This window comes from Plecotus auritus (genome assembly GCF_963455305.1).
Source record: "Plecotus auritus genome assembly, chromosome: 2".
Classification (NCBI taxonomy): Eukaryota; Metazoa; Chordata; class Mammalia; order Chiroptera; family Vespertilionidae; genus Plecotus; species Plecotus auritus.
The window spans coordinates 169098298-169170386 of record NC_137771.1 but is presented as its reverse complement, the minus strand read 5'-3'; the positions used below and the strand labels follow the sequence as shown (position 1 = coordinate 169170386).

At 42.0% G+C, this 72089-nt stretch overlaps 2 protein-coding genes across 4 annotated transcripts; one reads left to right on the top strand and one right to left on the bottom strand.

Annotated features, from left to right (window-relative positions):
• Positions 1–675: 675 nt before the first annotated feature.
• On the top strand, positions 676–34419 carry MIX23 (mitochondrial matrix import factor 23). 3 transcript variants are annotated; one of them, XM_080656069.1, is made up of 5 exons: positions 676–753; positions 18792–18917; positions 24580–24726; positions 29986–30045; positions 34190–34419. In XM_080656069.1, exons 1-5 carry the CDS (start codon positions 703–705, stop codon positions 34205–34207), a joined length of 402 nt encoding a protein of 133 aa, XP_080512195.1. In that variant the 5' UTR covers positions 676–702; the 3' UTR covers positions 34208–34419. The 3 variants fall into 3 exon arrangements, with proteins under 3 accessions (XP_080512195.1, XP_080512194.1, XP_080512196.1); XM_080656068.1 differs by having other exon boundaries at positions 34115–34419; XM_080656070.1 differs by lacking the exon at positions 18792–18917 and having other exon boundaries at positions 689–753; positions 34115–34419.
• Positions 34420–56576: 22157 nt separating this feature from the next.
• CSTA (cystatin A) lies at positions 56577–69801 on the bottom strand (the record flags this gene model as incomplete). Its single annotated transcript, XM_080655645.1, has 3 exons — positions 56577–56705; positions 60195–60296; positions 69736–69801. The coding sequence occupies 3 exons, from the start codon at positions 69799–69801 to the stop codon at positions 56577–56579; spliced, it is 297 nt and encodes a 98-aa protein (XP_080511771.1).
• Between the last annotated feature and the right edge of the window lie 2288 nt (positions 69802–72089).

Genomic DNA, 72089 nt, shown 5'->3' with positions numbered 1-72089 from the left:
GTATTGTCAGAAATGTCTTTTCTTGACATTTCTTACTGATTCCAAATTCCTAACAAAGGCCCCTCATCTCTAGGGATGGGAGATAGATATTGGAGTGGGAGGGTTAGGTAAAACCACTTCTACTCCAGGTTTCTTCCTGGAAGGATCTGGTTGGTGAGACTAGGAAATCGTTTCCCTTTTTATAAGAAGATGGGATTAGGGCAGTGGTGGGCAAGCTCATTAATCAACAGAGCCAAATATCAACAGTACAACGATGGAAATTTCTTTTGAGAGCCAAAAACCGACTTCTGCACATGGGCCACGAAGTTTCAATCGCACTGTACGTGCGCGCCCGCACGTGGTATTTTGTGGAAGAGCCACACTCAAGGGGCCAAAGAGCCGCGTGTGGCTGGTGAGCCGCAGTTTGCCGACCACTGGATTAGGGTGAAACAATTCCTTCAAGTTCTGACATTCTTCGATCCATGCATAGGGGTCATTTCTAGGAGGACATGGCCAAGTTGCGATGAAAGTTAGCTGTCAAAGGGGTAAAAGTGAAAAGGACTGCAAAGTTCCAGGTTTCCAAGTGAATAAGGACCAGGGAAAAGACAAGTGTTCAAGCTATCTTTCTCGCCAATTTCCCTTGAAATATTTTGTCAGGCGCTGCCGCGGGCACCTTTGCTCCGCGGTGATTGGCTCCCGGCAGGGGCCTCGCGTTTGTCCAATATGGCGGCGCCCAGTGGCGGTGTGAACTGTGAAGAATTCGCCGAGTTCCAGGTGATGGGGTTTTTCCCAGTGGCTGATGTGTCCTTTCTTTTATCCCCGGACCCCGTACCCTCCTCTGGCCTAGGAGGGAATGCGGACAAGTTATGGAAGAAGCGAGGAATTCGAGGCTCCTTTTTCGAGCCATTGGAGGTCATGGGGGCGCGGGGTTGGCCTTAGAGAGCCAGGCTACTCCTTGGGGGTCATGGTTCTCTCTGCGCCGCCCAGGCCTTGAGTAACCTCACGGGACACTCCGGTGGTTGCGCGGTGGTAAAGCCGAGCTCGGGCCGGGTGGGTAGGGATTGTAACAATCTTTTAGCCATCCACCGAAATCTGCCAGCCTGTACCATTCTCGTATTTTAAGTTGAGCATTTGTAGGAGATTTAAAAAAAAGTGAATGAGAGCTTACTCATTTGATAAATCAACTTGGCACAAGTTTTATTGTTTTGGTGGGGTATAACATTTGGAGTCTTGGAAGAGCGATTAATTCTAATACCTGCCCTGGTGCTGCCGCCTTTCTAAGCATTAGAGAGAATGTAACGTTTAAGAAAAACGCTGTATCTTTTATATATTCAAGCACTAGAGGTCTAGGGTTAAATATTAACCCGTGAATTAAAGAACAGGAGTTTGGATTTTGACCAAGTTGCAAATGAAAGTTATCTGTTCCAATGTGGGCACAAATGTGCTGCTGTCTAGATTATAAATGTATTTTTTAAAATATATTTTTATTGATTTCAGAGAGAGAGAGAGAGAGATGGAACTATCACTGATGAGAATCATTGATAGGCTGCCTCCTGCACGCCCCCTACTGGGGATCAAGCCTGCAACCCAGGCATGTACCTTTGACCAGAATCAAACCCAGGACCACTCAGTCTGCAGGCCCACGTTCTATCCACTGAGCCAAACCAGCTAGAGCTACAAATGTATTTTTAACTAAAGGTATTGAAAAATTATTTTACATGTCATTGACCTATCTGTAATAAGCTTTGTGCTTTGAGCCATTTTGTAGGGAGTGGTATTCTTGAAGATAACTTCAACAGACTGAATTCTTTGACAAACGATTTGGCCAAAGAACTCTATGCGGGGTCTTTTTGTATATGAAGTCATTACTTGCACCCTCTTCACCACTTCAGCTGCTTTTCAGACTAGCTCAACACAGCAGTTGATTTCAAATATGATTCATATGCCCAACAAATGCAAACATTTGTAAAAATCTTAAGTAGGAAAAAAAAAAGACTTGAATTCTAAAATATACAGACTATTTAAGGTTTACACCATTTGTTGCCTTGGTCTTGTCACATTAGTACTGTGATTTAACTTGAGTCAGTACACTCAGATAACTGTGTAATAATAGTCTTAAGGTTTATGAGAAAGAGTTTTGGTTAGTGAGTTAGATGTTCTGGGTTCTAGTACTGCTTCTGACATTCTATTAGCTTTGGGATCTTGAGCTAATCACTTAACTCCTTTGGCAATTAACTTTTGAATCTGTAAAATAAGATTATGTTAAGTAATATTTAAAACTTCTTCCATCTCTATAATGTTATTTGAATCTCTAAAACCAAATTTCAGAGGATCTCTTTTTGCTGTTAAAACACTGATTTTCCTTTTGGAAGGTCAGATAAAATGTTGTAAGTGGGGCAAAAGCTAAACTGTTGTGCAGAGCCATTCCATTCACAGAGAAAAAAAATCATAAGATAAGTCTAATTAGTGATACCTAGGGGAAGTTTCTAGATACTTTCTCTAGGACTTTTCCAAGTACATGGTTTATAATGGAGAATATCCTGGGTTAAAAGTCAGAAGAACTGTTTTTCCAGAACTGGCATTGGCACATCATTTAACCTCATTGTAAATAAGAATCACATTTGTCCGTATTGCCTCGGCACACAGTATCATAAAGGAAGGTGCTGTAAAATTATAAAATTTTAGTATAGTATTTAGGTTTAGATGAATTTAACTGGCACACTCATAAATTACTAAGCGGTTTAAATTTTTTAAAGCTATGGAACCATTATATTTTCTGTGTAAGTATCCTAAATGTGAAAAGCACTGCACTGAACACTGTTGAAGAGAAACAAGTCACGTATGTTTTGTGTGTGTTTCTTTTGATATTTTTCCTTTCCTTTTTTCTTTCTTATTTTCTTGTATATATTTTTGTTGTTCTTGCTAATTGTAAATCAATTTTTTCCATTGATTTTTTTTTGAGAGAGTGGAAGGAAGGGAGGGGGAGAGAGATAGAAACATCCATGTGAGAGAGATACATCGATTGGTTCGCCTCCCTCACACGTCCCGAATCCAACCCGAGACCCTTTGGTTCTTGGCCTGATGCTCTAACCACTATAAAGGTTAGTTGTATTATGAAATTTTTCAAACATTACAAAAAGTTGAAAGAATTGTACAGTGAACACTGGTACCTACCATCTAAATTCTTGAACCAGTGCTTTGCTGTATTTATCAAATAGCAATCTCTCTACCCATCAATCTACCTTTTTCAAAAAAATATATATATTTTATTGATTTCAGAGAAGAAGGGAGAGGGAGAGAGAGAGATAGAAACATCAATGATGAGAGAGAATCATTGATCAGCTGCCTCCTGCACGCCCTCTACTGGGATCAAACCTGCAACTCGGGCATGTGCCCTAGACCAGAATCGAACCCAGGACCCTTCAGTCTGCTGGCCAGTGCTTTAGCCACTGAGTCAAACCAGCTAGGGCTGTTAAATGAGTTTTGACAGAAAGTTTCTTCATGCCCTTTTAGTCAATCTTTGCCCCATCCTTCTTCCCTCTGACAACTAGTGTTCTGATTTTTTTCCATATAGGTGCATGTTTTTATTTATTTTTATTGAGTTGAGAAAGAGAGAGAGAAACATTGATTTTGTTGTTCTACTTATTCATGCATTCATTGGTTGATTCTTTTATGTGCCCTGACCAGGGATTGAACCCGAAATTTTGGCTCATTGGGCTGATGCTCTAATCAACTGAGCTACCCGGCCAGGATATAGGTGTAAAGTTTAAGAGTTTTTAAAGTGTTTTAACTTTTTACAATTCTAATTTTTCTACTAGAGGCCTAGTGCACGGATTCATGCACCGATGGGGTCCCTCGGCCTGGCCTGCGGGACTTGGCCGAAACCGGCTGTCAAACATCCCCTTGAGGAGTCTCAGATTGGGAAAGGGCGAAGCATATAAGATTTTTGGTTAATCTCTTCCCTCTGACATTCATCAGTCTGTTCCATGTTTCCATGCCTGTGGTTTCTGCTCCTGCATTGAGAGTCTGGCCCCTGGTGATCAGTGTGCATCATAGCTACCAGTCGGCCAGTCGCTTAGGCTTTTATATATATAGACTAGAGGCCCGGTGCACAAAATTTGTGCAGGGGGGGTGTCCCTCATCCCAGCCTGCACCCTCTCCAATCTGGGACCCCTCGAGGGATGTCCGACTGCCTGTTTAGGCCCGATCCCACCGGGTTCGGGCCTAAACAGGCAGTCGGACATCCCTCTCACAATCCAGGACTGCTGGCTCCCAACTGCTCACCTGCCTGCCTTCCTGATTGTCCCTAACCACTTCTGCCTGCCAGCCTGATCACCCCCTAACCACTCCCCTGCCAGCCTGATTGATGCCTAACTGCTCCCCTGCAGGCCTGGTCACCCCTAACTGCCCTCCCCTGCAGGCCTGGTCACCCCTAACTGCCCTCCCGTGCAGGCCTGGTCCCCCCAACTGCTCTCCCCTGCAGGCCTGTGTCCCCCCCAACTGCCCTTCCCTGCAGGCCCGGTCACCCCCAACTTCCCTCCTCTGCTGGCCTGGTCACCCCTAACTGCTCTCCCCTGCAGGATTGATCGCCCACAACTGCCCTCCCTTGCAGGCCTGGTCCCTCCCAACTGCCCTTCCCTGCTGGCCATCTTGTGGTGGCCATCTTTTGTCCACATGGGGGCAGGATCTTTGACCACATGGGGGCAGCCATCTTGTGTGTTAGAGTGATGGTCAATCTGCATATTACTCTTTTATTAGATAGGATAGAGGCCTGGTGCATGGATGGGGGCCAGCTGGTTTTCCCTGAAGGGTGTCCCGGATCAGGGTGGGGGTTCCCTTGGGGTGTGGGGTGGCCTGGGCGAGGGGCCTGTGGTGGTTTGCAGGCCAGCCACGCCCCCCGGCGACACAAGCAGAGGCCCTGGTATCTGGGATTTATTTATCTTCTACAATTGAAACTTTGTAGCCTGGAGTGGAGCCAAGCCTTCTGTTGCTCCATGGCGGCAGCCATTTTTGTTGGGATTTATTTATCTTCTATAATTGAAACTTTGTAGCCTTGAGCAGAGGCCTGGGCCCGCCAGGGTGTGTGGAAAGCTTGGCTTCCTCCATTGCTGGGGAAACGCAAGCCTCCCTCCTGCTTGCTCTGTGGCTGCAGCCATCTTGGTTGGGTTAATTTGCATACTCACTCCTGATTGGCTGGTGGGTGTGGCTTGTGGGTGCAGCAGAGTGATGGTTAATTTGCATATTACTCTTTTATTATATAGGATTATAAAAGTTGGTCTTTGCACTCCTGGAAAATATCCTATTTGCAAAATAAAATAAAATGCAGAAAAGAGTCTGACAGGCATGGCTCACTGGTTGAGCATCAACCTATGAGCCAGGAGGTCATAGTTTCATTCCCAGTCAGGACATATGCCTAGGTTGCGGGCTTGATCCCCAACATGGGGCATGCAGGAGGCAGCCGATCAATGACTCATCATTGATGTTTTTATCTCTTTTTCTCCCTTCCTCTCTGAAATCAATTAAAAAATATATTTTTTAAAAATCCGGAAAAGAATGTTTAAAATTGAATGTCTGGAATCCCATTTTAACATTCAGCAATAATTTATTGAATATTGTATTAGTCTGCTAGGGCTGCCATGATAGATAGCACAAATGGTGGCTTAAATACAACAGAAATGTATTTTTTCACAGTTCTGGAAGCTAGAAGTCCAAGATCAAGTCCTGTCAGGATTGGTTTCTGGTGAGCCTCTCTTCCTGCCTTGCAGATTGCCACCTTCTCACTGCATTCTCTCATGGCCTCTTTGTGCATGTAGTGGGAGAAAGATCTCTGGTGTCTCTTTCTCACAAGGACACCAGATCTATGGGATTAGTACCCTACCTTACCTCCTTAAAGGCTTTATCTCCAGATTCAGTCACATAGAAATTTTGGGAGGGCATAATGCAGTTCAAAACAGTTACGGCTAGGGACCAGGCACTTGGGAAGACCCAGTGGGCTGGGTATAAAATATTGAGAATATGAATAAAATGCTATAACAGTTCAGAGAGAAATAATTCAAAAGATGATAATTGAGTTGGGCCTTCCCCAGCTGGTGTGTCTCAGGGTTGAGCATTGACCCTTGAGCCAGCAGGTCATAGTTCTATTTCCAGTCAGGTTGCTGACTCAATCCTCAGTAGTGGGCGTGCAGGAGGCAGCCGATCAATGATTCTCATCATTGATGTTTCTATCCCTCCTTTCCTCTCTCTAAAATCAATTAAAAATAAATAAATGAGCTGGGCCTTAAGTGAATAGGATCAGGGCTATTTTCGGTAGAAAAAAACAGTATATAAGGCAATTTTATGTGTTTGGGGAAATAGCCAATCAGTATTGCTGGAATTCACAAGGCACCTTGAAATTACACAAAAGATTAGATCCAGGTTGTGAAGGCCTTGGATGCCAAGTGTGAGATGAAGGAGCCAATTTTGAGCAGAGGGTGTGAGATGATCAAACAAGTGTTTTAGGAAGATTCATCACTTGTGCCATGGTCTTTGTTCAGGCTCTGTTATTTTTGCAACTAGCTTTGTGATAGGTCTCCTTATTTTCAGTTATTCCTTTCTCTAATATATCCCTTCTTCAATCTAATTTCCATAATATTGTAGCTTTATACTGTTATCTTCGAAATTTTAGAATCTGAACCATGCATCTAATTTTAGGCTTATATTACTAGGTCTAAAATACTTAACGTGGCATTCAATCCTAAAGTGCCTCTCTCTACTTATATCTCTTACCACTATCCTTATTCATGCATGTTTCTCTCCCCCAAACCCTTACCTCCTCCAATGTACATTTGATCTCTGTTGTCCAACTACGTAGGCCTACTTTTCTCTGAACACATTATGCTCTTTGTTATTTCCATGTTTTTTTTCAATTGTGGCTACCTTGAAATTCTTTTTTCCTGACTCTGTCTGAGATCTAATTCGTATATCACCTGAACAAAACCAACTCAATATTCCTTCCCAGAATCTTTAAGTCTTAGTATTTCTGTTAGGAATATTTATTCACTTATACACAGTTCATTTTCAGTTATATGATAATTAGGTACAAACTAAATAGACTATTGTCTAGCATTAGTTATGGTTCCTCTTGCAACATGCCCAGCTGCTCTCTGTCCCTGTGCCTGGGGGTGCTGGGTGTCAGAGGACTCTGGCAGTTGTAGGCAAGTCTTTGTTTCTGGCTTAGGGGGAACAGTGTGAGTACTGCTGTAAAAATGGGGTTTGAGGAACCAGATCTGTCTAAAAAGAGCACATGGGATCTATTGGGTGCCTACAGGCAGAGGGTGTGGAGAGGAAAGGTTAAATCTGAGATTATTTTTTTGGAGTACATTTGTATTTTACTGACCTGTTATAGACCTTTTCCCACCCTCACCACCCATAAACCCTAAAAGCTGCTCAAAATAATAGAAGGAATTTACCAGAGGGTTAACCCTTGGAATCCTGTCTAATAAAGAGGGAATATGCTAATCGACTCACACCATCGCAAAGTTGTCAGTGCCCACAGCCAATAAGGAGGGAATATGCTAATTGACTGACCCACCCTCAAAGATGGTGGCGCCCACAGCCACAAGATGGAAGTGCCCAGTTCTCTCAGCCCCGCCGGGGCAGCAGGCACACGGCAAGCCTTTGATGGAGGCTGCCCGGGGCCAGCCCGAGGCGCAGGCAAGCCTTGGATGGCAGCTGCCCAGCCGCTCAGGGCCGCCCAAGGCTCAGGTAATCAGGACCGGCCGAGGCTTGTGCTGCTGGCAGTGGCAGCAGCAGAGGTGTGATGGGGTGTCACCTTCCCCTGATTGCCGGGTCCCACCTCCAGCTCCTGAGGGCTCTCAGACTGTGAGAGGGGTCAGACCAGGCTGAGGGACCCCCCCCTCCAGTGCATGAATTTTCATGCACCGGGCCTCTAGTCCTATATAATAAAAGAGAAACATGTAAGTTGACCATACCTCTACTACGCTCACCAGCCAATCGGGAGTGAGTATGCAAATTAACCCAACAAAGGTGGACGGTTAATTTGCATACACAGGCGCCAGGCGGAGAGCAGAGCCGGAGAGCCGGTGCAGAGTGGAGCGGCTTGGGGAACTTGCCTCCCCAAGCTGCCAGACGGAGAGCAGAGAGGGAGTGCTGGCGGCTTGGAGGACTTGGCAGAGCGGCTGGCCATGGGACAGAGACAGAGCAGGAAGGGAAAACCCAGAGCATGGGGAGCACCAGGAATTCTGGGAGTAGTAGTTCTGGTGGCAGCCCCAGGACTGGAAGCGGAAGCCCAGAGCGCAGGGAGCACCAGGAATGCTGGGAATCATAGTTCTGGTGGCAGATGGATCTCCTAGACACTAGAGCAAAGTGAGCCTGGAGCAAGTTACTGTTGCGGTGGGGGATGGAGGGAAAGCAAAGGTGAGAGACATAAGTAAAATCAGAGTGTCTAGGAAAAATTAAAGGGAAGATATCCTAAAACTTCTAGGAAATCTTCACTAATGAAGCAAAGAAAAAAAAATGCCTCTATTATTCTGTGAGCAACAAACCAAACTGGGTTGGGGTCTCAGACAATTCACTCATATGATTGCAAAGACAGACAGAAACTCCCGGATTGGAGAAAGCTCCTGTGAGGGATCCCAGATTGGAGAGGGTGCAGGTCGGGCTGAGGGACCCATCCCCCCATGTATGAATCTTTGTGCACTGGGCCCCTAGTATAGTATAATTATCGAGAGGCAATACACATTTACTCTTCCCTACTACTAAATATGGGCACTCTTTCAGTACTGAAATTGAGATTTTACCCCATAGTTACAGGTAAGACAGAAAATGAAATTCCAAGATAAAGTACGTAAATAATTTTGGAGTCAGCCTAAAATTAGAAATGCATGCTATACTAGAATCTCTTCTTGTTTTGAGGAAGGTGAAAGATAGGAGAAGGTAGAGGCACTATAAAATTTGAAGAGTTCTCTTCGTTATGCTTTGACATTTTGAAGCTGATTAGGGTTCCAGGTTCTACATAAAGATGTAGCCTTCAGAGAGCCACTAAAGTGTGTGTATTTCTGTATTTCTGTGAAATTCAGTTGCAGTTTATTGTCCAAGGACATTTTCTGTATATTTTCTTGGTTGAATTTATGAGAGAGGGTATGCTATTAGGGCTAGGGGTCAGGTAGGTAGTCAGTAATTCTTTATGAATGAGACACATTTAATGGCAGTACTTTTGTACCTACGTTAACCTTCCAATTGTTGTTAGTCTGTGAGGGCCGCCCAGGCTTTCTCTGGACCAACAATTTACAACCGGTGTGCTGCAAGAATTTTTAAAACATACAATACCTGACTATTTAGTCAGCGGTACTGACCTCTTTTCCCTTAGGTTGCCAAATAAAAAAATGACAACAGCTAACACAACAATAGCTGTTTGGTATGAATGAATCAAAATTATACCTGTTTGTGTTTGGGTATGTGTGTTTTTTTTGTCACCTAGGCATAATATCTATTTTTTGGTGTGCCACAGAATTAGTTTATTTGTGCCAAGAAATGGAAGGGGTTGAAAATCGCTGCTCTAGACCTCTAGTTGTCTTGAGAGCTCTAGCGCTTTTTCCACTATAAAGAAATGTGTGCCTAGTGGGTTTATATTTCTTTTCCTTCTCCCTTAAAATTTTGGGGAAAATTTCCCTTCTTATCTTTAGCTTTTCTAGTATCTTTTCTGTGACATTTAAGAATAGCTTATAGTTCTCAGCAGTCCCTGAACAAGTACAGTATTAGTTTAGAGACTGTCATATTTTCTTAAATTCAGCACTGTCCATTAGGTCTTTCTGTGATGGTGGAATTTGTGCTGTCCAATATAAGTAGCCACTAGCAGCATGTGGCTCTTGAGCACTTCAGTTATGGCTAGTGCAACTGAGGAACTAAATTTTAAATTTTATTTAATTTTAATTAAAGGAACCTCATGTGGCTAGTCTCTACCCTATAAAAACCAAGCTCTAGGTCAAATATTGATAATTCTCTAGCACACAAAAGAATTGATAGAGTTGATAATCCACATTTGTAGGTTTTATTGATTGATTCATTCATCACCTAGTAATGCAGATGAATTCCCACTGCTGTGTAAGTAATTTAACAGTCTGTCCAAATTGTTTTATTGGAGGAAATTTGACTGTTTAGCTACCATCAAATTCAAAACTGGTTAAAGTTCCAGGTAAATCAAAATCCTAGGCAGTATCAAGTTAGATAATCTTTCACCCTGATTGCTGTGTCAGTCTCCTAACTAGTATCTCTGCATTTACTCTTGTTCTTCTACATTCCATTTTCCACACTTTTTTTGTGTGTTAATCCTCACCTGAGAATATTTTTTCCATTATTTTTAGAGATAGTGGAAGGGAGGGGGAGAGACAGATAGAAACATTGATGTGAGAGGCATCAATTAGTTGCCTCCTGCACACACCCTGACTGAGGATGGGGATTGAGCCTGCAACCTAGGTACATGCCCTTGACCGGAATAGAACCTGTGACCCTTCAGTCCACAGGCTGATGCTCTATTCACTGAACCAAACACTTTAATGTGGAGCCCTAGCTATATATAATGAATTATCCCTGTGGTACCTGCCCATTAGTTATTTAACACTGTAACTTTAAGCAATCATTTTAAAACACAAGTCTGATCATGTAGTCCCACTGTACCGAAGTACTTCATTGGTTCTCCATTGTTCCCAGGAAAAAGACTAAGATTCTATCATATGACCTATAATGGTTCGTCCTCATTTACATCATGTTTCCTCTTACTGTCTGTACTTAAGCCATATTAACTTTTGAGTCCATTAAATACTTTATTTAAATGACTGTGCTGGTTACCCATGATTTCCACCCTGCTGAATCTAAAAGTTAATTTCTGTTTATGTCTTTCTTAGTAACGTTCAACACAATTGACCATTCTTGGAGCCTCTCTTCATTTGGCTTCTGTGACATCATAGTCTTTCTCATGTAGTTTTAGATGCTGGAGTCCCTTCTTGTCCGTTGGTCCCCTTCACTGCTATGGTCTCTCAGTGATCTCTTTTGATCCCACAGCTTTAAATAACATCAATTTGTTACTATAACTCTAGTCCTGCTCAGTGTCAGAATGATATATTCAACTTTTTATGCAGATATCAAAAAGGCATCCAAAACAGAACTTAAAAAAAACTTTTTATTCTAAAAAATTTCAATATCCACAACAGGGGAAATCCTATATAATAAAGAGGTAATATGCAAATGGTCGTTACACCGTGATGCATAATGACCAAACAGGAGGGCGGGGCAGCGAGCTTCCATGGGAGAGGTACAGGAGGACAGAGCAGTGGGCGGAGAGCTACAGGAGGGCGGGGCAGCGAGCTAAGTGCAGCAGAGAGATATGAGTGGAGGTGGGCCAGGCGGCCCCCTGAGGCAAGTGGCAGCAAGCTACTCACGCACGGATTCGTGCGCAGGGCCACTAGTAGTATAAAGTTCCTTGTATCCATTTCTTAGCTCCAACAATTAATTCATGGCCACTCTTGCTTCATCTATATTCCTACCACTCCCCCATCCTAACTAGATTATTTTAAAACACACCCCACAAGGATATTTTTTCTATAAATACTTCAGTCTGTAACTCTAAAAAGTTACAATTTTATTTTTATTTATTACTAGAGGCCCAGTGCACAAAATTTGTGCCCGGATAGGGTCCCTAGGCCTGGCTGGCGATCAAGGCCTTCCGGCCGCTGGCCGGGGCCTTCATTCCACGCTGACCCCTGGTGGTCATCACACATCATAGCGAGCAATCAAACTCCTGGTTGAACTCCCGAGGGGACACTTTGCATATTAGCCTTTTATATATATAGATCAGTGGTCGGCAAACTGCGGCTCGCGAGCCACAAGCTGCGGTTTGCCGCTCTGTTGACTAATGAGTTTGCCGACCACTGATATAGATTATTTTCTAAATATGTTTTTATTGATTTCAGAGAGGGAGAGAGAGAAACATCAATGATGAGAGAGAATCACTGACTGGCTGCCTCCTGCACACCCCACACTGGAGATCAAGCCCACAATCCAGGCATGTGCCCTGACCAGGAATCCAACCATGACCTCCTGATTTAAAGGTCACCACTCAACTACTGAGCCACACTGGCCAGGCTAAAAGGTTACAATTTTAAACATAATGCAAGTATAACATACAATTAATAATAATCCTAAATATCATCAAATACCCTCTGAGTCACAATAGAACAATTGATCTGCCTACTCCTAAATCTTTTCTTCCCTCAGCTTCTTCCTCATTGTCAATTAATGGCACAACATCCATTCAGTTGCTCGGGCCTCAAAACTAAAGGTTATCCCATTTTCTTTTCTCACCCACAACTCCCACCAATTCAGCAGCAAGTTTTATCAGCTCTAGTTTCAAAATAAATCCTGAATCCAGCTTCCTCTTCCTAAGTCTACTGATACCACTTTATCAAACTACCTTTATCTTGCCTATAGACCACCATAGTATGCTAAATGGTCACCTTGTTTCCATTCCTCTCTCTAGTCTATTCTCTACATAGCAGCCAAAGTTATCTCTTAAAAAATTAGTTGTTTATATCATCCCCTTGCCTAAAACTTTGTTACCTTTAGAACAGAATCCTTTATTGTTTCCATGGTCTCTGTTTTCCTTCATTTTATTCTGCTCTGACTTTACCTCATATAACTTTCTCCCTTATTCACTCCTAGTTCACTTACGTTCTTTTAGTTCTTCGCCCGGGCTGCAGGTGCCCAGGCCTGCGGGGTGGGCGGCTTGTCCCTCTCCCGGGTCTCAACCATTTTTGACTAGAGGTGCAGTGCATGAAATTTGTGCATGGGGGGTGGGGGTCCCTCAGCCCGGCCTGCACCCTCTCCAATCCGGGACCCCTCGGGGGATGTCCAACTGCCTCTTGCAATCTGGGACCGCTGGCTCCTAACTGCTCACCTGCCTGCCTTCCTGATTGCCCCTAACCACCTCTGCCTGATTGCCCCTAACTGTTCCCCCACTGGCCTGATCGCCCCTAACTGCTCCCCTCCTGGCCTGATCACCCCTAACCGCCTCTGCCTCACCCCGCACCTGGGACCCTCTTCTGGTCAGTTGCAGGCACCCGGGACCCGGGCTTCCCTCCCTCTGGCTGGCTGCAGGCACCCAGGACCCGGGCCGGCTTCACCCAGGCTGACTGCACCCGCAGAGGACCATGGGAGGGCGGCTTCGCCCAGGCCGCAGGTGCCCGGGACTGCGGGGTGGGCGGCTTGTCCCTCTCCCGGGCCGCAACCCCAGCCGCTGGCACCTGGGACCGCGGGGCGGGCGGCTTGTCCCTCTCCCGGGCTGCAGGTGCAGCCGCTGGTGCCCAGGACTGTGGGGCAGGCGGCTTGTCCCTCTCCCGGGCTGCAGGTGCAGCCGCTGGTGCCCAGGACTGTGGGGCAGGCGGCTTGTCCCTCTCCCACGCCACAGCCTGGCTGGTCCCCATTCCTCTCTTGTGAGCTCATTTGTGCCTGGCTGGTCCCCATTTCTCTCTCTCAAGTTCATTTGTTCCTAGCTGGTCCCCATTCCTCTTTCCCCAGTGTTGAGTGTCTGAGTCATTATGGCGTGACTGCGTGAGGGCATGATGAACATTTGCATATTAGCTCTTTATTATATAGGATTATTCCCCCAGATGCTCTTATAGTTGGCTCATTCATATTTAGGTCTCAGCTCAAATGCTTCATCCTCACAGTGGCCTTGATCTCCCTATCTAAAGTAGACCCTTCCACCCTACCCAGTCACTCTTTATCCCTGTTACCTTAGTTTGTTTTCTTAAACCCCTTATCTGTGGTTTCAGCCTGTGGTCAACCACATCTGAAAATATTACATGGAAAATTCCAAAAAGAAACAATTCATAAGTTTTAAATTATACAATTTTCTGAGTAGCATGCTGCCCTGCTCCATTCCACCCAGGACATGAATCAGTGAATCATCCCTTTGCTCCCTGTCCATTAGTCATTTAGTAGTTGTCTTGGTTATCAGATCTACGGTGTTGATATTGCAGTGCTTGTATACTATCTAATAAAATAGTAATATGCAAATTAACCATCACTCCGCTACACCCACCAGCCACGCCCACCAGCCAATCAGGAGCAAATATGCAAATAAACCCAACCAAGATGGCTACAGCCACAGAGAGCAGGAGGGAGGCTTGGGTTTCCCCAGCAATGGAGGAAGCCAAGCTTTCCGCCTGCCCTTGCCGGCCTAGGCCTCCACTCAAGGCTACAAAGTTTCAATGATAGAAGATACATAAACCCAAACAGAAATGGCGGCAGCCACGGAGCTGGAAAGAGCAGGAGGCTAGGGTTGTCCCCGGCAATGGATGAAGTCAAGCTTTCCGCACACCCTGGCCGGCCCTCCCTTGCTTAAAGCTACAAAGTTTCAAATATAGAAGATACATAAATCCCCCCAAAAATGGCTGCCGCCACGGAGCAAGCCGAAGGCTTGGCTCTGCTCCAGGCTACGAAGTTACAATTGTAGAAGATAAAGAAACCCCAGATACCAGGGCCTCCGCTTGGGTCACCAGGGGGCATGGCCGGCCTGCAAACCACCACAGGCCTCTCACCCAGGCCGCCCCACACCCCAAGGGAACCCCCACCCTGATCTGGGACACCCTTCAGGGCAAACCAGCTGGCCCCCACCCATGCACTAGGTCTCTATCCTATCTAATAAAAGAGTAATATGCAAACTGACCATCACTCCAACACACAAGGTGGCTGCCCCAATGTGGTCAAAGATCCTGCCCCCATGTGGACACAAGATGGCCACCACAAGATGGCCAGCAGGGGAGGGCAGTTGTGGGCGATCAGGCCAGCAGGGAAGGGCAGGGACCAGGCCTGCAAGGGAGGACAGTTGTGGCGATCAAGCCTGCAGGGGAGGGCAGTTAGGGGTGACCCGGCCGGCAGAGGAGGGAAGTTGGGGGTGACTGGGTCTGCAGGGGAGGGCAGTTAGGGGTGACCAGGCCTGCACGGGAAGGCAGTTAGGGACAAACAGGCTGGCAGGGGAGCAGTTAGGCATCAATCAGGCTGGCAGGGGAGTGGTTAGGGGGTGATCAGGCTGGCATGCAGAAGCAGTTATGGGCAATCAGGAAGGCAGGAAGGCGAGCAGTTGGGAGCCATCAGTCCTGGATTGTGAGAGGGATGTCCGACTGCCCGTTTAAGGGGATTGGGCTTAAATGGGCAGTTGGACATCCTCGAGGGGTCCCAGATTGGAGAGGGTGCAGGCTGGGCTGAGGGACACACACCCCTGTGTACGAATTTCATGCACCGGGCCTCTAGTTCATTAGTAATGGCCCAGAGCATAAGAGAGTGATGCTGCCAATTCGGATATGTCAAGAAGAAGCCATATATGGCTTTCTTTAAGTGAAAAGGTATGTATGTATAAGGGAAAACACAGTATATATAGGGTTTAGTACTGCTCATGGTTTCAGGCATTGACTGGGGGTCTTGGAATGTATCCCCAGTGAATAATGGGGGACTACTTTACTGAAATTATCTTGTTTATTGCCTGTCTCTGAGAATTTTTCTCCATAAATGCAAGGAGTTTTTCTGTTTTATTTACCACGATAGCCCTGGTGTTTAGGACGATGTCTGACATAAATTAGACATTAGTGAATACTTTTTAATGAACAGTGAGTTAATAAATGAGTGAACTCTGTGGTACTGTCTCTAATTACTACATATATTTTTAAAAGATTATTGAGGCCTCTCAGCCAAGGAAAGCTTTATCTAAAGGTATAACTTAAATGTTGGCTCAGAAGATCAGTTTGATTTTAAAAGAGGCTTTTTTTTTTAATAGTCAAATTATAGGAGATTAAGTTAACAAGGTAGGTCTCTCTCTGCTACTTACTTATTTTTTGACTGTCTAAATAGTGCTAACCATCATTTGTTTGGAATTTGCCATTTACTGACATGATACATCCTGCACTGTACATAAAGCATTATTTAAAGTTGCTTAGCCCTAACTGGTTTGGCTCAGTGGATGGAGTGTCGGCCTGTGGACTGAAGGGTCCCAGGTTCGATTCCAGTCAAGGCCATGTACCTTGGTTGCGGGCACATCCCCAGTAGGGGGTGTGCAGGAGGCAGCTGATCGATGTTTCTCTCTCATCGATGTTTCTAACTCTCTATCCTTCTCCCTTCCTCTCTGTAAAAAATCAGTAAAATATATATATAAAAAAAATAAAGTTGCTTAGTGAATATGTTGAGATTAACCCCTAAGAATTCCAGTGTACAGAGAATGATGATGCTATTGACAAAAATAGAAACATACAAGAAGAGGGGGTAAGATAGTGAAGTTGATTTTAGACCTAATGTTGGCCTGTGTTTTATTAGTCAAAATTATGAGCCTTCTAAAAGCTGTTTTATTTCTAGATTGAAACTAGAAAAGATTGTTAAATTACTAATGAAAATTTAGTGGCCTAAGTGGTTATTATAATTGGGAAAACCTAAATGGTCATTAATGGGTAAGTGGTCAGAGAAGTTGTGCTACCTGCACAGGATAAAGTAATTATTAATAACAAGGGCAAAATGCTCCTGGTATAATGTCATGAAGCTGGACTTTAAACTGTTACATAGTATCTCAGTTTTATAAAAATATTCATAGATATTTATAGGAAAAAACTGAAGGGACATTTTAAAATATTGATAATGGTTAACTGAATGATTTTAACTTTTTTTAAAATTTTTTCCTAATTTGAATGTGTAATGCTTTAGTGCTAGTAAAAATATTTAACAAATGGATAAAGAAAGAAATAAAGGCGTTGGTTTCTGTCTTGATTAAAGTTTGGCAAAGGAAAGAAATAGAATGTTATGCTGAGGGAAATAGAGGATCTAATGGGCTTTATTGAATGACTAGAGGCCCAGTGCATGAAAATTCATGCACTGCAGGGTTGGATCCTTCACCCCGGCCTGCCCCCCTCAGTCTGGGAGCCCTCAGGGGCGGGAGGCGACCCGGCAACCAGGGGAAGGTGATGCCCCCACCACATCTCTGCTGCTGCCACTGCCGGCAGCGCAAGCCTCGGCCAGCCCTGGTTACCTGTGCCTCTGGCTGGCCATGGGTGGCTGGGCAGCCACCATCCAAGGCTTGCCTGCACCTCAGCCGGCCCTGCTTGCCTAAGCCTCATCAGTGGGGGGTTAGGAGGACCCAAGGCCCGTGGCGGGGCTGAGGGGACTCTGGTGGCAGGTGCGCAGAGCGGCCAGCCCTGGCTGAGGAATGGAGGATACTCTCAGTGACATGAGTTATAACTTCCAATTTGTTGGACACCACAGTCAGGCTTCAGCTTTGGGGGAGGGAGGAAGAGAGGGATGGGCAGCTCGTTGGAGGAGCCTGGGCGAGCTGTCAGTCAGTGGGTGGTGCAGGAGGACCTGAGGCTTCCAGCGGGGCAGAGGGGACTCCCGTGGCAGGCGTGGAGCAGCTGACCCCGCCCCTGTTGTGGGCGCCACCATCTTGTGAGGGTGTGATGGTCAATTTGCATTTTACCTCTTTATTATATAGGATTAATGAATCAGGCAGCATCCCATCTAGCAAATAGAAGGGAGTTCCCTGATTTTCATACACATTAATATTGAATGTGAACTTGGATGTTTTCAGTAATAAGTCTCTTCCTAGAATTATATACTTTGTTTTCTTGATGATTTTGCAGAGATCATGTTTATGGGTGGGGGGCAGGTTTAAGAAATAATTTAAAGAGAAAGGTATACTACACCTTTTCTAGTGTTTATATTATTTGGAGATAGGATGTAGCTAATTCCCAGTTTCTCTGACAAATGTACGCTAGTCATTTGGGAGAAGGGACTATGCCAGTGGTCGGCAAACTCATTAGTCAGCAGAGCCAAATATCAACAGTACAACGATTGAAATTTATTTTGAGAGCCAAATTTTTTAAACTTAAACTTCTTCTAATGCCACTTCTTCAAAATAGACTCGCCCGGGCCGTGGTATTTTGTGGAAGAGCCACACTCAAGGGACCAAAGAGCCGCATGTGGCTTGCGAGCCGCAGTTTGCCGACCATGGGACTATGCTATTCAGGCTTACTTACCAAAGTCCAAGTCCTTTTGCCTGTTATCATTTTTCTTTTGGTTGGTTTGAGAGTTGGAGCCTTTTTCAGGGGTAGGAGGTCTTTGGGAAGTGTGAGCTAGAGTTCCTAAGAAAGGTAAAACTGATTCTTGCCTGTTCTATAAACAAGAGAGCCATGAAGTGATGTGATTCCTTCTCTAGCAGCATATTTTGTTTTACTTATTTTTGTCACAAAAATTATACCACCATGGTAAAAAAAACAACAATAACAAAAACTTAACAATGAAAAGCCTAAAAGGGTATAGATTAATTTCAGCAAGTTAACCACTACCGATAGTTTCTTGTGTTATCTTTCCAAAAGTTTTCTACCTAGCATCATATTTTAGAATGATAGAGAGGGAGTGGAATAAGCAATTATGCTGGATTGATTTGGAGAATGTGGGAATCCAGCTCAGTAGAACACTTTATTGAGCACACACTATTAGTTAAGTACTGTGGGTTACAAATGAATTAAACATTCTTTACCCTTAAGATGATCACATTGGAGCCAAGGAAACAGAGCTGGTGCCCATTATTAGAATTACTATTATATAATTCTTGCAACGAAAGTTTTCCTGTATTTGCACTATATTTGGCGTGGTTTCCCCACTCCTAACATACAGGGTTGTAAAATCAAGAGCTTTATGTTTTGGTTTAAATGCTTCTTTTTTTAAAAAAATCACTTAAATTTCCATTCAGGTTATTCTTCTTTTATTTTAAAAATATATAGGAATTACTCAAGGTGATGAGGACGATTGATGACAGAATAGTACATGAATTAAACACTACGGTTCCAACAGCTTCCTTTGCAGGGAAAATTGATGCCAGCCAAACCTGTAAACAACTTTATGAGTCTGTAAGTGTATCTTTTGAGTCTTTCTTTTGTGCTTCTGTACGTTTCTTTGCAGGCAAAATAAGAACTCACTTGATAGATGTTATAATTAAATTGTGGATAAAATAATGACATTATGTTTTCTTCTTGCTCACACCTGAAGGTGTGTATAAGTTTTGACCTAGTTTTTACAAACTAAAGAAATGTGTGATTGTAGGCACAGTCTGTGAAGAGATGGTTCTAAGGAATGGGAGTGGTGGTTTTTGGCCCCTTCTTGGGAAGCCTTTAACTTATGGAAACCTTATATACAAAGGCATGAAGGAGAGAGTGAAAACAGTCAAGTAAAATAGTGAAACAAGAGAAGGGCTCAGTCCTGAGAAGCCAGACAGCTGGTATAAGAAGAATTAAAACCCATCACACCTTCTATGTCTTCTTTCTTCCCTTACTCGTCAGGAAGGGGAATAGAAGCATTTGGCGGTTGGGAGAGAAGGAAAGTCACAGAAAAAATGTCTTTTCCTGATACTTTGGTTTTTCAAGTATGTATTTTCATTGACTCTTAAAGATGCCCTTTATTTCTCTCTTTACTTTCTAAAAGCGGAAGGAAATAATGATGTAGCTAAGTATTTTTTATATTTTACTTATATATTTTCTTTAACATGGAAGCTAAAGTTCAAATGGCATTTGCTTTTTTAGGCTCTACTGCAAGATTACTATTTGGATTCATTGTCTCATAAAGAAGGTATTACTTAAAACCTAAAGTCCATTTCTCAGTTATGAAAAAAAATCAGTTTTGGATGAGCTTATTCATTTCAGTTAAATTTAAGCCATTAACTGCTGCTATTTTTGTTCTGCTTTTTTATGAAAGTACATTATTTTAGTGAGTGGTCAGGTAATTCTAGTGGCTTGAGAAAATCACAGGGTTGTGGGCTTTAATAAGTAGAACCCAGTATTGGAAGTAGGGAGCATCATGCTAGTCCTAATTTATTGTGAGGTTGTTTGACTGTTCACTTAGCTTCTTTGGGTAGCTGTCTAAAGAACTGGAAATTATCATCACTTTAGTGACCCCACCCCACTACCCATATAATCTTTGTAACCTATTTAATTGTTTCCAGTCTTTTTATTAATTTAGAAGTTTATATTGTAGTGATTACAAAATGGATTCCAGATCTAGATTAAATCCCACCTTTGCTACTTCCTAGGTAGATGACCTTGAACATGTTACATAACCTCTGCCTTAGCTTCCTTATTTGTAAAATAGTATCATAAGAATATCTCGTTCATAGAGTTGTTTACAGGATTAAATGAGCTAACATAAAGTGCTTACTGTACTAAATGTTTTACATAGTAATGCTTGATGCTTCTATTATTAGTTATTGCTATTGTTTTTTGTTATCCTTTTGTTGAGCCAGGATAACCTGGCATACTAAATTTGGAACCTTTCTGTTTTGTATATTCTTAGGTACATGTTTGGATTTTTTTCTGTTGTTATCCTAGAGTAGCAATTTTCAACCTTTCTTATTTCATGACACACATAAACTACTTACTAAAATTTTGCAGCATATTGAAAAATATATTTTTTGCTGATCTGACAAAAAAAAGTAGGTATAATTTTGATTCACACCAAACAGCTACTGTTGTGTTAGCTGCTGTCAGTTTTTTATTTGATAATCTAAGGGAAAAGAGGTCAGTGCCCCTGGCTAAATAGTCAGGTATTGCATGTTTTAAAATTTTTTATGGCATGCGAGTGTACCACAGCACACCAGTTGAAAATCGCTGTCCTAGAGGGATTCAGCAACATGAACATCATGCAAAAGATTGTTTACCAAGTAGTTTTGTGCCAGGGATCCCATCTGCAGCACAGTTTTAATAAGTACCACTGAGTTCCTTCAAATATTGTCTCAGTTCAATGGAACTCCATGAAATGTCTAAGCTGCTTGTAGTCACCCTGACTTACTTTAGTCCCTGATCCTTCCTTCTGTCGCTGATGAAAAAGTATTTGCACTCTAATGATGCTTCTTCATAGGAGATGATCAGCAAAGTTATTATGAAGCACTTGTTTTAGAAATAACAAATCTTAAAAAAAATTACTTGTAGTAAAAATAAAATAATTTTAGTGAGATCCCCTTAGTAGAGCATATTCCCTTCAATCTATTAAATTTTTCTAGCTTTATTTATTGTTCTCAAGATAAACATAAAAATCAGTTCTGAGCAATATAGCATCTATGAACTTGGAATAGTGCTCCAAAACTATTATTGGTGTTATAATGATTGATTTAGGGTGATTCATATATACTAAAATGGTATGCTTCCCCTTACATCATTTTGTCAGAAGTTCTGGAAGAAGATTTAAAACACACAAAAATGCTATGACAAAACTTCGTAATTTTTGTTTGATTTATTTTTTTAACTTGATTTATAGAGAGGAAGGGAGAGATAGGAGAAACATCAATATGAGTGAAACGTTGGTCGGCTGCCTCGTGCACACCCCCAACAAGGGAACAGGGATCAAGCCGCCACGCGGGCATGTGCCCTGGCTGGGAATCTAAGCAGCAGCCTTTTCCTTTGTGCACTGGACGATGCCCAACCAAATGAGCCACAGTGGCCAGGGCTTTTGTTTTATTTGAATGATACTTAACCAAGGGTCATTCTCAAGGTTCTAAAACAAACCAAATGATGTTGAGGAAATTAGAATTTAATTTGAAGTTTACTTAGAATCAACCTTTGCTTTAGAAAGAAAAACACCAAAAAAACAACAAAAAAACAACAACAACAACAACACACACACACAAAAAAACCCCATACTGTAATTAGGACAACTGTTGGCATTATATTTCCCTTAAAGACAGAAAACTTTGTTTTAAAATAGTGATTAAAAGACATGATCATTTTAGATTAAACAAAGTTTTTAAAGTTTTGATCAAATAAAACCAAAAGTCCCAGATAAACCTCCTTTAGACTAGTTTTGAATCATTCTCCTGCCTCATTCCAATGTCTGTGTTTCAAAATTGCTTACCCCAACTCAAAGGAAGTATGGTTATGATATGCTTATTGTTCAGGATTTTTTTCCCTATATTCAAAGGCCTTCCTTGCCGTTTACCAAGTTTCTTAATAAATTTACCTCAGTTCCTTTGATAAGCACTTCATACAGATCAGAAACAGTTCTCCTATGACCAGATCCTAAGCATCTGAGTTGCTAATGAGCCAAGCCTGGTTTAGTGCGATATTTTCCTCTGCTAGGCTCATATCACATAATCTATTACTAATTATCAAGTGTCCTCATTTCTTTGACATAGGTGCACAGAAAAGTCCAGGCATATTCCTCTTCGGGCTCTGAATTCTGAATTTTATTGAAGGATGGTCATGAAAACCAGATTAAAACAATTGAGTATACAGAGTAAAAGAAAATTTGCCCAGTAATTTCTCTTCACATCAAGTGGTTTCCCAGGAGGCTAATATGAAGGAGAAGTAAGCAGGTGAGGGTAGGAGGGTGATCTGCAGCTAGAAGTCTATCCACAGGAAGGAGGCAAGTTAAAGAGGGGAACAGTAAAGGAAAGTCCAACCAAAGAAGGAAACTTAGTGGTGAGAGAGACTGAAAGGAAAGGTACAAAATTTGAATTTGATTTTTAAATGCAGATAGAGAAATGTCAACTGTAATTGAAAAATAAAATTTAAAAGTATTAAAACAAGCCCAGCTGGCCTGTCTCAGTGGTTGAGCGTTGACTTATGAACCAGGAAGTCATGGCTCGATTCTTGGTCAGGGCACAGGTCTTGGTTGCAGGCTTTGTCCCTAGTAAGGAGCAGGTAGGAGGCAGCCGATCAACGGTTCTCTCTCATCATTGATGTTTCTATCTCTCTCTACCTCTCCCTTCCTCTCTGAAATCAATGAAAATATATAAATATATATTTTTTAATGACCATCATATCAAAAACCAAAGGGATTTAAAGAAAAACTGAATTGAAAAAATATTAAAATAAAATTCTAAAAACTAAAATGCAGATAGAAAAGTGAGACTATTTTGTTACACTTCTAGTTGGTGCGAGTGTTATTTCACCAGTTGCTGGGGAGTTAGACATAATATCAAGGTGATTAAATAACATCTGGTATCTGAGCAGTGTATTGAGTCATGTTGCCCCTAAATATTAGAGGTAGAAAGGATATCAGTGATTATTTTCTCAGAATTTTACAAAAGAGGAAACTGAAGTCTGGAAATGCTAATTTCTTAGTCAGTCTTACGCAGCAACAAGAACTTCTTAACTCTCAGGATGGTTCTTTTCTTTTTATTCTCTTTTAGGAAGAGTAGTTCCCTGCCCTCAGTGGCTCCTTTAATTTCCTGTAATTATACCTAAAGAAGTAAAAAAGTAAAGAAGCAGCATATTAAACCATTTGGAATATGAGCCTTGAGGCTGTCTTTGTGAATCAAATGTTACAATGAAAAAAAAAAAGAAGCATATTAGAGAAATTTACTATAGGTGGGTTAATGTCTATCAGGCAGTTTACTTGTACATTCCTTCTCTTTCCATGGGTATGGTTTATAATTACTAGTAATGCACTTTTAGTACTGCACTCTAGAACTGGAAAGGCTTATTCTTTCCAGGCGAAAGATACACCAGTCATTCTCAACCGTAGGGTCCCAATATCATCATCTGGGAGATGTATTTCAAATAACTTATGAAGAATGCTTATAGAATGGTTAAGTTAGTGCTATATTTTATATATATAATGGTTGGGTTATCCCTGTTATAACTACCACATTAGGTTATTCTCTCTTTGAAAGAAGAAGGATAATTACACGGAGCAAGTTAACACTTAAATTTTAGTTGTAGGTGAACCACTGTTATTTATGTACCTTTATAATGGTGATAATATTTTAGTGTTTTTGCTTTTTCTGTGCCCCAAATTTTTGGGGTGTCATAAAAATTTGGCTGTGATCATAGGAATGTGTTTGAAATGAATGAAGGCAGAAAATAGATGTGAATTGTTATATTGGATTTGCTACATCAACATGATGGTTAGTAAAAAGTTGTTCTGTCAGATGTCCTTTCAATCAACACACACAATTGATGGAATCAATAATCTGTACTTTATACATAATTTTTCCTTATTAATACTTAAACTTTAAAATCTTAAAAAGGACTCTGTCTTACATAGGTAAAGTAACTTTCTTTGTTTTTCTTTATTATAACTAAGAGCTGCTCTACATCACTTACTTTATAATTTCTTGTATTTGGTGACAACATGAGGCTGAAGAAAGCATGAAAGGACAAAAAAAAAAAAAAAGAGAGGAAGAATACCAATAGAAAGTGGCCCAGAAGATGTGTGAGAGTGGGTGTAGGGTAGAGGAACACATGGATGGAATGAGGAGAGGGGCGTGGTAGGGAAAAGGAGACGGAGGCGGTGAGTCCAGTGTGGTGGTGCAGGAAGAGGGGTTCAGGAAGAGAGCAGGAAGCCCTGGGAGCTTATTGAGGAAGAGCACCACCCGGGCACCGGCAGAGGTGCTTCCTTTGATCTGTTTTTAGGGGACTTAGCTGATTAGCACAATCTTCTCTTCCATAGATGTAATTTTTAAACACTGTTTTAGAAAGTATTACATTTCTATAGTCTAAAAATAAGGATTTAAAAAACAACACTAAAATGTGATAAATTGGTGTGATTTTTTTTTCTTTTTTCATTCCTTTGTTCTTTTAGTTGATGGAGGCTCATACCAGTAGAGACAGATTTATAAAAAATTGTATAGCTCAGACTTCATCAGTAGTAAAACACCTCCGAGAAGAGAGAGAAAAGAATTTGGACGATTTAACGTTATTAAAGCAACTTAGAAAAGAACAGACAAAGGTAAGTTGAATAAGGTTTACATTTCTGAGGCAAAGTTTTTCCAAACTTAGCCTTCAAAATAAAAGCAGTTTTTAATATGAAAAATTTAGAGTAAGGTATGATTATTACTTTAAAAAAATTACCAAGAGATTAAAACTTCATTTTCAGTGGACCTTATTTTTACATTTGGAAATATTCAGTGGTAAATTGGTAAATTAATGTGCATTTCATGAATGTATGCAGTGTAGCAGGTTTAGCTAAAATAAACATGTAATTGTATTTTATTTCAATTCCTGCTATTAAAGGTAAAAGGATTAATTCAGACCAATACCACACCAGAAAATCTAGGGAAATCACATCTGTATCTGTGTCCTGAGGCTTGACTTGAGAAGAAACATTTCTTAAATGTATTTACACTTTGAAAATATTTACTTCTGGTGTTATTTATAGAAATTTGCTGAAATATACAGATAATTAACTTCAGGACATTAACCTCTTCATCCATTAAAATATAGTATAATTTAATATAACCAGATATACTACAACCTCATTATAACTTATTCCTTACTATGGAGATGTTGCTCTGGGTCTTTGTCTCTTTTTTGGACATTGCATTTAATCTCCCATTCCTGTAGCTTTTGCTGTTAAGAAAATAGCAAGTGCCCTCTGAGGGCTATGTCAGAGGAAGCCTTATTTTCCAAAGTCAGCTATAATGTAGATAGGGTGTGGACGTCAGAGTGTAGTTAATGAAACAGAACACTTCTTTATAGCCTTAAATGTGACATGTCAGGAAAACAGGTGAAATGTATATGTACCATATTTTTCTATGTGGGATGCATTACTGTCGCCTGGGGGTCTTTTAGGGGTAACTTTTTATTTTGATATAATTTCAAACTTACAGAAAAGTTGCAAGAATAGTACAAGGAATTCCCATGTACCCTTTACCTATATTGACCTATTTGTTTACATTTTGCTTCACCTGCTTTACAATCTGTTCTCTTCATGCTCCCTTCTCCCTCTATCCTTCCCTCCCTCTTTCCCAGTCTTCCTTTCCCTCCCACCTATACATACATACACATTTTTTTTCCTGAGCCTTTTTGCGAGTATGTTTGGCATGTTGTACCCCTTTAGCCTTACATATGTTGGTTATTTCCTAAGGACGGGCATTTTCTTACATGACCACTGTACAATTATCAAAATAATGTCTATATTTTAAGATGCCAAACTTTGAAAAGGAGGCCTTGTCATCTCTTTCAAGCCTTTGTTCTTGGAGCTGCACATGATGAGTGTGCACTTTCTCATCATCCCCCTGATGCTGTATGTCTCACTGGATACAGGATTCACCCACTGTCTCCACTGCTCTCTTTGGTCATGAGACTGCTTCAGCCCTGCATTCTATACCTGCTTATTCATCAGTGGTGGGTTTTTCAATAGGGGACTTCTTCTCTAATGGTCATCTTGCTATACTATTAGTATTTATGAAGGCCTAGAGATAATTTATATATCGCCTGTTAAAATGTAGTTGTTTTTGGGTTTTGTATTTTAACACTCTTGAAGCTATTAACAAACAAAACTGCAGGGCAGGGCTCGTAAATCAGAAACTGAAAAATCACTATTTGCAAATTCTGTCAAACAAAGAATAAAGTGACTGTTAGTGGAGAGCAAAGTTCAGAAACCAGTGAGTGTTTGGAAGTGTCACACAGTTTGCCCCGCCCTCAGTTCTGCCCTCTGCCTCTAGGACCCAGAGAGAGTCACCAGGGTGACCACTGTAAAGGGGGAGCTTTAGAAACCACTCAGTGAGTCAGGAAAGGTAGCTTTCTACCTGATATCATGTAGGACTATAGGGTAACCATGAGTAATACTCAAGTAAGGAAACCTGAATTTTTTATTTGCTATGGAGATTATGGAATCAGAAAGAGACAGCTCTTTTTTTAAAAGAAATAAATTTGTTTTTTGGAGAGAGAGAGGGAACCATCAATTTGTTGCTCCACTTATTTATACATTCATTGGCTGATTCTCGTATGTGCCCTAACCTGCAACCTTATTGGGATAGAGCTCTAACCAACTGAGCTCCCTGGTCAGGGCAGAAAGAGACAGCTGTACAGAGCTATTCCAGCTCTACCTCTTCATTTTCTGTATAGGAAACTGAGACTCAGAGATACTAACTGAAACCCTAAAATCACAAGCTAGTAAGTGGTGGATCCGGGACTTGAACTCATCTCTTCTGACTCTGGATTCAGTGTTTTTACATTAAGTTGTGACTGATAGTCAAATTCTGATTACTGTAGTGGACATACTTAATTTATATATAGAGATGCCAGTCTTAAAAGTCCTACTTCTTTACCTGAATCCTTAACTCAGAAAAATAACATCCCTTGCTGGAACTATATAACTGCTGTCACCTATTAGTGACCTTTGAGAAGAAGTTTACCTGTTTTAAGACCCAGAGCCTTTTCAGAAACAACCATCTCAAAGGTAGCATTATGTTGGTGGCATTGAAATTGTATTAGTAGTTGGCTGTAATATGTGCAGTGTTCAAGAATAGAAAAAAACATGGATTACCAAGGCAGACAGACAGCTCTAAGGAAATAAATCCCATCTACCACTTGGTGGCTTTGTAACCTTGTAAATAACTGCTCTGAAACTTCTGATTTTCAGTTTGTAAAATGGAGTTAATACTCAGTAACTTGATGCTTTCCTTTTTTTTTTTTTTTTTTTTTTTTGGTGAGAGTTAAATGAAATAAAGTATGTAAGAACTAGCATGTTGACTGATACAAACTAGTAGCTCCTTTCCTTTCCTTTTTGGATCTCTGGGACTCTGTATTTGTTACATTAATCATCTTCACAATATCTCCCAACCAGTGGTTTCCACATGTTGTTTAACCACTACTTAAGGGGTCTAGGAATTCACTGTCTTCTGTGGCAGTGCATTCTCTCTTTGTAATTGTTCAAAGGTTTTCTTATGTATTGTGAAAACCTGCCTCCCTGCAATGGATAAAATCACTGCACCTTACCGTTCCCTTGGAGCTATATAGGATAGGTCTAAAGCCATTGCTACATGGTATCCCTCTAAATATTTGAGAGCAGTTTTGAAGATTGTCTTAGTGGCATGTTGTTTGAAGCTGTTACTTCTCTGATGGATAGTCCAGGCTTTGAGAGCAGTGACACTTTAATGATTTCTGGTCCATATAGCCGATTAAAATCCAAAACTGAGGTGGCTTTGGTATGTGCAGGTAGGCTTCTTCAGGCTTGTTGCTCCTTGACAGCAGAGCACCAGTCGTGGAAATGCAGCCCTTCCCCGTGTTCCCCAGTTTCAGTCCTGTGTACTGGCCTGCACTCTGACACCAGCTCTGAGTCAAGGAAGTGCATTTACAAGGAGCCATTGTGTCAGTACAAAGTTCTAGTCTTATTAGTATTACTAGAGGCCCGGTGCATGAAATTTGTGCGTGTGTGTGTGTGTGTGTGTGTCCCTCAGCCCAATCTGGGACCCCTTGAGGGATGTCTGACTGCCTGTTTAGGCCCGATCCCACCATCGGACATCCCTCTCACAATCCAGGACGGCTGGCTCCTAACCGCTCACATGCCTGCCTGCCTGCTCTATTGCCCCCTAACCACTCCCCTGCCAGCCTGATCAATGCCTAACTGCTCCCCTGCCTGCCCGATTGCCCCTAACTGCCCTCCCCTGCTGGCTTGGTCACCCCTAACTGCTCTCCCCTGCCGGCCTGGTCGCCCCCAACAGCCCTCCCCTGCAGGCTTGGTTGCCCCCAACTCCCCTCCCCTGCAGGCCTGGTCGCCCTTAACTGTCCTCCCCTGCAGGCCTGGTTACCCCCAACTGCCCTCCCTGCTGGCCTGGTCACCCCTAACTTCTCTCCTTTGCCAGCCTGGTCGCCCCTAACTGCCCTCCCCTGCCAGCCTGGTCACCCAAACTGCCCTCCCCTGCCAGCCTGGTCACCCCTAACTGTCCTCCCCTGCTGGCCTGGTCATTCCTAACTGCCCTCCCTTGCCAGCCTGGTTGCCCCTAACTGCCCTCCCCTGCAGGCCTTGTCTCCCCACCCCCCAGCTGCCCTCCCCTGCAGGCCTTGTCCCTCCCAACTGCCCTCCCCTGCAGGCCTTGTCCCCCCCAACTGACCTCCCCTGCCAGCCTGGTTGCCCCTAACTGCCCTCCCCTGTTGGCCTGGTCCCCCACAACTGCCCTCCCCTGCAGGCCTGATTCCCCCAACTGCCCTCCCCTTCTGGCCATCTTGTGGCAGCCGTCTTGTGGCCACATGGGGGCGGCCATCTTGTGTGTTAGAGTGATGGTCAATTTGCATATCACCTCTTTATTATATAGGATGTGAACGTTCTTAAACCTCTTGCCTGAGCAATAATCCTGTTGGTCAGGTTCTTTGGCCTGGGTCTCCGACTCATGGTTGCCAAGATGGCCTGGGTCTTGACTTTGGCCTGAGGAAATCATTCTGGTTTTGACCTCTTAGCTGTCTCAACCTGTAGTTCTTGCTTTTTTCTCCTAATTTTTCTGAATATTTTCAAGCCCTTTTCCTGGAATTGTTAGGTTCTTTCCTTTCAGATTTCTCTTACCAGAGGTGACTAGGAATATGATGGGCCCTGACATCTGGACCTAGCAATGGAATTGGCTACTTTTATGATTAGGTTGGCAGTTATAAAGAAAATTAGGAAGACTTCAGAATTTTTTGCCTTAGACCTCTGGAGCTGTATGGTCAAGGTGTAGAAAACTCAAGCCTTTCAAGATCAGTTGGGCCTTATATAGTCCCCTTCCTCTCTTTGGTCCCCCCCCCCCTCCCTGTCCAAGTCCTTTTTCTGAATCTAAATCAGATTGCCACCTCCTTACCATTCTTTTTATTCCTCTGTGCTGTCTGCAAATCTGTATTGTAGAATCAGTAACCAGAACTGGGAGTTTTTAGTTCAAGGACATGTGAATTTATAGATTTTTGATAAATCTTTCCAAATTGTCCTTTATAGAGGTTGCATCCATTTATCTTTATAGGCTATTTTTATTTCTTCTGTGAACTACTTGGGAATTTGAGATTTTTTTTTTAAAGCTCTCAAGCTTGAGATCCATGGGTTTTATAAGATTTAACAATTGATTAGTTACAGAAAGAATGTGTGTCAAAGAAGGTTCCAAAATCTAACCCAGGTAATACTGCTAACAAAGAAAGCAGGAGCAGTGGCTGGTTTTGTTGGGAAAACATTATAGAGTTTGGTTTTAGTTTTTTATTTAAATTTCCATAACTTATTAGTAAGTTTGTTTTTCCTTTCTTGCAGTTGAAATGGATGCAGTCAGAACTGAATGTTGAAGAAGTGGTAAATGACAGAAGCTGGAAGGTATGAATAATGTTAGCTCTGAGAGAACTGGGAGGGAAACCAAGAGAGGAGGAGTAAGGAGAGTCCTAGGGCTCCTAAGAAGAATGGAGATCCTTCATTTACAAGCAACTGAAGATTTTCTCTTGGGAGGAGGGTTGGGGGCGGGGGGTGGGGGGGGGGCGGAACAGAGGATATGGTTAGCATCCAAATAGAATCATCTTATAAAAACTAATTTTACAGTTATGGTAGAATTGTATGACTTGTGGTAATAGAGTTGGAGACATTCTGTATGTTTTTTAATACTAATTATGGGCATATTTGATATTTAGAATTTTTACTCAAGTTAACTCAGAACCTTCACTGAGGTTATTTGTTAAAATTAGCCCTTTTGAGCCCAGTTACTTTCCATAAATTTTTATAACATCAGCTACCCTTCACAGTTGCTTGTTTTCTAACATCTGACCCTGAAACATTCTTGTACATAGTTTTTCAGTATCTGATAGTAGGGCTTTTTATGGTTCCTAGATTCACATGATCCTTATTACCACCTGCATAGTACTGATTGGGAATTAGATAGGTGGATGGGGATTCTAGGACTTCCCATGTAGTAAAAAAAAAAAAAAAGTCATAAAATCCTGACTTTAGTTTCCTAAAAATGTCTGTCTGCATACCCCTTTCTAAAACTATATCCCCCTCTCCTTTCTGAAGGGCAAAATCTATTAAATCTGAAAGAATGAACTGAAAATTTTGTTTTATCCTTTGTAAGTAACCAATGGTATGGGTTTAATCTAGAGAGAGGTTAACTGAACTAAAAACTAAAATGTACCAATTTTCAGAGCCATGAATAAATTGCAGAAACAAATTGATTTTCTTTGCTTTATTACATTCTTCTCCTCCCCCTCCCGCCCCCTTTCAAACTCTAAGAGAAAGTATATTTAGAAAGTTACAGAGGTAGAAGTGAGCCATAGAAGAAATGGGCTCAGGAAACAAGTTACAGAAGCAAAAAAAGGGCCCATGGAGTTTAGGAGAAAGAGAGAGAGGCAAGGAAAACATGCCTGGGGGAGAGTGTGGGGAAAGACATGGGCAGGTTCCATAGAGAGAGACGCATACATTTCTTTATTCTATCCTCTGCCAATATTTCCTATTCCAACCCTGTTCACCAATGTGATAAGGTGTTTGCTACTTGAAAGAATTTTGGCAGTATTTGTCCATTTAAATTTTCTGGAGAGATAATATTTACTCTTGGGATGGGGAGGAGGAGAGGTACAATAAATAACAGGTTTGAAAAATCCAGTGCAGAGGTTGATGTAGGTAAAATGTATTGTAGTGGGAAGAGTGAAGCATTTTTGGGTTTGATACTAGTTATAAAGGAAGTATACTCCATCCTCCCCCACAGAAAGTGAGATCCCCCACTTGTTTTAAAAATAAAAAAATGTAGCTATGGTGCAGTAGGCCAGCAAAAGTAGTTAGGAAGTCATTTAGGAAAAGGATTTGGAGAAGCTCGGCTGAGTTATATATATTGTCCCAACCACTGTGTTAAGGCCACTAATCTGAAGCCTCTTCTGGTCTGAGTGTTGGGAACTTAAAGGAACGTTAGGGCTGGGAACTGACATGTGATGAACTATAAGATGAAAGGGTCAGAAGGAGTCTATATATTTTCAACAGGTTTTCTTTTCATTGTGAGATATACAGGCCAAGGCTTATGTAGCATGTAGAATTTAAAGAATGTTAATAAAATGAACATTCATGTATTTACCACCTAGCTTGAGAAGTTGAATAATAGCACCACCTTAAAACTCCCTCTGTAGATTTTGCTTTTATTTTTATGACTAGAGGCCCGGTGCACGAATTCGTGCACCAATGGGGTCCCTCGGCCTGGCCTGTGGGATTGGGCTGAAACTGGTTCTTCGACATTCCCCAAGGGGTCCTGGATTGCGAGAGGGTGCAGGCCAGGCCGAGGACCCCCACCGGTGCACAATCAGGGCTGGGGAGAGATGCAGGAGGTTGGCCAGCCGGGGAGGGACCTCAGGAAGGCTCCAGGGCATGTCTGGCCCGTCTCGCTTAGTCCCGATCGGCCAGACCCCAGCAGCAAGCTAACCTACTGTTCAGAGTGTCTGCCCCCTGGTGGTCAGTGCACGTCATAGCAAGCGGTTGAGCGGCCTTAGCATGTCATTAGCATATTACACTTCGATTGGTTGTACGGCCAATGAGTTGACCGGACACTTAGCATATTAGGCTTATATTATATAGGACTAGAGGCCCGGTGCACTAAATTTGTGCACGGGGGAGAGGGGGTTCCTCAGCCCGGCCTGCACCCTCTCACAATCCGGGACCCCTCGGGAGATATCTGACTGCTGTTTTAGACTCAATCCCGCAGGAATTCCTGCGGAATTGGGCCTAAACCGGCAGTTGGACATTGCTCTCGCAATCTGGGACTGTTGGCTCCTAACCATTCGCCTGCCTGCCTGCCTGATCGCCCCTAACCACTCTGCCTGCCTGCTTCATTGCTCCTAACCACTCGCCTGCCTGTCTGATCGCCCTTAACCATTCGTCTGCCTGTCTGATCACCCCTAACCACTCTGCCTGATGCCCCTAAACACTCGCCTGCCTGCCTGCCTGATTGCCCCTAACTGATCACCTACCTGCTTGCCTGATTGCCCCAAACCACTCACCTGCCTGCCTGATGCCCCCAACCACTCTGCCTGCCTGCCTGATCGCCCCTAATTGCTCGCCTGCTTGCCTGATCGCCCCTAACTGCTCGCCTGCCTGCCTGATTGTCCCTAACCACTCTGCCTTGGCCCCTGCCACCGTGGCTTCATTCAGAAGGATGTCCGTAATGATGTCCGGAAGGTCGTTCAGCTGTCCAGTCTAATTAGCATATTACGCTTTTATTATTATAGATAGTCCACAGTAGCCAACATAGGTTTTTTTCAAACCTTAAAAATGATTTGTTCCTTGTTAATGAAGTTTGAGGGTGAAAAGTACTCACAATTTTTAGACACATGATTAAAAGATTTTTTTTTAAATATTGAAGTATATACAGTAAAAATTCTACCTCTCATCTCTTATAGCCACTTTTCCCTTCCCTCTGAAAGGATGGTATAGTGTTCAGATATTTGCACCTTTTCTAACTTTATGTATGTGCACACACACACTCACTCTTCTCCCTTTGTCACACAAATGTAAGTGTACTGTCCACACTGCTTTCCCCCTTATTAGATCTTGAAGAGCTTTTAAAATCAGAACATAAAGAGCTTCCTTATTCCTTTTTTAAAATATATATTTTTATTGATTTCAGAAAGGAAGGGAGAAGAAAGAGAGAAACATCAATGATGAAAGAGAATCATTGATTGGCTGCCTCCTGCACTCCCCTTACTGGGCATCAAGCCTGCAAATCTGGCATTAAACCGTGACCTCCGGGTTCATAGATCTTCACTCAACCAGTGAGCCACACTGGCCGGGCCCTTATTCTTTTGTATGCTTACATTTTATTCAATTGAAAGGCTGTATCAAAATTTTTTGTTAACACAATCCTATATTGACAGACAGTCACAGAATGTTCTTTTAACATTTATGATATGTAATTTGTTTAGATTTTTAGGAAGCAAAGTAAATAGAACAACACATTATATAAATTTACACAGTTTAACAAAAGACTTTTTCCTTTCAAGCATACCTACTTGTAAGAAGGATCTGGCACTCATTTAGGAGAACGCAACCGATGTTTAAATACAAGTTATTTTTTAAAAAGGATGAAACCTTAAACTTATTTTAGGTATTTTTGTCTAAGTGTCCAGAATATGGAACTGAAATGTTTGTTAGTTACTAAGTAAGCTAGTTTGTGATGATTTTTTTTCCTTGAATAATTTAAATTTTATTAAAATACTAAAATTGCCTTATAAATGCATATCAAAGCTTTCCGTGCTCTTAGCACTTGGTCAGTCAGTTTGAACTGGTGAAAACTCTGCTTTCTAAAACTGCTGGCCTGGGACAAATGAATATCTCCTCCTGAACCATGAAAAATTTAATTTAGCTCCAAGCCTGATTTACACTGATAACTCGATGACTTGTTTCTCTTTAAATATTTTAGGTGTTTAATGAACGCTGCCGAATTCACTTCAAGCCTCCAAAGAATGAATAAAAAGCTCCTTTTTTTTTTTAAAAGGACCGTGTCATCTCATAAGAGCTAAGCATGACAGACATCAGCAAGGCGGGCTTCCCAGGACGATCCCTGAGCCAACAGTCCAAGACCTTTTGTTGATTTCAGCCCCACTTAGCCAAGACCTCAAGTATAAATAATTCTGATAATTATGGAGAAATCAACTGCTATTTTATACTGATTCTGTTTAAAAAAAAAATGTTTTGTAACTATTAAAATAATTTTCTGACTCAGTGTATATATTTATTTGATGATTTTCCAAGTTGAGACAGTAAGTTCTTATAAGAGAATATGAACACAATTTTAGTATCTGATTTTATTTGTATTATACCTTTTTGATTTTTATGAATTTATTGGCATGAACATGGACCTTTTGGGTTGCTGATGGTTTTATCCCTTTATGTTTGTACGTTTATTGCTCTTAAGTAAAAAGGGCAGTATTATAGGCTGGATCCTGTCCAAAGAAACTTTCTCTTAGTATGTTAGCTTCTCTTGTTCTCAAATGCAATGGAAATTTTTTCCTGGACAGTACTTCTGTGGACCATGAAAAGGAAGCAGTAAAACAAATTCAGAAAAGGAAAGGCAGAGGAGGGCTTTATGATAGTAATAAAAAAGTCAGTGAAAAAAACTATCAGGATTTGATCATTGCAAAAAACAAAGCACTTTTTAGTACAGGATGATTGTATTAGTTTCTGTTGCTGCATAACAAATTACTAGGTTTAGCAGCTTAAAATCCCGCCTGTATGTTATCTTGCAGTTTTGTAGGTCAGAAGCCCAGGCAGGCTAGGCTGGGTTCTCGCCCAGTGTCTAACAGGCTGAGACCAAGTTGTCAGCCAGGCTGCATTCTCTGGGAAGAATCTGCTTCCTGCGTCATCCAGTGTGATGGCTGAATTTAGATCCTCTGTTTTAGGACTGAAATCCCCATTTCCTTGCCGGCTGGCATGGGCTAAACTCTTGAAAACTATCCACATTTCTTGATACATGGCTGCCTCCCTTTTCAAGCTAGCAACAGTGCGTTGAATCCTTTTCATTCTTAGAGTATGACTTCCTTTTCTGGTGTAAGCTACACAAACAGCTTTTATAGTGTTTGTGTGATTAGTTTAGGCCTACCATGATAATCAGCATCTTCGTTACATCTGCAAATCCCTTTGGCCAGGTAATGTAAGATCACAGATATAATGTTTCACATTCACCATCTGAGGGATTAGAGTGGGGTATCTTGGAGAGCCATTTAGGATTTTGCCTACCACAATTTAAGCCACATGGCTCTGGCACAGAGAGATTGACCAACTGGGTCATGGGTAGGCCTGTGTATTTAGTATGTTGATCTTAGTCAGATTATGCAGTTGGAAGTGAGCAATACAAGTATTAAGTGCTTGCCATTCTTTTAATAGAACTTTTAAGCACATACTGTGGGTCAGATACTACCTTAGTTGTTGGGGGTATTGATACACAAGACCTACTGTGAAGATGGTAACCTAGTCTTTTTTTTTTTTTAAATATATTTTATTGATATTTTACAGAGAGGAAGGGAGAGGGATAGAGAGCTAGAAACATCGATGAGAGAGAAACATCAATCAGCTGCCTCGTGCACACCTGCCACTGGTGATGTGCCCGCAACCAAGTACATGCCCTTGACCGGAATCGAACCCGGGACCCTTCAGTCCGCAGGCCGACGCTCTATCCACTGAGCCAAACCGGTTTCGGCACCTAGTCTTTTAAAAAAATATATTTTTATTGATTTCAGAGAGAAAGAGAAACATCAATGATGAGAGAATCATTGACCGGCTGCCTCCTGCATGCTCCCACTGGGGATCGAGCCTGCTAACCCGGACATGTGCCCTTGACCGGAATCGAACCTGGGACTCTTCAGTCCACAGGCTGACGCTCTATCCACTGAGCCAAACCAGCTAGGGCTAACCTAGTCTTCAACAAGAAATATTTTTCTAGACTCAGCAATAAGATTTTTGTACAGGACTTACCTATTAATGACGGGTGCCTGATAGAAAGTTGATGCTTAATAATTACTGGATGTATGAGTGAATTGCAAGAATAAAGATAAGCCTCACAAAGATCTTCCTGATGCTCAGGTGGGAATTCAGAAACGGAATCTTAGGGAAGGATTTATAACAGCTTTTCCAGAATTCCAGGTCTGCTAAAATACTATATAGTTATGTTAAGATGCCTGAATCATTCCAGTGTAACATGAAAAATGTGTGATTTTGGCAACGTAGAGTGACTTTTAGTCTAAATGAGTAGTATATTTTGTCTGATGAATGGCATTGAAAGCCTCAGATATGGTGCATTGCTCTTAAAAGTTGATTACCTACTGATAGTCTGACATGTAATTGCTGCCTTAACAACAAATCTTGTTGCTTGGCGGATAGGTAGGATTTAGCCAAAATAAGAAGGGAAACAGAATGTGTAAAAGTTCAGAGATGAGTTTGGTCCTTCCTGAGCAGGACAGAAGATAGCCATAGAAGAAACACCCATGATAAGCCATTTGCAAATTCCTTTAACAAACACTTGAATGCCTTCCATATTCGAGGCACTATTAATAGATCACTGAGCAAGAACAGATAAAAATATCTGCTCCTAATGAACTTACATGTAGTGAGGGGAGACAGATAATGGTAAAGAAGTAAATTATATAGTATGCTAAAAGTGATGTTCCATGCCCAAAAAGGAGGGGCGTTAGTAATGGGGAGTGGCGAGTAGGCTGCAAGTGACTATTATCAGGTGGTTAGACATGGTGCCCTTGTCTTTGAAAAGATGATTTAAATAGAGACTGAAATATACCAAGTAAGTTCAGTAATAAAAAGGAAGTTTCCTAATAAGTCATTCTCTTTTTAAAGTTGTGCTCCAAAGATACCACTTTGGGAAATGGAACAATAATGTACCAGGTGCTACCGCACTAGTCTCTGCTCATATGCCACACTACTTACTTTAGACCATCCAGGATAACTTGTAAACTGGGAGATTAGTCAAATGTGTGGTCTCATTTCAAATCAAGAAAATGGAATATTCTCTCTAGAGCTAGGTGACCTGATCAAATATGTTAGAGATTACTTAGGTAGCTCATGATTTCCATGTGTACTTAGCCTTATAGTTATGCCTTGATTGACTCTTTAAAAAACAACTTGTATGGGTGAACATGAACATTGAAGAATAAAGAAGTAAAAAAGTGCTGGCTCCTTTAGGCGCAGAATTTTCCGGAGAAGCCTAAACTACCCCAGAGCATTATGTGGGGGAGGAAACCCAAAATGTTAGTAAGAGGTTTAAGCAAAGAGCTTCTAAATGCAGTGGCCAGCCAGCTGAGGGCCACCCTGTGAAAGGGGAGAGAATTGGGCTATAAGAATTTGTGGGTCTCCTGGGGCACTAGGACGGTACAGCGAATCCACTGGCACTTAAAAGATAATTGCTGTAGATTGATTGATTTTCTTTTCCCATTTCATTTTTTAAAACGAATAAGCAAAACCTGTCTTCTAATTGAAATTCCTCAGTGGCTTCTCACTGCCTGGAAGATTAGCACCAATTTCTTTAAATGGCTTGCAAAGTCCTTGGTGCTGTGATTCCTGCTTACCCCCAACTTCACAGCTCTCTGCCTACACTCTGCTCCGCACCAGTAGGGCATCACTTTCAATTCCCAGAAAAGACCCATTCTCCCTTCTGAACTTCTGCACATGCTCTCTTTTCCCTGTCCTATTTTATGTCTCAACTATCACTTCTTTCAGCAAGCCTTTCCTGACCTCTCAAATACGGATTAGGTGTCCCTTTTAAATGCTCCAAGAGCAATACCTCTTATAATCTTCACCTTGCTTCTCCGTGGCTGCTTTCCCCCTCCCTTGCCAACTTTTGAGGTCTGGCACTGTGATTCTCAGTGCCTGGCCTGTATAAGCCTGAAATACTGCTAGTTCTCTTATATCCATTTTCCCCAAACCAAAGAGAATCCTGATTTTGTCTGGAGTGGTAGTGTGCCCGGCTTCCTTTGCAGCTCCAGATAGCAGTGAGGCAGTTTTGGCTCATGAGAGATGAGCAGAAGACTGCTGGAGCATTTCTGAGAAACTTACTTTCCTGATAAACGCATTGTCCTTTCCTCCTTTCTACCTGGGGTATCATTAGGGTGGCTAGAAGTGACAAGGATGGGGACTACTTGCCTGTGTGATGACAAACTCGAAGATAACACATTAAGGATGCTGAACAGAAAAAGGGACTGAATTTTTTTTTGAATTTATGTATTTGTTTATTTAAAAAATATTTTTATTGATTTCATAGAGGAAGGGAGAGGGAGAGAGGGATAGAAACATCAATGATGAGAGCGAACCATTGATTGGCTGCCTCCTGCACGCCCCCTACTGAGAATTGTGCCTGCAACCTGAGCATGTGCTCTGACTGGGAATCCAACCGACCTCCTGGTTCATAGGTCGATGCTCAACCACTGAGCCATGCCAGCTGGGCTGTTTTATTTTTTTGGTGAGGTTTGGGCCTGGCCAGTTCTCTGAAGTCACCTCCTGCTATAAATGCTGGATTTCCAAATTCCTGAAATGAGTCAACATTGGTTGCTAAGTTAAGGTGCTCAAGAGGAGCTGTTTCAGCATGCACAGGGTAAATGAAGGATGTCAGGATTTCGAATGAACATGTTTGTTGTTTGTAAACGTGTGCTTCTAAAGTGCCAGGGGATCTTGGAAAGGTGGCTGGTCCTCCTGACATCTTGTTCACACACAAAACTACTTTAACCAGAGGACAAAACAGAAAATGCAGCCTTGCCCCTGTCTGTAAAACATCATTTGGTAATGTGCAGAAATGCAAATTCCTGGGGCCCCTTCAGACCTGCTGGGAAGAACTGGGGGTGGGGCTCTGCGCTCCCGAGTTTTTAAAGCTCCAGTGTTTTCTGATGCGCCCTTTCTGAAAAAGCTGGAGGACTGCTGTTCTAGAATCACTGTTTTCCACATGAGTTAGTGGAATGTCCCTAAATGTTGATTTGCAGCCAGGGCTAGCAGGCTAGGCATACTTTTTTTTTTAAAAAAAAATGTATATTTCTTTATTGATTTCAGAGAGGAAGGAAGAGGGAGAGAGAGATAGAAACATCAATGATTAGAGAGAACCATCGATCGGCTGCCTCCTGCACACCCCCCACTGGGGATTGAGCCCACTACCGGGGCACGTGCCCTTGACCAGAATCGAACCTGAGACCCTTCAGTCCACAGGCCGATGTTCTTCCACTGAGCCAAACCAACTAGAGCTGGCTAGGCATACTTTAATTTAATGTATCACTTTCAAAATATTAGTGCCTTTCTGGGTACCCTCCATTAGAAAGCAGGAGATATGAGGATGCACCCCATGAGACAGAGAAAGAAAGGAAAATTCTGGTGGGGTGGGGCAGGGCTTGGGTACGAGGGGACAGAGGAGGAAGGAAAAGAAGAGGGACCAGGAAGCTGTTGGACCTCACAATCCATCTGTTTGGAAACATCTTGCTGTTTCGGAGCCCAGGAGACTGGATCCTAAACGGCATTGTGGGTTGCCTTTCCAGCCCCAGGCTGTGTCTCCAAACTTGTTATTAAGTGAGGGCAGGGGTTTTTATCTCTTCATTCAGGGATGTAATAGGAGTGGTTAACCTATTTGGTTAAGTCTCTATATTTAAAATTCTGTTAAATACAGCCCCATAGGGGATGCACTGTTCAAATCTTTATTCAATGAATGAAGAGTATACTGTTACTAATAACTTGTTTTCTCAGTGCTTACTACAAATTAGGCACCATTCTAAGTACTTTATATGAGACTAATGGCCCGGTGCATGAATTCGTGCACATTGAAAGGAAATTAATTAGAAGAAATATTTTAATATTGCTATTCACCATTTTTCTATAATAGAAGTGTCAGAGATGAAATAAAATTAGTAAAATGTACATGAAAATAATATATAAATTGATTGATAAGAAACAATAACAACATGATATAACAATGAATATTTTCCATGAAATTTTTACTGTCAGAATCTTCATTTATCATTAATTTTTAAAACTATGCTGGGTATTCTGGAAAATTTATATAATTTGGACAAACTTTGCCTTTGCTACAACATTGAGTAAATTTTCCATCAGATGGTTTTTCATTGGAGAAATTTAGGGATAGGCAAAATTGACATGTAACAGTCATTCTACCACAACTGTGTTTGATAATTGCATCCTCATTTACCTCATTTTTGCTATGAAGGCAGTTCCTACCAGTATTGGTAGTACTTGTTGATGGCTGTTCTTCAGACATATTCTGTCAACGACATTGTTTTCTTTGAGCTTCAGAGGTACGTTGTGCCAATAGTTGGTCTTCAGATACATTCTGTTGACAATTTTGGCTTCAGAATGTCAATAAAAACGTGGCATCGGCCCTAGCCGGTTTGGCTAGGTGGATAGAGTGTCAGCCTGCGGACTGAAGGGTCCCAGGTTCAATTCCAGTCAAGGGTACATGCCTGGGTTGAGGGCTCGATCCTCACTGGGGGGTGTGCAGGAGGCAGGTAATCAATGATTCTCATTATTGATGTTTCTATCTCTCTCTCCTTCTTTCTTCCTCTCTGAAATCAATAAAGATATATTAAAACAAAAACGTGACATTATTACCTGGTGCCCACAGCCTCCATTTGCAGGCTGGGCTGGGCTGGGCTGGGCTGTGGGCTGCATTTTGCACCATGGCAGCATCGGCTGCAATTTGGTGGGCTGTCGCTCCAGGGTGGTGGCGTGGCCTGTGTCTCACTTGGGGAGAGCTGAGTGTTGCTTTGTTGGTGCCAGGTCCGCGGTGCCGTTTCTCTGTAAATGGCCAGTGTGTGTCACAGCAGCTCCTGTGTTGAGCACTGCCCCCTGGTGGTCAGTACACATCATAGCGACCAGTTGGACCATGGGAAGGACACTTAGCACATTAGCCTTTTGTATATATAGATGTGAGATGAACCTTGGAAAATTCTAATAGGGAAAGGCTAGAGAAGATCAGACCTTCTATGAGGGAACAGCCAGAAGTATGTGCAGGAATTTTGGAGGAAAGTCATCTCATTTCCCTAAGAAGGAAGACTTGTCATTAATAGCCAGCTTATCCAGGATCTGTCCATTACTTGGTTCCTAAGGACTGAGATCAGATCTCAATGAAATATGTTAACATACAAATGCAGTTCTCTTTTTGTTCAATTTTTCAACCCACATTGAATCTCTCTCTCCCACTGATAAATCATGCCTTACTTTTCTGAGGACAAAGTATTCCTGACTATCTGTCCATCCATCCATCAATCCATCCATATACTTGTCACATGGATCAGATACCTGCCACACCAGAGCCCTTTTGTAGGGGAAACTTTGGCCTACAGCTGCTACTGAAAGAGCAGCCACTGAAAGCCCATTTCACACTATGCTGATTGGTCAGGGTTGGGCAGTTGGCCCAACACAACCAAACATTAAGTTGGCCAGTGTCCTGTGACATGTCCTGGGCAAAAAGGTTCTCTGCACAATCTAAATCTTCCAGGCTTTCAATGTTATCTCTGATAAGGGTTTAATCTCCAACATTTACAGGGAACTCATACAACTTAACAAAAGGAAGATAAACAATCCCATCAAAAGATGGGCAATGGATCTAAATAGATACTTTATTGAAAAAGGACATACAAAAGGCTGAAAGACATATGAAAACATGCTCAAAGTCACTAATTATCTGAGAGATGCAAATAAAAATGACAATGAGGTACCATCTCACACCTGTCAGAATGGCCATCATCAACAAATCAACAAAGGACAAGTGCTGGCGAGGATGCAGAGAAAAAGGAACCCTCGTGCAATGCAGACTGGTGCAGCCACTGTGGAAAACAGTATGGAGTTTCCTCAAAAAACTAAAAATGGGACTCCCATTTGACCCAGTGATCCCACTTCTAGGAAAATATCCCAAGAAACTAGAAACACCAATCAGAAAAGATATATGCACCCCTATGTTCATAGCAGCACAATTTATAATAGCTAAGATTTGGAAACAGCCTAAGTGTCCATCAGTAGATGAGTAAATTAAAAAATTGTGGTACATCTACACAATGGAATACTACACTGCTGTAAAAAGGAAGGAACGCCTACCATTTGCAGCAGCATGGATGGACCTGGAGAGCATTATGCTAAACGAAATAAGCCAGTCAGAGAAAGATAAATCTCACTCATTTGTGGAATATAATGAACAACATAAACTGATGAACAAAAACAGATCCAGAGACAGAGAAGCATTGGTTATACCAGTGGTCGGCAAACTCATTAGTCAACAGAGCCAAATATCAACAGTACAACGATTGAAATTTCTTTTGAGAGCCAAATTTTTTAAACTTAAACTTCTTCTAATGCCACTTCTTCAAAATAGACTCACCCAGGCCGTGGTATTTTGTGGAAGAGCCACAGTCAAGGGGCCAAAGAGCCGCATGTAGCTTGTGAGCCACGGTTTGCCGACCACTGGGTTAGACCATCAAACCTCAGAGGGAAGGTAGGGGAGGGTGGGGGCAAGAGGGAGAGATCAACCAAAGGACTTGTATGCATGCAAAAAGCATAACCAATGGACACAGACACTAGGGTGTGGGGGCATGAGTAGGGGGGCAATGAGGGAATAAGGACACAATATATAATACTTTAATCAATAAAGAAAAAAAAAAAAAACATCTTCCAGGCTTTGAACTGGGCAATACGGAGAGAATGATGTAGTTAGCAGTGGGAGGTGAGGCTTGCAGGAGAGTGGTGGTGAGGTACAATAGGGGCTATGACAGACCAATATTTTGAGAAAGCAGGAGCTATGAAGATGCATCCCAGGAGGCAGAGAAAAGTAATGCAGAATAGAAGAGACAATGCCAGTTGGAGCTGGAGGGAAAGTGGACAGAGACAGAAATGCAGACAGCTGTTTGGGGACTAGCTGAGACCCATTAATAATGGAGCCCTGGGAGAACCAAGATGGCGGCATAGGTAAACACCTGTACTTGCTGCCTCCCACAACCACATCAAAATTACTACTGAAATACAGAACAACTATCATCCAGAACCATGGGAAAGCTGGCTGAGTGGAAGTACTACAACTAGAGAGGTTAAGAAGAAAGCGCATTGAGACTGGTAGGAGGTGTGGAGGTGGGGAATGGGTGTGCTGCTTTTTTAATTGGGAGGGAGATATAAGCTCCCACTTGCTCTGAGCTCCAGTGCAGGGTGAGACTCAGGGGGAACCAGACACATACGGGGAGAAACTGGACTGTCTGGCATTGGGGCAGAAACCCAGTGGAGGCTTTCTTCCAGACGGAGGTGCTCTCAACGGTCATTGTTCCTGTGCTGGGATCTCCCTGGTTCAGAGCTGACTGGCAGCCATTGCTGTTTGCTCCACCCTAGAGATTCCCTGAGACCCTGCCCTACCCAAATTACAACCCCACCCAAGCTGTGCCCAGCGACTTTTGCATATGAATGGCCTGTCCTTTCTCAGCCTAAAACCTGTCAAACAAGCTGCAGCTGGGTCAGAGAACCCCAAAGCTATCAAAAGAAGGCCCAAGGCTGCACCAGCACCAACCTGCCTTGCTTCACAGCTGGGCCTTGTCTGGGCACTTCCAAACCTGATACAAAGAGAAGGAATCTTCAGATCTCTCTGTAGCTCCTGCTGGGTGGCCCCAGGCAGTGGCTGACTTTGCACCTCCTTGGAGATATAAGAGCCAGGGTACCCAGTGGTAAGTGTGAGACCATACCAGATTACAACTCTTCACATCCATAAGTGACACACTCAAGGGGCAGACTTAGTGAGCACCAAAGCCCCACTGAAGCAAGTCCTGCCCCATAAGGGTGTTTCCTGTACAGCAGCTCTTCCATTGTAGATGTAGCTGGTCCTCACAGCCAATTGGCCTGGAAGTCAATTCCTCCCAGTGATACCAATGGCAATCAAGGCTTAAATACAACAAGACTGTGCACACAGCCCACAAAGGGTTGCAACAGCAATCAAGGCTCAACTACAACAAGACTGTGCCCACAGCCCACAAAGGGGTGCACAAGAGTGTCCATGTCTGCCCCGGCCCGCGGGGCAGCAACGAGGGCACGCAGGAACCACCTAAGAGCATGAAACAAACAAGGAACGCGAAGAACGGAGGCAAGACAAGGTTCCTGATCAAGCCTCGTTTTTTTATTCGAGTGTTGCGGTATATAAGCACTCAAGAGGGGAGGGGTAGGATAAGGAGTTGCCATGGGATGATTGGTTGGGGACTGGGTATCTGTCCTAGCTGATCGGTTATTCTGATATGGGGGGTTCTTCTGGCCCTTGGGCGTGCGGGCTTTCTTTGTCCTTGCTTTGTCCTTGCTCAATCAGGAAGTAGGGCTGACCAGGAAGTAAGACCAAATTCTTCTTTTATGGCCCCCGGCACATGTCAATGACTGGGGAGGCTGAGCCACTGGGCCCTATAGGACACCTACTACACAAGGCCACTCTATCAACTCAAGGAGACTTAGCAGCTACCCAAAACATAGGAACAAACACAGGGAAGCAGCCAAAATGTGGAAACAAAGAAACATGTCACAAATGAAAGAAATGGAAGAAAGCAAACTACTAGATATAGAGTTCAAAACCACAGTTATAAGGTTACTCAAGAATCTTCTAGAAACCTCCGAGGAACTTAGTGAGACCTTCAAGGATCTTAGTGAGAATGCCAAGAAAATGGAAAAGGACCAGTCAGAAATTAAGCATACACTGACTGAAATAAAGAATAATATACAGAGATTCAACAGTAGATTAGAGGATCCCAAGAATCAAGTCAAAGATTTGAAATATGAGGAAGCAAAAAACACCCAACTGGAAGAGCAAAAAGGAAAAAAGAATCTAGAAATATGAAGATAGTGTAAGGAGCCTCTGGGACAACTTCAAGTATACCAATATCCAAATTATGGGGGTGCCAGAAGAAGAGAGAGAGCAAGATATTGAAAACCTATTTGAAGAAATAATGACAGAAAACTTCTCCTATCTGGTGAAAGAAATAGACTTACAAGTCCAGGAAGCACAGAGAACCCCAAACAAGAAGAATCCAAAGAGGACCATACCAAGACACATCATAATTAAAATGCCAAGAGCAAAAGACAAAGAGAGAATCTTAAAAGCAGCAAGAGAAAAACAGTCACCTACAAGGGAGCACCCATAGGACTGTCAGCTGATTTCTCAACAGAAAACATGCAGGCCAGAAGGGAGTGGCAAGAAATATTCAAAGTGATGAATAGCAAGAACCTACAACCAAGGTTACTCTACTCAGCAAAGCTATCATTCAGAATGGAAGGTCAGATAAAGAGCTTCACAGACAAGAAAAAGCTAAAGGAGTTCATCACCACCAAACCAGTATTATATGAAATGCTGAAGGGTATTCTTTAAGAAGAGGAAGAAGAAGAAAGAGGTAAAGGTAAAAAATTATGAACAACAAAGTGACAACAAATACATATCTATCAACAAGTGAATCTAAAAATCAAATGAATAAAAAATCTTATGAACAGAATAAACTGGTGAATGTAATGGGGCATGGAAATGGAGCAGACTGACAATTCTTGGGGGAAAGGAGGTGTGTTGCGGAGGGTGCGGGAAGAGATTGGACAAAGGTCTTATATGCATGTATGTAGTACCTATGGACGCACACAGTGGGGTGGCGAGGGCCTGGGTTGGGGTGGGAACCAGGTGGAGGGGAGATATGAGGGGAAATAAAGAGGAACATCTGTAATAATCTGAACAATAAATATTTAAAAAAATAATGGAGCCCTGGGTGAAAACCCACCAGCACAGTTCCTTAGGTTCTTAGAGTGGCCGTGGGTTCTGGTTCTGGCTGTGAGACCCAGTTCTGCACAGGTCCCTCTTCTCCATGAGGCCTGGCTGTTTGTCATTTCCTAGATTCCCAAGCAGGTGCATCTTTATGATAAATCCATGCATTACACAAAATAAAGTAAGTCCTCTTGAACCAAAGGAGCCTCTTAAGAACATTTGGGTGGCCAAGCAACATCTCCATGTTTAAATATTCCCCTGACATTAGAACATTCTTTCCTCATCCAGTACTTTTTCATACTGTTTAGAGCACTGGGATGTGCTTGGTTAGCTTCCTAGGTACCTTCACTGTGTCTGAACTTCAGGTTCCAACCAAGGAAGCTTCAGAAGAGCCTTTGGCCTTTTCCTATGCAAGAAACCAGGCAGAAATGATTGATTCACTCCTTAGGTAAGTGAAGAAACCTGTTTCCCAAGAGTTGCCTATAACCCTGGGTAGAATTATGCCCTCTGAGTTTTTATTTGGCCCAATTCCAGTCATTTAAGCACATACTATGGCAGAGAATTCTGGAGGTGCTTGATAGACAGCTGGAGTTGAGTTCCTCACTTGCGAGGGAAGAGCACATTCTCTCTCTCTTTGGGTTAGACAAAATAATTTTTGCAACAGAGTAAAAATTCTCGATCCTAGATTCAGCTTCAAATTTGATGGTAAAAATGTTTTAGCAATGCAATTTTTTCTTTGGTTACAATGGTACAGTTAAAGGAAGTTAGGTCTTTTGGGGAGAAAGTTGCTCCTTTATTTGGATAAGCCCTAAATGGCCAAGTAATATTTGAACACTTTTTTCATTAATAGTTTATCCAGTTGTAGGCCTATTTTCTTTTTCTTACTCTGGGAATCCCAACAACTCTTGGAGAATAAGTCTAATTGCTCAAATAATATTTCCTTATTCTTTAAAACAAGCCACTCCCTTTTAAAAAGTCATCTCCTAGGTTAAAATGGTTTTTAAACTATTCTAGTTTTTCACTTTTTTAAAAATTTGTAATTTATCATGATATATATTAAATATAGATCCAAATGATTGTTTCCCTCAAAATGTAAATTTTCAACAACATTTAGGAAGTAAAAAATTATTTTTACGCTGTTTTTATTTAACCTGGCTTGAACAGATTCGGGTTACATTTTCAGAAGTTTTTCTTTTCTTTTCTTTTTTTTTTTTTTTTTTTTTTTTCTGTTTCCATTATCTATTCTGTTTTCACCTACTGTCAGTGAAGTATTTTATTCTAAACTTTTAACTTTGAAATATATTTTCAATTTCATTACAAGGGCAATTATTTCCATTAAACTCTTTCTTTTTTCCTTTAAATAACAGTAGTACTCAAGCCATCTGACATTAGGACCACCTGGACTCTTTTCCAGAGATTCTCATTTAATTGGTCTGCAGTGGTACCTCAACCTGGATTTAAAAAAAATTAATTAAGTGATCCTAATATGTAGGCAAGATTGAGAATCACTGCATACACTATTTAATATTCTTTCCTATTTATTGCTATTTATTATTGTGTTCTATTTAATATGAACTCTACCTAACCAGCAACAAGATATGTTTTCCATTCATTAATGCCTTTTATTTCTGAGAGGGAAGTGCTGTGATTGTCTTTGCATAGGTTCTGTATGTTCCTTATTAGATTAATTATTATTTTAAAAAATATTTTTATTGATTTCAGAGAGGAAGGGAGAGGGAGAGAGAGAATCATTGATCACTGTCTCCTGCATGCCCCACACTGGGGATGGAGCCCACAACCTAGGCATGTGCCCTGACGGGGAATTGACCTGTGACCTTCTGGTTCATCCGTGACCTTCTGATTCATAGATCAAAGCTCAACCACTGAGCCATGCCAGCTGGGCGGGAGATGTTATTTAGGGCATCTTTAAAACAGTTTTCTCTTTTCTTTCCCCTCCCCTCTATTCCTCCTTTCTCTTTCCCCTCTCTTCCACTTCTACTTCCCCTCTCCTTCCTAAACAATTCAGTCCAAAATCCATTAGGTAGGGCCAAGGAAGGAATACTATGAACAATTTTATGCCAATAAATTAGATAGTATACATGAAATGAACAATTCCTAGAAAGAAACATTATCAAATCAACTCAAGAAGAAATCATCAATCTAAAAAGACCTATAACAAGTGAAAGGATCAAATTAGTAATAAAAAAAAAAAAACTTTCCACAAAGAAAAGCCCAGGCTCATATGGCTTCACTGCTGAATTCTACCAAACATTTAAAGAATTAATATCAATTCTACACAAATTCTTCCAAAAACTAGAAGAGGGAGGAATACTTCCCAACTCATTGTATAAGACCATTATTACTTAGACACAAAAACCAGACAAAAAAAATCACACAAAAACTATATGCCAATTTCTCTTGTGAACACAAATGCAAAAATCCTCAATAAAACACTAGCAAATCAAAGCCAGTATATAAAAAAGAATTACACACCAAGACCACATGATATTCATTCTAGGAATGCAAGGTTGGTTTAATATCCCCAAATCAATTAATTATTAATGTAATATAATGTAGGGATAGACTAAAAAATAAAACCACATGGTTATCTCAACAGGTGCATAATAAAAATTTGACAAAATATTATGTTATTTCATGATAAAAAAATAGAAGTGAATTTTTTTTAATTTGATAAAGGGCATCTACAAAGACTCCATAGCTAACAAACATCATACTAAATGGTAAAAGACTGGATGCTTTCTCCCTAAGATCAAGAACAAGACAAAGATATCCACTCTCACCACTTCTATTTAACTTTGTACTAGAGGTTCTAGCCAGTGCAATTAGGCAAGAAAAGAATACAAAGTATCTAGATTGGAAAGGAAGAAATAAAACTATCTTTGTGGGTGACATGATCTTGTAGTTTATGAAATTCCTGAGGACTCTACTAACATACAAGTTCAGCAAGGTTGAAGAATATAAGACCTGTATATAAAAATCAATTGTATCTCTATACACATGCAATTAACAAGCCAAAATAAAATTAAGAAAACAATTCCAGCCCTAACAGGTTTGGCTCAGTGGATAGAGAGTCGGCCTGCAGACTGAAGGGTCCCAGGTTCGATTCCGGTCAAGGGCATGTACCTTGGTTGCGGGCACATCCCCAGTAGGAGGTGTGCAGGAGGCAGCTGATCGATGTTTCTCGCTCATCAATGTTTCTAACTCTCTATCCCTCTCCCTTTCTCTCTGTAAAAAAAATCAATAAAATATATTTAAAAAAGAAAACAATTCCATTTACAATATCATCCGTAAGAATAAAATACTTAGGGAAAAATTTAACAAAAGAAGTGCAAAACTTATACTCTGTAGACTATTAAGAATTGTTGAAGGAAACTGCAGAAGAGATAAATAATTGGGAAAATATCCCATGTTCATGGATTGGAGTGTTTAATGTTTTTAGGAGAGCACTAATCCACAAACTAATCTACAAATTCAACATAACCTGTATCAGAATCCTAGTTGACTTCCTTGTAGAAATTTATAAGCTGATTCTAAAATTAGTATGAAATCTCTAAGTATCCAGAAGAACCAAAACATTCTTGAAGAAGAACAGAGTTGGAGGACTCACTTGTTGAGTTCAAAACTCAATACAAAGCAACAGTAATCAAGAAAGTGTGGCCTTTTCTGGGTGGCTCAGTTGGATAGAACATTGTCCCATTATGGCAAGGTTGTGGGTTCGATCTCCAGTCAGGGCACAAATAAATGCATAAATAAGTGGAACAACAAAGCAATCTCTCTCTCTCTCATAAATAAATACAATTTTTTTAAAAAAGGAAGTATATAACTGCCATAAGGATAGACATGTAGATTAATGGAATAGAATTGAGAGTTCAGACATGAATTAATGTGCCTGTAATCAACTGGTTTTGACAAGGGAGCCAACACCATTCAATGTAGGAAAGAAGTTTTTTCAGCTAATGGTGCTGGAACAACTATATAGCCACATGCAAAAGAATAAAGTTGTATCTTTACTTCTAACTACTGAAAAAGATGAACAAAATATGCGTAGGATTTCTATGCCAACAACTACAAAATATTGGTGAAAGGAATAAAAGAAAACCTAAATAAATGAGAGACATATTGTGTGCATGGATTGAAAAACTTAACCCAGTAACAATATAGATTTTCTCCAACTTGATTTATAAGATTAATTTAAATTTTTATAAAAAGTCTAGCAATTTATTTGTAAATATAAATAAGCTTATTCTAAATTTGCATGGAAAGGCAAAGGGCATGCAATAGCTAAGACAATTCTGAAATAAAGTGGGAGAGATCATTCTACACACTAAGACTTACTATATAGCTACAGTAATCAAGACTGTGTGGTACTGGTGGAGGATAGATACATAAATCAATTATCAGAACAAAGAATGAGAAATAGATCCACATGGATAGGCCCAGTAGATTTTTGACAATGGAACATAAGCTATTCAAGGAGGAAGGATAGCCTTTTCATAAATAGTGCTGCAGCAATTAGACATCCATAGGCAAAAACCAAAACAAAACAAAAAACAAACCTTGATCTAAAAATTAATTTAAAAAGGACCAAAGACTTATCTATATAATAAAAACCCAGTGGTTATAATGCCGTAACGACCAAAGACTGGTCACCAGGAGGCTGCGTGCGCAGTGAGGTGCATGCAGGTGGGTGGGGACTTGACTCTGGGTCCTACGGCACGCCGGGATTCGGGGGAGTCCTGTGGCACCGGTGGAACTTGGGGGTCTCTGGTCTCACACAATTTCCTGCAGGTCTGGGTCTTGCGCAATTTCACGTGCTGGGTCACTAGTATTCCATATATATATGTAAGCTAAAACTACACAACTCATAGTAGAAAATATAGGCATAAGTCATCATGAGCTTGGATTTGGCAAAGAATCCTTAGATCTGACACCAAAAGCATGAGCAACAAAAGAGAAAATAGATAATTTGGATTTCATTAAAATAAAAAAATTTTGTTTTTCAAAGGATACTATCAAGAAGTGAAAGACAATCACAAAATATGAGAAAATATTTGTAAATTATAAATCTGATAAGGGACTTGTATCTAAAGTATGCAAAGAGCTCTCAACTCAATAATAAAAAGACAAATAGCCCAATAAAAAATGGGTAAAGGCTCTTAATAGACATTTCTCAAAGGAAGATATGCAAATATATAATAAGCTCATGCCAAGATACTTGACATCATATCTTATCAGGGAAATGTAAATTAAAACCACAATTAAATAACACTCCACACCCACTAGAATGACTAGACTAAAAAAAAGTCAGATAATGTAAGAAAAGGTGAAGAGAGTAGCCAGAGAACATATATACATACTAGTAGCCCAGACATCAGTGTGGTGAAGGATGGGGGAGGCATGGCGGGGGCTGGGTGGAGGTGGGAAAAGGGTGGGGGGGAAATGGGGACACCTTTAATAGTGTCAAGAACAATAAAAGTCAGGTAAGAACAAATGTTGATAAGGATGTGAGGAAATCCAAACCCTTATACACTGCTGGTGGGAATGTAAAATGGTGCAGCTGCTTTGGAAAACAGTCTATAAATTCCTTGAACAATTAAACATAGAGTTACCATAGGAACCAAGATAACTGGAAACTTATGTGTACACAAAAACTTGTACACAAATATATATAGCAGCCTTGTTCATAATAGTCAAAAGGTGAAGGCAACTCAAATATGCATCAATTGATAAATATATAAACAAAATGTAGAATATCCATAAAATAGAATAAAATATTGGTACATGCTACAATATGGGCCTTGAAAACATGATGCTAAGTGAAAGAAGCCAGTTACAAAAGACCACATATTGTATGATTCCATATATATGAAACTAGTGGCCCAGTGCACTAAATTCGTGCATGGGGTCGGGGGTGGTGTCCCTCAGTCCAGCCTGCACCCTCTCCAATCTTGGACATCCCTCTCACAATCCAGGACCACTGGCTTCTAATCACTCGCCTGCCTACTAGCCTGATTGCCCCTAACCGCTTCTGCCTGCCAGCCTGATCGTCCCCTAACCACTCCCCTGCTGGCCTGATTGACGCCTAACTGCTCCCCTGCCGACCTGATCATCCCCAACTGCCCTCCCCTGCTGGCCTGATCACTCCCAAGGCTTTTATTAGTATAGATATGACCCTTCACAGAAAATTTCACTAACCCTGCTTTACAATAAGGGCTTGACGATTGAATCATTGGGGCCAGACACCAAGATTTCCTTTCTTTGAATAGTGGAGGGAATAATTATCTTATCTTTAAGTTGCCCAGAACATCAAATGAGATACTGACTTAGAAAAGAATAAAAGGACCATATAAAGACAACTGTCTTTTTCATGTACTGAAAAGACAATAAAATGGTAAAATGAAAAACACTGTTTTTATTCTCCCCCTTCCTTCCTTACAGTCTTTATTTAAACTTTGAAATTTATAAAAATTTCACTCCTATTTTTATTTCTTTACATTCAATATTATTTTGTATTAGTTCCAGGTTTTATATTAGTTACAGAATAGTGGTTAGACAATCATATACTTTACAAAGTGTTTCCCGATATTTCCAGTACCCACCTGGCATCATACTGTCATTACAACACTGTTGGCTATATTTCCTATTTAAGTGACACTAGTTTTACACGTTCCTTCCAATCTTTCTTTTGTGTTGCTCACCCTTCCTTTTCTTTCTCACTTCTTCACTCATTTTCTTTATATAATACTAGAGGCCCGGTGCACGAAATTCGTGCACGGGTGTGGGGGGGTGTCCCTCAGCCCAGCCTGCACCCTCTCCAATCTGGGACCCCTCGAGGGATGTCTGACTGCCCTTTTAGGCCCGATCCCAGGTGGAAAACAGTCTAAATCCCAGGGATTGGGCCTAAACGGGCAGTCGGACATCCCTCTCACAATCCAGGACTGCTGGCTCCCAAATGCTTGCCTGCCTGCCTTCCTGATTGCCCCTAACCACTTCTGCCTGCCACCCTGATCACCCCCTAACTACTCCCCTGCCAGCCTGATTGATGCCTAACTGCTCCCCTGCCAGCCTGTTTGCCCCTAACTGCCTTTCCCTGAAGGCCTGGTCACCCCTAACTGCCCTCCGCTACAGGCCTGGTCCCCCCCAACTGCTCTCCCCTGCAGGCCTGGGTCCCCCCCAACTGCTCTTCCCTGCAGAGCCAGTCACCCCCAACTTCTCTCCTCTGCTGGCCGGGTCCCTCCCAACTGCCCTCCCCTGCCGGCCATCTTGTGGTGGCCATCTTGTGTCCACATGGGGGCAGCCATCTTGTGTGTTGGAGTGATGGTCAATCTGCATATTACTCTTTTATTAGATAGGATAGAGGCCTGGTGCATGGGTGGGGGCCAGCTGGTTTGCCCTGAAGGGTGTCCCGGATCAGGGTGGGGGTTCCCTTGGGGCATGGGGCGGCCTGGGTGAGGGGCCTGTGGTGGTTTGCAGGCCAGCCATGCCCCCTGGTGACCCAAGAGGAGGCCCTGGTATCTGGGGTTTATTTATCTTCTGCAATTGAAACTTTGTAGCCTGGAGTGGAGCCAAGCGTTCTGCTCACTCTGTGGCAGCAGCCATTTCTGTTGGGATTTATGTATCTTCTATAATTGAAACTTTGTAGCCTTAAGTGGAGGCCAAAGCAGGGCTGCAGAAGCTTGGCTTCCTCCATCGCAGCGGGCAAACCTAGCCTCCTGCTCTCTCCAGCTCCGTGGCTGCCGCCATTTCTGTTGGGCTTTATTTATCTTCTATAATTGAAACTTTGTAGCACTGAGTGGAGGCCTGCGCCGGCAAGGGCAGGCAGAAAGCTTGGCTTCCTCCGTTGCCAGGGAAACCCAAGCCTCCCTCCTGCTCTCTGTGGCTGCAGCCATCTTGGTTGGGTTTATTTGCATATTCCCTCTTGATTGGCTGGTGGGCATGGCTTGTGGGCGGGGCTTGTGGATGTAGCAGAGTTACAGTAAATTTGCATATTACTCTTTTATTAGATAGGATTTCAATTGGCCCTCAAAGCTCAGTGAAGGCACTGGGACATGCTTAATCCATTTTACAGACCAGGAAACTGAGGCCAATTCCAGTTGGCTGTGGAATTGAACTCAGTGTGCAGGGAGCCTTCACAACTGTGCTCTCGGCCTTTCCTAATGGACAGCCACAGGGCAAACAGAACAAACCTCCCCATGAGGCTTCCAAGCCTCGTTCTTAAGCACCTCTTCATTGTGGATGCTCCACATTCTTTCCTCTCCCCGACCCCCTGCACCCATTCTTTACTGCCTCCCCTTCTGGGGAGCAGGTGGTAGACTTCGCACTCACTGTGCAGGTGCACACCGCCATGGGGTGGGATCTGGGGGCAGAGTGGGGTGGGCGTGGGCTTGCTTTTGGGGAAAGGCGGGAGCAGGAGTCGCGGCCTCTCAACTGCGCAAGGCCGCGGCAAGGCCCGGTTAGTGCCGGGAGCTTCACTGAACCGCTGCAGTGGGGTACCCAGCAGTGTGGCACCCCTCCATTGAGGTGGTGCCACCCCTCAACCCCCGCCTCAGGCGTCCTACACCTCAGGCGTCCTTCCACACTGGTAGTCATCACCTCTTGTTTCCCGCGTCTTGGGGCCACTGCAGAACCTCGCTGTCCATGGGCGAGGCAGATCCCTGCCCGCTGGCACCCTGCCCTAGCCCGAGTCCCCTTTGGTGCACCCCGCCTGGGTACTACTCTGCACCGCTTGGGCCACCCGCCTCCAGGCTGGCCGCTTCGCTGAAGCCGCGGTGCTCACCCGGGAGCTGCCCCTCAGGCAGAGGCCTGTCTGCGTGCCTGCGGACCCCTGGCCATGGATCCTGGCCTGCCGCTTTACCGAAACTTCCTCTTCCTTCAGGCGCTCTCCTCAGACCCCCAGGAACTTGGCTCTGGCAGCCCTACCCCTCCGTGGCTCCCTGCAGCCCCTGCTCCACTTGGCTCTCCCGGGCCGCCTGCCTGTCAGGACGCTGCGGGGGCACCCTGCTGCGGGCAGTGCAGTCCTGGGGCAGGGTGTGGGGGTATGGGGAGCAGCTCCAGTAAAGTTTAGTAAACCCCAGCTCGGCGTTGGGATTCGGCTGTGGGCCGCGGCGGAGTCTGCCTGGGTGGGACGAAATTGTGCTTAGACCCGGAGTGCTGCCCCGCAGCCCTGCAGCCACACCCACCCTGTGAAGGGTTGTGACGTGATGGCATCCCGGACAAATTTGCATATTCCTCCATTATATATATATATGCAAATCTATAGAGGCAAAAGTAAATTAGTGGCTACTTATGCTGTGGGCATGGAGGAGGATGAGAGATGAGAGCTAAAGGGTATGGAGTTTCTTTCTGAGGTGATGAAAATGTCCTAAAATTGGATGTGATGACTGTTGTACATATTTGAATATACCAAAAATCATTGAATTGTATACTTTTATTGGCAAATTGTATGGTATGGAAATGATCTACACTAATAAAAGAGTAAGATGCAAATTGACCGTACTTTCACGACACCCACCAGCCAATCAGGAGTGAGCATGCAAATTAACTCAAAGATGATGGGTTAATTTGCATACTCAGGCACTGAGCGGCCGGGGGTCGGGAGGGACGATTGTGTCATCGCCATAGCAACGATGCAGGCGTTCCACACCGCCCCAGCCACTCCAGGCCTCTGGGCAGCATGGGAAGGCGGAAATGCGGCTTCAGTTGGAGCGAAGGCGGTGCCGGCAGCCAGGGGAAGGAAGGCCCATTCTTGCATGAATCTTCATGCATTGGGCCTCTAGTATCTCAATAAAGGTGTTAAAAAAGAGAAAATGGCAATTAAATGAAACACATGGTTTTGAACTAGATCTTCTATAATAATAAAAGCATAATATGCTAATTAGACCAGACGGCCGAACAGTAGAACAACTGTCCAGACAACCTTTCAGATGACCTTCCAGACGAAGCTGGGGCTGCGAGGGCCAAGCCTCTTGCACAAATTTCATGCATTGGGCTTCTAGTTTTGCAATAAAGGACACTTTGGGGATGACTAGGGAAATTTGAATGTTATCTGGTGATAAAATGCAAGTAAATGGATCAGTGTTAATTTCCTGATTTTGGTGGTTGTATATCAGTTATTCAGGAGACTACACTAGTTTGTAGGAAATGCAAAATAAAGTAGTTATTGGTGATGGGGCATCATTATAGGTAACTTACTCTCAAATGTTCAGGAAAAAAGTTTTTTTGTAACTTGTCTATAAGTTTGAGATTGTTTTAAAATATAAATGTTTTATAAAACACCTGATTTAAATTTGAAATGTGAAAGTGGAGATGGTTTGTCAGATTCTCAGCAACCAGAAGGCACTGATGGCTCATGGTGAGGGTAGTATTATCCTTTAGCCAGTTGCTTAGGCCTGACTAATTTTTACAAGATTTCCAATTGACATCAATTTGTATGGAATTTCTGCTCTAACACAATAACATTGATTTTGAGAAAGAAAAGGTAATTACTATTTAATGCAATAGACAGATAGTTGAAAGGATTAATTTATTTAAAAAGGAAGGTTTCTTTATTGATAGTTGCATTTATTAGCAATTCCATAATTAATGGAAGGAATCCAATTGCTTTTTGAACGTTCTGCTAAAAGCCCGTCAGCTCATCGTCTTTGCATTTGTCTGTCTGGTAACCAGTGAGTTTCAAAGACTGATGTTGTTGAGGAAGAGGTTTGAATATTTTTATGTGAATATAACTATCATCACCTACCCGCACCTGAAAGATAAAAAAGGGGGAAAAGGGAGGTTTATTTGCATGGATCCATGACAAGTGAGAATCTATAGACCTCTGAAGACCTCGCTGCAATGGCTTTTCTGGAATAGCATTCTTAGACACGCCTTCTTAGACCCCTGGCTTTCATAAGCCTGTCACCTTATTTTATGAGAGAACGAGCAGATTAAAGGCATGGCAAGAGGCATAGGCCCTAAGGTGTGTTTTATTTTATATTTGACTATAATCTGGGCATTTCATTTTCAAAGATGCACAGAACAAAAAAACAAGTGACAACCTTTTTGGTGATTCTGACTCCCAAATTGGGACACTTTACTTGCCACATGATTTAAGAAGGGGGAAGAAACGCAGAATTGTCCTTGGCATATACTATTAGAGGCAATAGTTAAATATCAGACTCCCTGGGTTATGCTTTTTTTAAAAAATTGATTTCAGAGAGGAAGGGAGAGGAAGAGAGAGATAGAAACATCAATGATAAGAGAGAATCATTGATTGGCTGCTTCCTGCACGCCACCTACTGGGGATCAAGCGTGCAACCCAGGCATGTGCCCTTGACTGGAATTGAACCGGGGATTCTTCAGTCTGCAGGCTGATGTACTATCCACTGAGCCAAACCGGCTAGGGATGGGTTCTGCTTTTATAGTTATTGTTAGTTACTTTGCTTTCCCAGGGTTCAATTGTCTCATCAGTAACAGAAGAAAAATCATCATACTTATCCAATATATTTGTTGAGAGGATTAGATGAGATAATACAAGCCCAGCTCTTAGAACAGTGCCTGGTACATCTACATGCTCAGTAAATTTTTGGTTCATTTATTCCACACAAAACCCTGCAAAGGTAGGTTATTATCTGCTTTGTGCAGATAAGGGAATGAAGGCTCAGAGAAGATGAGCAGCTGCAATCACACTGGTTTTGACTAGGACAGTGGTTGGCAAACTCATTAGTCAACAGAGCCAAATATCAACAGTACAACGATTGAAATTTCTTTTGAGAGCCAAATTTTTTAAACTTAAACTTCTTCTAACGCCACTTCTTCAAAATAGACTTGCCCAGGCCGTGGTATTTTGTGGAAGAGCCATACTCAAGGGGCCAAAGAGCCACATGTGGCTCACGAGCCGTGGTTTGCCTACCACTGGACTAGCAGAACAAGTTATGCAAGGGTTCAAACCCAGGACCAATGCTCACAATAATTCCTTCTTACCACCCACTTTTTTTTTAATAGAAAATGAATTTAATAAAATATAACAATTATTGTAACATTTAGAAAATGTGATTAAATTAAAACTCTACTTCAAACATCTTACTGAATGATAAAATTTTACAGTCCCCATTAAACTGGCATTCACACAAGAATATCAGAAATCACTGGCACTACTGAACTTGGTAGCTGAGTCTCTGTCCCATGTAATAGGCAAAATAATAAGTATGGGGGGATAAGGGCACATATGTAATACCTTAATCAATAAAGAAAATAAAAAAATAAAAAATAAAATAAAAATAATAAGTTTAAACCACCTGCCTCTGGATGGGTACTTGAGAAAGAACAGAGAAGGTCACATCACCAGCAAGACCTTAAATCAAGAGAGGGGCTCAGAGCAAAGGGATTAACAGCTAGACTGACAGGAAGTCTGAGGAAATTGGGGTCAGTGGCTATAATCCAATAGGAGAAATTTGATAGCAGAAGGAAGGAGGAGGGAGGGAAAAGAGGGTAGGGAAAGAAAAGGGAAGGGAAGAGAAGAGACTGTGGTTAAGACTGGGCAGGTGATCTTTTTCTTGTTTTTTGGAGGGTAGGGGGCAGGTGACTTAAGGGAGGAAAATTTCAGGATAGTTTTCTGATCAGTTTTTAAAGAAATACATGAGCTAATTAACATGTGAAAGTTATGCACTTAGATTAATTAAAAAGCATTAATGATCCCAATTTGGAGGAAATGTTTCTTATTGAATAAAATCATCTTTTCATTGGAAAGCATTCTTTTCCAGCTATGAAGAAAGCAGGCCCTCATTCATGTGCTCAACTCCTGGGCCTGGCATATTTCAGGAGCTCAAATTTGGTAGAACTGGGCTAATCCAGTTACATGACCCAGTACTGTGATTTTCTCATGCTGAGTTGGTTAACACCACTTATGCTATTTCCATTGCTAAAAACATTTTTTTTTAAATTTTATATTTTAAGTAGTTGTTTGTTAAAGAGAAGTAAGCCGGACTGTGCCCTGGTCAAATAATTTAGTAAGGATTAAGTAAATACATTTGAATGTCTGTCATTATTTTTCTATTTTTAAAATATATTTTTATTGATTTCAGAGAGGAAGGGAGAGGGAGAGATAGAAACATCAATGATGAGAGAGAATCATTGATCATCTGCCTCCTGCACGCCCCACACTGGTCAAGGGCACGTGCCCACAACCCCGGGCACATGCCCTTGACCAGAATCTAACCTGGGACCCTTCAGTCAGCAGGCTGACGCTCTATCCACTGAGCAAAACTGGCTAGGGCTGTCACTATTTATTAAATCAGAATTACCATCTCCTCAATAGAAAAGGGCAAAAATGGCTCCCAAATATCTATGGTTGATTTGTTGAATTGGTTCGCTCTCAGTAACCACACAAGTTTTTTCTTCAGTTGGAACCGGATCAATAAATCATTTACTTCATGATATAAATGTAATTAATTAAAAATTATTTTAATGGCCCAGCTGGCATGGCTCAGTGGTTGAGTGACCAGGAGATCAGGGTTTGATTCCCGGTGAGGGCACATGTCCAGGTTGTGGGCTCGATCCCCAGTGTGGGGCGTGCAGGAGGCAGCGATCAATGTTTCTTTCTCATCATTGATGTTTCTATATCCCTCTCCCTCTCCCTTCCTCTCTGAAATCAATTAAAAAAAAATATATTTTAATGTTCCACTGCTTTAAACTAAACCTTCAGTGCCACAAGTTTAATCTATTCATTTAAGTTATTTAAATTAGAGTATTTATTTGAGTTGTGAAGATTATTTAAATTATAATAATCAAAATGCAAATAGGGAAAAAGTGCTTTAAATTATTTCCCCAGCTAATGATTCCAGTCGTTCCTTAGTCCCACTTAATTGAGGACACGCAAAACCACAATGCTTTGAGGTGGAGCAAGCTTCAGCAGAGCAACTGGCCCCGCCAGGCCTTCAGGCTCCCTCTTCACATATGAAGCAGTCATCGCCACAGCTAAACAGGACCTGAACTTTTATGAGATCTTTTTCTACACGACTTGTGGAAAGTAAGTTAAGAATCAATATAAGAAGGCTTTCTAAATTAACAAGGAAAAGGTATAAATATACCGTCATCTTTTAAATTTGAGAGTTTACTACTTAGGAAGTATGGTAGGTGGGCATCTTGATTTATGACAAGGGGAAAAAACAGGTTATACGTTAGAGGTGACAGGGAACTTCACATAAAGTGAGAAATACAATGTCTTTTAGTGCCAAAGTGGATGCTAAACTCTAACCTTGATGTAGTAATTTATTCCAGCAACGACTTGGGTTTTGTATTCTACGGCTTCAAATTCTTCGTAAGTCTCATTTGTTTGTTCTTCAAGCTGTGGCTTAATCTTAAGAAAAGAAAAGAAGAAACACATAATCAAAACTATGCTGGGCTCCATTTATGTGATTTATATATCTCAGACCTCAAGTTCCTAAATGATGACAATGAGATCTATGAGCTATTTTCCTATTTTCAAGACAGAAAGATATATATGGGCGAACTAAAAGGTCAAATTTTGTTGTTTTAGGCTGCATGTTCATCAACTCAATGTAGAGATATGGTAATAAGGCAATACGGTAATGTTTTGACTGGCAAAGCTCTAATAGTTATATATGCCTTTGATTAATAAAAAAGGGAGAGCAATAATTACAATTTCATAAAAAAAAAATCCTGACTCAAAATTGCAAACAGCCCTAACCGGTTTGGCTCAGTGGATAGAGCATCGGCTTGCGGACTGAAGGGTCCCAGGTTCGATTCCAGTCAAGGGCATGTACCTGGGTTGTGAGCACATCCCCAGTAGGGGGCGTGCAGGAGGCAGCTGATCAATGTCTCTCTCTCATTGATGTTTCTAACTCTATCCCTCTCTCTTCCTCTCTGTAAAAAATCAATAAAATATATTTAAAAAAAATTGCAAACATAGTATCTCAAGATCCTTAATTTAATCACACCTGCAAGTCCCTTTGCCGTGTAAGGTAACATATTTACAAGATTCAGAAATGTGGACGGCCATCATTCTACCTACCATAGAGAAATATAAGCTTAGATGCCAGAATTCCTGAACCAAGCCTGAGAAGGGAGCAAGAAAGTCTCAAATCCTATATGTAAATGTTTACCGAATTCAAGTTTTCAGTGTAGGTCCTTCATTCCTGCTCTCAGCTGGGCCTCATATACTAGCGTCCACCATGGTCTCTCTGACTCAGTGTCTGCTAACAGTGCAGTTCCAGCAGAGGCCGGGATGCGGGACAGGAAGTAGCCTGTCTTATAGGATGGAGGACAGTGAGAGAGGAGTCTAACTGCTCCTCATACAGATCTCTCAGCAATCCTCTTGGCTTTAGCCCCACACCAGCACTCTCCTCTTAGTCAGTGTCTGATGCTTGAGGTAGTTGGGAGTTCTGCATGTGAATCTGCTTGCTTCTGGCTCAGACAGTCCCCTCTGTGCCTTAGGCTCTGTCTAGATGGCTCAGTCCTTTTCCAATGTTCATCTGTTTTCAACTTCCAAAGTTTTGTCGGTACCTCTAAGGCGGTCCTTGCCTATCTTCTGTTGTCTTTATATTTGTATGATTGTGTCCCTTTCACCTCAGTCCTTTCCTATTATTTACAGGGAAATAAATGTGTTGTTTGCTATGCCTTGTTTACTGGGACCCTGCTTCCCTGCCCTGCCCCAAAGCATTTAATGTGCATACACAGCTCTGGTCAGGCCTCCAGTACATCTAGGGTTCTCTCGAGGCCATCCAGGCCTTCCCATCAGTTGCTAAATGTTTTGAATACTTTTCTATTGGTGCCTCAGTTTGGCCACCAGAACTGTTTTCAAAGATGAAGACATTTGCAAACGAGGCATTATCAGACCACTTTTGAGGGGTAAACAGTTCATGGACTACCTACCACTCATTTCTCCAGTAATCCTGAGATGGATAAAAGAAGAAGACAAAGAGTGAGAAAAAACCAGAAACGGGAAGAGGTGGGTGCAGGCCAGATAGGAGAACAATGGGCAAGAATGGAGAGAGAAGTTGAGTAAGGAAAGGGGTTACTGTCTGCTGCCCCTGTCCTAACCCTTTTCAGCCAGCACTGTGTACCAGTCACATTAGAAAGAGTTGGAAAGGGTTAATCTCTACACAAAACCCAAAATTATCTATTTAAACCTCTTTTACAAAGAACTGGACGTTGTGAAAAGATGACTGCTTAAGGCTGATAAATTACTAATTATAGTTACTTAAAGTTTTCAGTTCCTCACCTGACAACTTAAGTATCTGATTTATCTGTTGCAGCTATCTGTCCTTCTTCTCGTTTCCGGTCTTTTGGTTGTGTTTTTATCACATATCAGAAGTTTTTATTTATATCTGTCATTGTAAATCTGTAACCTTTTCGTTGTATCAATGCAGTCTGTAAGTCCAGAGTTTTCCATGAGAGAGCTGATTTCGATGGTCCTGGTTTGCTTCTGTTAGTGACCTGGCTCCTATCCGAGTGTGTGCCCTGATTCCAGGTTCCCAGTACACTCATCCCTCAGAATCCGAGGAGCATTGGTTCCAGGACCTCCTGTAAATGCCCACATTTGCAGTTGCTCAAGTCCCTTATATAAAACAGCGTAGTGCAGTATTAGCACATAGCCTGTGTTTGCATATAGGTTACCCCGTACTTCATTCCTGTGTTTTCGGCATAGAGCTTGGCAAGTGGCAAATCCAAGTTTTGCTTTTTGGAACTTTCTGGGATTATTTTTCCAAAATATTTTTGATCCGTGGTTGGTTGAATTCGAAGATGTGAAGCCTGTGGATACGGAGGAGCTACTCACTTATTACCTGTAGCCTTGCTCCCCCTTTCCAGTAAAACAGATTTGTATTGTTCTAGTGTTGGATGCTATGAACCTGGGGTGATGAGATTGAAGCTGAGGAACAGGAAAAGGGGGAGAGTAGGAAGAAGCTGCTCATGAAACCTGTTTCAGAAAGCAGCTTGGTGCTGAGAGGCCCCCAGAATGAGTGCTAAGAGGTGAAAGCCAGCTGGGAGTGATGTTGGGGGGAGGGGAGGGACCTATAATCTGATAGAGCACCTGAATTAATCTGAAAAATCCTAGAATACATATACTTATGTGAACAGGGGGTTGAGTTTCTTATACGGGAACAGAGGGTTAAGTTTTTCTAAGTTTCATTTCTTAGGCCAGTGTACCTGCATACTCCCTTTGATCCTGGGCAAAGAATTGAGGAGGTGACTCAGCTGCGGACAATGTACAATGTACCCAGAAAGCAAGCAGAACCGTTAAGCATGGTCAGGCTGTTCCCACCAGGAGTCAAGCCATCATCTCATTGTCTGACGACCAAGAACAATAGCTGAATTCTGTGGACCTCCAGGGGCTGCACGTAGCAGCATCTGTTCCCATTCTCACCCTAGCTCCTTCCCCTTTATAATCCTGTCCCCTGCACTTTGCTGTAAGACAGGGTTTGGGTGCTTGTAAGCTTCCTGTCTTCTTGGTTGGCTGGCCTCCTCAATAAACGCCTTATATGATTCAACCCTGCCTTCGTTATTGGACATAACTATAGGTAGCCCGAGCCCACCTGGGGGTTTCCCGGTAACAGGAGCGGTGGTCAGGAGTTGGTGGAAAACTGACAGACCTTGAGCTGAACACAGTTGGTGTTCACCCTTCTCAGCCCACCACACGTGGTGATGGCTGAGGCACTGGAAGAAACAGTGTAGGTGTCCTGCTGTGCCCCAGCTAGGGGAAGGATGCTGCCAGGGAGGAGCACCGGGTAAAACACATCTACCCCAGGGCTGTTCAGCATTTCTTATTGCTGCAGGGCATGAATCTTGGAAACTTGTTAGTTCTCTGGCATCTGAGGATTCCAGCCACGCTGCACCCAACACACAGGAGTTTATCTTATCTATAATCATTCTGCAGAATCATTTGAATTATGCATAGTTTAGGAAAGAATGGATGGAAAGGTAATGGTGGCAGCATGATAGGCCATATTTTGGGAAGTTTTAGAGAGTAAGGAAGGAGCATTTGGGTAGCAGCATGAACAGTAGGGCTGGTGAGAGGTGACTTGTGGGCATTTGTTGTCTATGTTTTGAGGGAAGGGGGAATTTTGGGGCAAGGCACCTGGTGTACAAGAAGTGATGGCATCTGACATAAGAGAGGAGGGCTTAAGAAAGGAGGACAAAGTCTGAGATTGGAGGGAGGAATGAGATCAGCAGTGGCTAAGTAAATTGGGGTGTTCTTACACAGTATGACTGCGATCTTCTAAGAGAGGAACTGAGACACCAGCTGGAGGGGCCAAGGTGATGGGAGGGGTTGAGGAACTGAGGAGACATAAGGTCCAGCTCCATCTCTGTGGGGTTTCTAGAAAAGAACCAATAGGATATGACCAAGATGATGTTCTGGCAGCCCCAAGGTTCTGTAGTGGTTGTTTGTTGGCATGAATTCATAGATTTATAATGGGTGAGTTTTCTGTGTTTTGTTTTGTTTTTAAATTTTTTTTATTGATTAAGGTATTACATGTGCCCATATTCCCTCATTGCCCCCCCCCCCCCACTCCCATACATGCCCTCAGTTTTCTGTGTTTTTGCATCTTCCTTGAGCAAAGTTTCCTGAACCCGGAGTAGAAGCTGAGGAGGAAGTGGTGGCAGTAGGAGTGGTCTCTAATTGAGGATTGGAATGCCACAGGCTCACCGGGTCATGGAAATCAGGGTGGAGGAGAGGATGGAACCACCCACCTAGGTCCAGGCTGGGTGAGTGATCTGGTGGGCCTATGTGTGTTCTGATGTAGGTGGTTGAATGGCATGTTCTCTGGGTGTGGGACAGTGGGAGAGGTGATTGATGGGAGGCTATAGTCAGAGTAGAATACAAAGTTTTGTGTGAGTGAGTGCCATGCCATGCTAAGCCCTAGGGTGTGTCCATATGGTATGCAGATGGGGTGTTTGTGTGGTGTCCTGGCAGACAAAAATCATGATTGGTGTGTATTCCAGCAATGGTATTCAGTAATCAGGTTTGACTTAGGTGTGTGTGTGTGTGCGCGCGCGCATAGGTGTGGGTGTTTTATGTGTATGTACCCATGCATGTGTAATAATAGATCTTATTTCTAAAAATAATTATTGAAATAACATTTCTTTCCTGCCCATAAACATTTTCAGAATTTTTACCCAATGGTTTTAATAAGATAAGATAATGGTGCAGAAGCTATTGCTAGTAGGGTCATTCATTTGGTCCTTAATTACATATACAGGGTGAGGCAAAAGTAGGTGTACAGTTGTTTGTATGAAAAACATAATAGTTAGTACATAAATCATAATACAAGAATAAACTCTTTCACCTACTCACAGCTCTAAACCTACTTTTGCCCCACCCTGTATTATGGCTTTTCATAGGTGAGGTAGGTATGTTCTTTATTTCCTTGTGTGTATCTCTTATCTCCAATCTATTTTGTAAATTTCCCTGAGGGCAGGACTATTTTTATACCCTCCAAAACCCTTCTCTCCCTATAACAATTCACACAGTACTGTGTACATAATCAATGTTTTCTGAATGAAGAGACTAGGTTTGTTATTTTGTGACAACTTGTCTTCCAAAATAAGAAAGAGGATAGAAGACGGGTGTAGCCAAGATGCTCAAGTAATATAGAGAATCTTGGAAGAGGAGGTTCCTTTCAGGTGTACTCTGGTCCCAAGTACCCTTAAAACTCTTTGGTAATGATTCTGCACTGACCATTCAGTCTCTGTTATCTTCAGAACGAGGACATACTTTTCTTCTCCCTTCAAAAATGCTCATCTCTGCCGCTGAAACCGGTTTGGCTCAGTGGATAGAGCGTCAGCCTGTGGACTGAAAGGTCCCGGGTTTGATTCCGGTCAAGGGCATGTACCTTGGTTGCAGGCACATCCCCAGTGAGAGGTGTGCAGGAGGCAGCTGATCGATGTTTCTCTCTCATCGATGTTTCTAGCTCTCTATCCCTCTCCCTTCCTCTCTGTGAAATATCAATAAAATATATTAAAAAAAAATGCTCATCTCCTGAACCCAAGCTCTTTGTTTAATCTTTTTCTGACCTCATCTAACATCCCTCTTTCATTTTGACATCAAATTCCTTGAATATGCAGTTATCACTTATTTTTTATTTTTATTTAATTTTTTGTTTGTTTTGTTAATCCTCACCTGAGGATATTTTTCCATTGACTTTTAGGGAGAGTGGAAGAAAGAGGGAAAGACAGAGAGAAAGACTGATGTGAGAGAAACACATAGATTGGTTGCCTCCTGAATGAGCCCTGACCAGGGCCTGAGCCAGGGATGAGCCTTCAACCAAGGTATGTGGTCTTGACTGGAGTCGAACCCGGGACCCTTTGGTCCGCAGACTGACGCTCTATCCACTGAGCCAAACTGGCTAGGGCTCATTTATTTTTTGATGCTTTCCCCTCTCTATGAGATGACCTTCTTTTCCCTCCCTTACCAATGGGGTTCTTCCTTCAGTTGGCATTCCACTAAGAAGCTCTCTGGTAAGAACAGGGAAAGCTGATAAACAGTTCCCTCAAGAACACCTGCATTTTAATGGGTGATTTTTCAAAATAAAAATACATAAAAAAATCAAAGGAACAAATCTATAAGGTAAATGACTGGGACTCCCTCAAATCATACTAGGTATGTGATTTGCCTGGCCCTGCCGGGGACCTAACTAATACTATTATCTTGGAGGTGTTGATTGTACTTTCTCACTTAAAAGTGGTTATAGTAATATCTGCCTCTTGGGGTTGTTTGTGGGGGAACAAATGATATAATTGGCATGAAAGTGCTTCCTAAACTATAAAGTGCTTGTGAATGGACTATTCCTGTATCTTCCAACACTTAATCAGAAATTGTTCCCTAAGGCTCCTCTGTGAGAGAGGGAAGATAAATGATAATTGGGAGTTTAACACCTGAGAAGCTGAACTACCACACAGTAATTATTCACCTGAAAGTAAGGAGGTTTGACAAGCAATCTCTAATGTCGTCCCTGGTCCAAATCCTATGATTATAAAAAAGTACTTAACTGGAGATTGTTTTATATGTTCCAGATATCTTGATTTCCCTAAATGGACTGGAAACTCCTTGAGGGCAGGAGCCATATCTTACAGTCCTTCTGTACCTCCTATAATATAAAATACAGTGCTAACACAGAAGAGATATTCAAGAAAAGAATAGTTGATATCCATTTCTCATATTGACTTAAATCTGAGGCCCGCTGCTTACATAGAGAAGCAAATTTGCCACATGCTATATCTCCCCAGGGTAGTTCCCTCACCCCATGTACTTCTCCATGCTCCTGCCACTGTAGGGTAGAAAAGGCAGGTGGTCAAATATCTAGAGATAGGCTGGCTTCTTCACTAGGTGGTTATTAACATTTTTAAATCTCAGTTTTGTCTTCTGAAAAATGGGCATGATGCCTTTCCTCCCTGCCCCAGAGGTTATAAAGATCAAATGAGAGGCTGAATGGAGGAGAAAGCTTTTAAAACTGCAAAGTACTGCCCTGGCTAGTTTGGCTCAGTGGATAGAGCGTCGGCCTGGGGACTGAAGGGTCCTGGATTCGATTCTGGTCAAGGGCACATGCCTGGGTTGCGGGCTCGGTCCCCAGTGGGGTGTGTGCAGGAGGCAGCCCACCAGTGATTCTCTCTCATCATTGATCTCTCTCTCTCCCTCCCTCTCCCCTTTCCTCTCTGAAATCAATAAAAATATGTTAAAAACAACAACAAAACAAAACCAAAACTGCAAAGTACCTTTCCGGGGTGATGTAGCTACCGTAAATACCTCTCTTTTATTCTACTCTCTGACAAGATTGGAGCCTGAGATGTGCAGCAAGAAACACACTTTCAAATTAAATTTATAATTTAAGACCTGGCTCACAGATGGGTATTATTTTTTTTTTCTTAAAAAAATATGGAATGCTTCACAACTTTGCGTGTCATCCTTGTGCAGGGGCCATGCTAATTGTCTCTGTATCATTCCAATTTTAGTCCATGTGCTGCCGAAGCGAGCACCAGATGGGTATTATTAACCATAAAGCCTTCTGATAGCTTCTTCTTCTTTTTCTTTTCTTTTTAAATTGCTGCTAACCAAGACAGGCTTTTAAAAATCATTAAAATTGCCCAGTGGTTGAGCATAGACCTAGGAACCAGGAGGTCATGGTTTGATTCCCTGTTAGGGCACATGCCCAGGCTGGGCATGCAGGAGGCAGCCAATCAATGATTCTCTGTCAGCATTGATGTTTCTATCTCTCTTTCTCCTTTCCTCTCTGAAATCAAGAAAAATATATTTAAAAAAATTGAAAATAAATGAAATTTTAAAAATCATTAACATTAAAATCTTCTGCACCCTCTATATTTTAAATCTTCGTCATCCCCAACCCCTTACAGTTCTGATCCTTGAACAGTCTCATAGGGATTTTGCAGGGTCAGGGCTGATTTCAGGCAAAAATTTGAAGTAAGTAATTGTGACGCCTCACCTATGCTATTTATTTCTTGTTTTCAAGTAATTTTTATGCAAGTTATCTCATTTAGTCCTTACAGTTCTGAGATTGGCAGGGCAAGAGATGTTTTCTTCATCTCACAATGAAATTGAGAAGTTTTTGGCAGCACTTTGAGTTTAGAAAGCCCATCTCTCACAGGTCTTTTAGGGTACTATGGATCTCTGGTCCTGCAGGCCAGTGAAATCATGGGCAGCAGCATGGGCCTCACCTGGGAGCTGGTTGCAAATGCAGAATATCAAGCCCATCCCAGAATTACTTGAGTCAGAATCTGCATTTTAACAAGCCCCCAAGGTGATTCATGTGCTCATTCAAGTTTGAGAATCCTGACCCTATACAGGGATTCAAGTGAAATTATCGATGACAACATTATCATCTCCAAGAAAAAAGAAAGCTCCAAGGTATTTATTTTTCAAAAGGACTCTTAGAAGAGAAATATTGAGCCCCAAAGAATGAATGGTAGAATTCCAGGCATCTGATCTCTTAGAGAGCTTTTCAGGGCTCTAACATAGGGGATCCCATCTCTTCCACTTACACAAGAAGCTGATCTTGTTGGCCCAACAGTGTCATAGAATGAAGCTTCAGAGAGGAAAAGGAAGAAAGAATGACACAAGAAAATAGAAAATGATACAAACCTCAAATAGTAATTAATATATTTTTCTTTTCATAAAACATGCAATATAATCACTTTCATTATATGGGGGATAGCTAATCAAACAGCACTTAGAAAAAAACATATCAACTTGCTAAAAAGCGTTTAGAGTTCTGTTTTCACCATGATCAATTTCAGAATCACCACAGACTATTCCACTTCTCTTTTCTACTAGTTAATCATCTTCTAAATACTAAAAGACTAAAACATTGTCTACTTGGCCAAGTTTGTAGGAAATTTGTAAGTGGATTGCTTTTGCAAGGTTGTTCTCCATCCAACCATTTAAAAATATTTCTCTGCAGTGAGTTTGAAGACTAGTTTGTCAAATTGTTAATAACCTCAGACTTTAATTACATGTTGACTTCACTTGGTGAGATTAAAAAAGTTTCATCAGTTAGAAATCCTAGAAACATACATTGTAAAAGCTTTAGGGATCATCCAATAAAAAATTATTCTTTTACAAATGGGGAAACTGAGTCCCAGAGAAGGGACATGGCTTGCTCCAGATCATTCTCACAATTGGGGTTATCAGAGGTTTCATCTAAAAAAAGCCTGAACAAAACTATACATTTCCCAGTGTTCTGATTTTCACGTTCACCCACATCACCCAGGGCCAACCCAGGAACTAAGATTTTGGATCAAATCTTTCCATGGGTTGCATCACTCACCTCATCAGCAATCTGCTGAACTTCTGGAGTGGCAGGTTTGGCTTCAGTTAAACCTCCAGGCATCATTTTGGCTAATTGCTTCTTTGCTGGGCAGGATACTGGAACTGAAGTGGTCAGGTAAGCGTGGAGACTCCTGTTTTTAAAGAAGGTGTTGTTCACAAGCTCCGCCTACAGAATGTTTTATTTTTCTTAAAGAGCAAAAAGCACAAGGGAAATGAGGATGCCTTGAGACACGTCTTCCTGCTTCCTCAACAGAACAGCTAACAGGAATTCAGAGGAACGAGGGACTGAGGGTGAATAGTGGGTGTGCACCAGGAGTCATGCCTTAGCAGGAGTCAGACTCCCTGCATTCTCTCACGATGGTTCCATCCTGCTGCATCTGAGGAGTGGGAATCTGAAGCCACAGCCAGAGTTTCCCGAAAACCTCTTACATGCATTTTATTTTTTATCAAGACCGAATGTTTAGAATTTACTCGACTTTATTATTTTTTTTTAAATATATTTTTTATTGATTTTTTTACAGAGAGGAAGGGAGAGGGATAGAGAGCTAGAAACATCGATGAGAGAGAAACATCGATCAGCTGCCTCCTGCACACCCGCCACCAGGGATGTGCCCGCAACCAAGGTACATGCCCTCGACCGGAATCGAACCTGGGACCCTTCAGTCCGCAGGCTGACACTCTATCCACTGAGCCAAACCGGTCAGGGCTAGAATTTACTCGACTTTATAAAGAAAGTAAAAAAATTCTTCATAAAGAAAGTAAAGAACCATGGCTGGATATTGTATTTTACATTTATTTACATTTCTAGAACTGTTTAAAATATAGAAAAACACAAAGAATAAAGCAACAAACACTTATATGCCTGTTAGCCAGAATTCAAACTTTTAACATTTTGTCATTTTACTTTCTATCTTTTCTAGTAGTTGTTTTTAAGAAATAAAATATTACAACACCACCCTGCCTCCCCCTACTACAGTTTGAGTTTGGTATCCTTCTAGCCTATTTTTATATTTTGACTTAGTATGTTAAAAGAAAATCTAGCTAAATCGTATGCTAGACATCCTATATAATAAAACCCTAATATGGAAATCGACCCAATGGCAGAATGACAAGTCGCTATGATGCACACTGACTACCGGGGGGCAGGTGCTCAACACAGGAGCTGCCTCCTGGTGGTCAGTGCACTTCCACAGGGGGAGCGTGGCTCAGCCAGAAACCGGGCTCAGGGCTGGCGAGTGCAGCGGTGGTGGCAGGAGCCTCTCCTACCTCCGCGGCAGTGCTAAGGATGTCCAACTGATGGCTTGGGCCCGGTCGGACATCCCCTGAGGGCTCCTGGGCTGCGAGAGGGTGCAGGCCAGGCTGAGGGACCCCCCTGAGTGCATGAACCTCATGCACCGGGCTTCTAGTATATTGTATAATATGCTTTTAATACTTAACATGTTTTGTCACTCCATGTTTATACACAGATGAATCTAATTAATTTCCTTTAACTTTAGTCTATGATAGATCTATCTATCATCTCTACTTGCTCTATCTGTTATATGGTATTCCATATTTTACATACTTATTCCCTTATTGATGAAGATTTTGATTGTTTCTAAGTAAGGGGACAGTAAGTTTTTTTTATATTTTATTTATTTTATACAGAGAGGAAGGGAGAGGGGTAGAGAGTTAGAAACATCAATGAGAGAGAAACATTGATCAGCTGCCTCCTGCACACTCCCTACTGAGTATGTGCCCGCAACCTAGGTACATGCCCTTGACCAGAATCGAACCTGGTACCCTTGAGTCTGCAGGCCGACGCTCTATGCACTGAGCCAAACCAGTTAGGGCTGTTTCTAGTTTTTTACTGTTATAAACAATATTGCATGTCCCCCTTTTGTACATGTGTGAAGGTGTCTGCAGGCAACTTACCTAAAAGTAAAAATTTTTTGTGTGTGAATATTTATTTGTATTATTTTATTCAATTTCTGGAATATGTAACATATACATATGATAAAAGTGTTCAAAAGGAATAAGAGAGTTCAACCACTCTATTCCTTACCCACTCTACTCACCAGCTTCACCTAGCCTTCAGAGATATTATTTTTATTTTAAACATATATATATATATTTTATTGATTTCAGAGAAGAAGGGAGAGAGACAGAGAGAGATAGAAACATCAATGATGGGAGAGAATCATTGATAGGTTACCTCCTGTATGCCCCACACTGGGAATTGAGCCTGCAACCCCGGCATATGCCCTAACTGGGAATCTAATTATGACTACCTGGTTCATAGGTTGATGCTCAGCCACTGAGCCATGCCAGCTGGGCAGAGATATTCTTTACACATACAAATCTATACTAATA

Coding starts and splice junctions, on each gene's coding strand:
- MIX23 (XM_080656068.1), top strand. CDS start 703: ATGGCGGCGCCCAGTGGCGGTGTGAACTGTGAAGAATTCGCCGAGTTC. Junction 754..18,791: donor AAGAATTCGCCGAGTTCCAG/GTGATGGGGTTT, acceptor AAAAATATATAG/GAATTACTCAAGGTGATGAG. Junction 30,046..34,114: donor TAAATGACAGAAGCTGGAAG/GTATGAATAATG, acceptor TAAATATTTTAG/GTGTTTAATGAACGCTGCCG.